At 32.9% G+C, this 65144-nt stretch overlaps 5 protein-coding genes and 1 non-coding gene across 6 annotated transcripts; 4 read left to right on the top strand and 2 right to left on the bottom strand.

Moving 5' to 3' along the window:
- Positions 1-8695: 8695 nt before the first annotated feature.
- LOC113857792 (endochitinase-like) lies at positions 8696-10282 on the top strand. Its single transcript, XM_027489992.1, has 3 exons — positions 8696-9180; positions 9282-9429; positions 9772-10282. Exons 1-3 carry the CDS (start codon positions 8727-8729, stop codon positions 10139-10141), a joined length of 972 nt encoding a protein of 323 aa, XP_027345793.1. The 5' UTR covers positions 8696-8726; the 3' UTR covers positions 10142-10282.
- A 17671-nt stretch (positions 10283-27953) lies between these two features.
- Positions 27954-28868, top strand: LOC113860164. Its single transcript, XM_027492831.1, has one exon. It carries the CDS (start codon positions 27954-27956, stop codon positions 28866-28868), a length of 915 nt encoding a protein of 304 aa, XP_027348632.1.
- A 3703-nt stretch (positions 28869-32571) lies between these two features.
- On the top strand, positions 32572-33444 carry LOC113859173. Its single transcript, XM_027491989.1, has one exon. The coding sequence runs from the start codon at positions 32572-32574 to the stop codon at positions 33442-33444; it is 873 nt and encodes a 290-aa protein (XP_027347790.1).
- Positions 33445-37022: 3578 nt separating this feature from the next.
- LOC113859172 lies at positions 37023-40115 on the top strand. The gene has a single exon (XM_027491988.1). It carries the CDS (start codon positions 37857-37859, stop codon positions 38781-38783), a length of 927 nt encoding a protein of 308 aa, XP_027347789.1. The 5' UTR covers positions 37023-37856; the 3' UTR covers positions 38784-40115.
- An 8812-nt stretch (positions 40116-48927) lies between these two features.
- LOC113859391 lies at positions 48928-49653 on the bottom strand. The gene has a single exon (XM_027492180.1). It carries the CDS (start codon positions 49651-49653, stop codon positions 48928-48930), a length of 726 nt encoding a protein of 241 aa, XP_027347981.1.
- A 5278-nt stretch (positions 49654-54931) lies between these two features.
- Positions 54932-55038, bottom strand: LOC113860487. Its single transcript, XR_003503938.1, has one exon. It is a non-coding gene; the product is annotated as a small nucleolar RNA R71 (small nucleolar RNA).
- Between the last annotated feature and the right edge of the window lie 10106 nt (positions 55039-65144).

Below are 65144 nucleotides of genomic sequence, written 5' to 3'. Positions count from 1 at the left end.
TATTTGTTATTTTTCACAATTTTATTAAGTATTAACAACACAATAGTAACCATGATTTATGTAGCTTTGAAGGATTGAACATGTTGTGGATTTATTCTAAAATATGATACGTCATGTTCATAAATAATTTTATTAGTATAAAAAATTGATATATACTATTTATGATAATATTTACTATCACTCTTATTCATTTATTATCATTTTTATTTAAATAATTCGTGTATAAAATGTTGTAATAATTAATTCGATTAAAAAAGAAAACAAAAGATATTAGAATAGAGTAAATACGAGTAAGAAAAGACATATTAGAATAGATAATAAATAATCCTACTATTTATACATCAAATATTGATATAATGTATTATACTTAAATGCAGACTCATGATATATAGAGTAACAGTTTAATTTCTATTTAATAAAAGATAAATCAACAAGTTCAATCTTAGCGCCTAATATTTTTTTACTGATGATTAATGATCGACATTTTGAGTCATTGGTTTGTAAGAGTTTTAATAAAAAAGAAAAAGTTTGATGGGTAGCAAGCAACATACGAGTGGACAATATTGTGTCACGAAATGTTGATTTGGTAAGACTACAATTCCTTTGAGAAAGAGGCTGTGGGAAAGTGGGGTGACCTTTCTGTTGCTGGAAAATAGTTCATGCATCTATTGTGAGGCTTGCTTTGCATGATGTCAGAGTAGTAATCATCCAAAGATACATGCAATAAATAAGAAATTAAAAATATAAAAAATAAAATATTTTAAAAGAAATCAATCAAATTAAACAAATTAATGAGATTGTTATTAATTTTCACAGTATTGAACTAATAATAATAATAATAATAATAATAATAATAATTTATTTTTAATTAACAATTAACATAAAAAAAACTAACTAATGACCGGCCTATAAATGGAGATTGAAAAGTTTTGAGAAAAGGATCTTACTCCTTAATATAAATGATATATACAGAGAGAGAGAGTGAGTGATTGTGTACGATAAATAATACCTCTAGCATAAAGGAAAAAAAATCTGAAATTGTGTGTCTCCCTTATACATTTATTTAGTATTTATATATATATATATATATATATATATATATATATATATATATATTGCTATTAGTATTTACACTTTAAAATATATACTTTATTGCTAACTAATATAACGTTTCTTTATTTGGTTTTCCACTAGCCCATTGAGGGAATGTTGAGACGTAATAGCCGTAATGTTTACTTTTCAAAGGTTTTTTTATTTTATTATTTTTATTGTTTGATCTTTGTATTACATACAAAATGTTACAATTATTAAAAATTAATATTTATCTTTTTACCTTCTTATAATTTTGAAAAAGTTAAAATATTATGAAAAAGAACAAAATTAAAGAGATAAAACTTGAGTTATAAATTTAAGCATATAAATAAGTGTATTGAAAATGTATAAAATGAAGTTATGATTCTCTATTTTCTTTAATTTTATTCTTTTTATTTTTTATTTATCTATTATAATTTTATGCTAATTTTATAACATGTTACCTTAGATTTTAATAAATATTTCTAGTCTTATAGTTTTTTAAAAAAAGTGCGATATTATTTAGTTTTATTTTTAGTATGAAAATGTATTATTACTTATTTGCTTTAATTTAAATTATTATTTTTATAAACTTGTTTCTACAGTAAAATTTACTTATAATTTGGAATTTAAAACACCGAATTATTATCTATTATATAATATTTACCTTCTTTATTATTAAAAAAATTTAATGTTTTATTTAATATATATATATATATATTTTGATCATCACAATATTTAGATGATATTTAATTTTATTTTATAATAATATTAAATATGTCAAATCTTACACACTTTGAATTTATGAAACTTGACATTACAAAAAAAATTATTTATCATAAGTATTAGATGATGAAATTCATTTAGATGTGAAAGGTCTTGAAGATATTATTGAAGAAAAAAATAAAATATTTAATAAAGATAAGGTTAAAGTTGTGATATTTCTTTATTATTACCTCTATAAAGGTTAGGGAAAAAATAATATCTCACAATAAAAAACTCACTTATTCGTTAGAATAATTTAAAAGACATATATGTTCACAACAAAATAGTCATTTACAAAAAGTTTGTTATGATTGGAGATTAGATGCATTTATGCTTGCAAGAATTTAAATTTTTTAATAAATATAATTTTGTATTATTTAGAAATCATATCTCAATTAAAATTATGTGGAGAGAAAAGGTTACTGATAAGCATATGTTAAGAATAAACATTCTCCACTTTTTACATCTATGATGTTCTCATATAATAGCAATTTCATGAAAGGGTTTTAAAAAATATTGAGTTAATTTTTTGTCTCCATGTGACTAAATAAAATAACGAGCTTTTGATAAAAAGTCATGAATCCAATCTAACTAATATTGCTCTATTTCTGTAATTAAATGAATGTAACAACTCATGACAATTATAATTATGAACAAACTTACATTCATATTATATGCATAGTCGTAGTCGTAACAATAATTGTGGTCATAGTAATAGTCATGGATATGATCGTGGCAATACTAAGAAACACATTTTGTTATTAAAAATGAAAACATGGTGAAAATTTTGAAAAGAATAAAGATATTCAAAGTAGAAAAAATATGAAAGACATGTTATTATTGTAGAAACAACGATCATTGATGTTTTATCTATTCTACACCAAAGTATCTTAGTGATCTTTACCAAAAATGACTTAAAAATAAAGAAAAAAAGATTGAGACAAATTTTGTTTGTGAAAATAATAATTCTAATGGTCATATAGATGTTGGTCACCTAGATGTTGATTTTTTTTATTGATCTAAATGAAAAAATCAACTATCTTATTGGAGATGAAAGTATTGAAAATTAAATTTATCATACTTTCGTGTTATTGAGTTATTATGTGTTTCTCTTATATATCATTTTTTATTTAGTGCATTTTTCTACAAAAAAAAATTAAAAATAGTAATGATTAAAATAAATTGTCAAGTGTTAGAATTGTTCTTTCACTAATATTGTTATCATTTAAATTAAATTATTAATATCATCATTGTAAGTAAATAAATTTTAATTTTTAATCATTTTTAGAGTATTTAAATTTATTTATTTATTTAACTCTAGTAATAAAGACATTTGTCTCGTTGATAGCACAACAACTAACGTATTCTCAAAAATAAAAAAAATATTCTTTAATTTAGTAAAACAATAGTCAATGTTATTATTATATCAAGTAGTACAAAGATTATTAAATGCCCTAACAAAGTTAATAATAAAATTATACATTGTTAGTCTATTATACTCCACTGTTGAGTTCTTTGAAGACATTTTTCAAGAAAGTCCTATAAAATTAGCTATATACAAAATTTCTTTAAAGGGGAAAATTAATTTATCCAAAGATAATATAATCCTATTAACAAAAACTTTTGTAATCAATCATCCTAGAAATAACATTATACAAGGTAAATAAATCCTAATTCTTCAAATTAAGTTGTCTACTTCACTTTGAGGATAAGAATAATCAAGATCTTTATAATTAAAAATCAAATAATTCTTTATCGAATTCATTTTAAATGAATCTTCATAAACCATTCTTAAATATCTTCCAATAAAATTTATAGAAGAATGATCGAAAAAAAACTTATATTTATTCAAAAATTATATTTAATGTCATTCTTATTTGTGTTTCAATAATTCAAAAAAAAAATAAAAAAAATGTTAAATATATAAAATTAAATAAAATATTAACCTGTTTAATTTATACTAATATATTATTTTATAATTTCTATTTATTCATCTACCCATGTTTATTAGAAATAAAAAATATGTCCTCCCATTTTCTTTCTTATAAAACTCAACTCCCAAACATAATAAGATAAAATAATTTCATTCAATTGCCCCATTTTATTTTTAATTAGCAAGATTTTTAAATATAACATATTTGTTATTAAATTAAAATAATTTTTTAATAAAAAATAAAATCTATAATGTAATTTTTTAAATTAAAAAATAAAAATATATTTATTATTAATAATATATTTTGTTATATTAATAGAACTAAATTAAAAGTAAGAATTTCTAAAATTAAGAATAAAACAATCCCTCTTAAGGTATTTTTATTTTAAATAACACCTAAAAAAATCAGCAATTAAAAATAATAACATATTTAATATATAAAATAGATAAATAAAAATAATAACCTATTTTTATTTTTAATATACTTTAGTGCTTATTAAAATATTAAAAATTATAAAATTATAAGAAACTAATTTAATTGAAATTGAAATTTATATAATTTTATAGTAATTATAACCAATAATAACAATATATTTAAATATATATTAAAAAATATATTAGTAATAAACAGCTAATAATAATAAAAATTTATTAAAAAACATTTATTATATTTTTATAATTTTAATATAATAATTATATATTTTTTTATAAATATTTTTTATTTATACATACTTAAATTCTGTTTTAAAAATTGAAATTAGCGTAATTTTATTTTTTATTGTTAAAATAAAGATATGGGTGTTGTCCGATGCTACGCGTATCCGTATGGCACACGCGGCAAGTATGCGGAGTCCATGTGCATCGCTGGCAATCTCTGGGGAGGGCATGTTCGACACGGAAGGGGCAACTTCCGCAGCCCAGTTTTGACGTTTTCTGGCTTAATTGTCAAGGATAATGGAACTTACACGGTCATTCAAGGACTTTTGTTATGTTATTAATTAAGAAGAATTATATTATTTATATAATAGATTAATGCGTTTTGTAACAGTCTTTTTTATTTTTTATTTCTCATGCCTCTCTTTATTGTATAATTTTCATACAAAACTTGTTGGTAAATCAGTAAATACAATTTTTCTATAAAGAATATTTAGTTTTGCAGCAAATGGTTTCAAATTTTCACTATTGCAACATCCTTGCGCATTATTGATGAAAAAAATCTTACATAGTTGAATACTAAACGTTGGTACTTAGGAAATTAAAATAATCCCATTCCAGAGGGCTAGCAAAATGTTCAACACAACTATGGAGCTGGTGGAAATTTCAAACAAGTTAGCTAGTTTCTACCCACAAAACACGGAATTTAAAAATAGGTAGTGTTTCCGTTTGGTATTTGAGGCTAGGTTCTCTGGTAATATACTGAGTATATTATTATTTCTTTTCAACTTTATTTTCTAGGATTGTAAGAATACAATGCTTATTATTGAAATGATTTACTCAATTTTATTTACTACTTTTTTAATTGATATTAAAATTGGTTTATTTGATTTTTATGAAGTCATTATTTATTTTAAGTAATATTTATTAATTTTATACTTAAAAAAACTTATTTACGTTAAAGTAATATGAATGTGACACAAGTTTAATTTAAATATATTGATAATGTAAAAAATATTATACTAACATTTAATCATAATTTTCCAAATAAAAAAATTGTTAACTTTTATAACAATTAATATAAAAATCGTATTCTTTTTTGAGTGGGTGACGATGTAAATTTTTACATAAACGATGTAAAACAGTGATGGTATATTGATAAAAACACAGAGAAACATAAATTAACCATAAAGATCAATCAAGGATTCATTCGGTTTCTATTTAATCCTATCATATAGCTATGAATTGTGATCTCCTAGTTTTGATAGGATAGATGAATTGGAGACGATGCTTGATGTCCGTATCATGAGGGACCTGTGGAGCAGTATTGGGAACCCTGGATTCAATCCCTCTAAATCAGTGTGGATGCTCACATGTACTAAATATCTATTAACACTTTCCACCATTCAAATATTTTTGCAGAAAAAAAGGGTAGAAATCCTCGCTTGCCAGTTTCTCATTTTATTTGAGTAAAAAAGAATTCCCTTATCTATGAAAATTGAGTAATTTCTATCAAAATTGAGTGTAAGTTATAATTAAAAATAGATAATTATTAATATTACAAATACATTTTAAATTAATATTTATGACAAAATTTATTAAATTATTATAAAATTTAAAATTGATATTAAAATATTTCTATAAACTTGTCAAATAAAAAAAAATATAAAAACATAATAAAATATTACAATCTTAAAGAATAGTTTAAATCCTAACAGAGCAATCTTTCCTATATTGTCACCAAAGATATGATTCTTGAATATATCAATCTTCTTTAATTTCTTTAATTTCATTTTTTAAAAATAATTAGTAAGAGTCATATTTTCCACTTCACCAAATCTTTTGTTTGATGAAATAATTAAATGATACAAAAAACGTTATCTAGCCTAGTGTACACTAATTGATGATAACTCATGGATTATGCTAACAAATTTACAACAGATCAAATATTAGGTCAATCACATTTTTTAATATTTTATAACATAAATTTCTATATTGATCAATATGTCATAGTACATGTATTATATCACATCAATCAATATGTCACAAAATGTGTTATAATCTCACCCGTCGATATATTACAACACATATATTATAATCATACCAACCAATATGTTACAACACATATATTATAATCATACAATCACTTTGTTATATCACATACATCACAATTTCACAATCATTGCCCTTAAAATCTCTTGAGGTTTTCTATAAGTATAGATAGTTGTTAGTTAGCCGTAGTACAACATGTATCAACTTAATTCCTTTTAATAAAAATATGATCAGGAATCTAAGTCATGAAATGAGTGTAAGACTTGTGATACTTTTATTTTTACTTTCATTAGTTATGCACAATTAAAGAAAACATTCATATTTTTATTTCTCCTAAATTTTCAAGATGTCTCTGTCATTCATACTCTTAATGTATCTCCGTAACTATCTATGCACAATATGCGTTATATGATAAAGAGTTAAGAAAAATTAAAAACATATCTTAACCGTTAAGATTCAAGAGATTTGTGGCAATCTTTGAGTCGCTATATAAAACACAACTAAACACAAACTACTTGAAAAATAGTAATATATGTGAAGATTCTTCGTAGTGGATTCAAGCAGTGCTAAGAAAATTTGCTTTCTTAGTAGATAGTTTACATAATTGCTAAGAAAGGATACTTTTCTTAAGTATTTCATATTTTAACCACGGAAAAATCATGTTTTTTAATTATTATATTATTTTTCAAACTTTCCAAATTTATAAATAGCAGAATACCTAAACAACAACAATTAAACTATACGACAACTAGATTATAATTTATAAGTAAAATCTAATCTGCATAATTCATTAAATGAACTATAAAGTTACAAACTCATGCTTTGTAGGTGAAGGCACTAGTGTCAACCTCCACAAAATAACTCCCTAAACATATCATAAGCACTACGTTTGAATCAGAAGAGAAGATAAATAAAGGTGAATATTTCTCAATTGTTACTTTTTTTTTAACTAAAAAAGGTGAATATTTCTTTGTTAACTTCTATTTATCTGCTTAAGAAAAACCTCTCTTAACATTGTTTCCAACAACCGCTAAGCAGTTGGTGTTATGAAAGCTCCAATTTGTTGAGCATTTAAAATAATTTTCGTAAAACTTATTTACCCTCTTCTTAAATGAAAATTCTTAGCAGTTTACACAGTAAATTATCAAGAAATTGTTAAGTATGTTTTTTTTTTTAAAAAAAAAAAAAACTTATTTTAGCAATGTCTTCATCAATCGTTGAACAATTAGTTTCAACAAAGTTTTTTTTTTTAGCATTTACAATAATTTAATGAAACTTATTTATATTTTCTTAATTATGATATAGACATTTTTTTTAAAGATTATAAGTATCCTCTAATGAAACCAATTATGTTCGAGCACAGTAGAATCATTATAAGTAACGAAGATTTTCTTAAATATTTAACATAATTGTATTCAATAAAATTCAAACTCAAGACTATGGGATAACCTAAAACAACCATACGCTTGGTGATTAATATATTATATAAGCTTAATTGAATTTGTAATGCATTTATTTTGGATTATATGCATATTGCCTTAACATTTTGCAAAATTAATTATGCTTTTCTAATTTTAAAAGAAAGCAAATTTAGTCATTTAAATAATTTTTTTCTATTTTAAATTCTCAAATTATTATATTGTCCATCCAAATATTTTGATAATTTATGACATATCTATCGTATAAAATAATTTGGAATTTTTATTAGTAAAATGTTTAGTAAAAATTTGAAAAGATTCTATATGTGAGATTAGCATTTAAATAAGAAAGATTTTAAATTCATTTTATATTTGCTGAAATTTATGTTTAAATTGGTAAATTTTAAGTGTAAGAACGTTTAAAATAATTTAAATAATTCAAGTTGTGAACATTTTAAGTAAAAAAAAAAGGTTGAATTGTTTACTTAATGTTAATGAAAATGCGCAATTGATTACATTAAAAGATATTAATACACCAAAAAATGAACTTTAATAACGATTGAAAAGCCTCTACTATATCAGCTATGTATGATCGTTGTAAAAGGTGGCTGCGGGGTCTACAATTGTACTCTCTTCCAGATCATGCAGTGTCAAAATTAATATTGCATCACAAAGTCAGAGACAAGATTAAGATAACAACGTGAAGCAGCCAATTTTGAAAATAAGAAAATAAAAACATAATTAGTTCCATCATAGCCTATCTATAAATATGTTGATCATCCTAGCGAAACACATCATTCGCATCATACATCAAATCTGTCCACCCTACAAAAATGGGAAACATGAAATTGTCCTTTTTGGTACTATGTTTAATAGCTTTCACACTTGGAGCCAAAGCCGAGCAATGTGGTAAACAAGCTGGTGGAGCTGTGTGCCCAAATGGCTTATGCTGTAGCGAATTTGGATGGTGTGGTAACACTGAATCCTATTGTGGAAAAGGGTGCCAGAGCCAATGTAAACCTAGTGGCTCAACACCAAAACCAACACCCTCAACCCCAACTCCAAAACCTAGTGGTGGAGATATTAGCAGAATCATTAGCTCCTCTGTCTTTGATCAAATGCTTAAATACCGAAACGATGGACGCTGTGCAGCTCATGGATTCTACACCTATAATGCTTTCATTGCTGCTGCTCGCTCCTTCAATGCCTTTGGCACCACCGGTGATGACACCATCCGCAAGAGGGAGCTCGCGGCTTTCTTGGCTCAAACCTCTCACGAAACTACAGGTTTATTCATTAACACTTAGTCAATAGAAAAATTCATTAAAATTTACGTGAAATTTATGAATTAATTGGCCACATCAATTGAATGTGTGTGTTTTGAGTAGGGGGGTGGCCAAGTGCACCTGATGGTCCATACGCGTGGGGATATTGTTTTGTAAACGAAAAGAACCAAGCAGATTATTGTGACTCCAAGGATTGGCCATGCGCTCCTGGTAAAAAATATTACGGCAGAGGACCAATTCAACTCACACAGTAAGTCACCCTCCCTACCATTTCAAACATTTCATCATGATTGTACTGCCACAAAACTTGTATGTAAATATCTATCATCATCAAAAAAAGGTTCCCCTCACATGGGTTATCTTTGACAAAAGTAGTTGATAAATTAACGGAAAGTTAGAAAAATTGCTGAAAGTCAGAAAGGTTAATTTATATTTATATAACTTTTTATTTTCATTAAATCAAAGATGAAAATTTCTATTTTAAAGTAATAATAATAATATTTAATCACACTCATTTGTGAGTGTTTATATTATAATTATAGTAGGGTAGCATGTGAGTGGACTAATGGACTGTGTTGAACCATTGTAACAGCAACTACAATTACGGGCAAGCTGGAAAGGCAATAGGTGAAGATTTGATAAAAAATCCGGATCTAGTAGCCACAAACCCAACCGTTTCATTCAAGACAGCCATTTGGTTTTGGATGACTCCACAGGCAAACAAGCCATCAAGCCATGATGTCATTACAGGAAGATGGACGCCGTCAAATGCTGACAGGTCAGCGGGTCGGGTCCCCGGATACGGTGTGATCACCAACATAATCAACGGTGGACTCGAATGCGGGCACGGGCAGGATTCTCGAGTCGAAGATCGGATCGGGTTCTACAAAAGGTACTGTCAACTGTTGGGAGTGAGCCCCGGAGACAACTTGGACTGCAACAATCAGAGACCATTTGCTTAAGCAATTTGCCCTCATACGTTCCACAGAATAACAATATATTGCATTTAATAAAAAGAGTGCAATGATGAACATGTAACAGGAACCTTCTTGCTAAAGAAGTTCCCAATTATCTTGTTTAAATAAAATGATTTCATATTTTACCCTTTCCTTTTTATGACTAAAAGAGTTTCCCAATGGCCATTAATGACACTTAATTAAGGTTTTAAAACAAGATAATTCTTAAGTTACATTAACTTGTAAATAATTATAAGATTTAATAATAATTTATAAGTATCATAACCTTTTACGAGCATTATACACATTATATAATTTTTTTTCACATTTTAATAAAATTCAAGAATAAATAAAATTTTAGTCTCGAGATCCTTTTTTTATAATTTATTTTTATAAGTAAAAAGAATTGTATATTAATTTTAGTATAAAAAAATTATTTTCAATTTTATCGTTATCGTACGTTATAACTATGTTAGTTTTTTTCTTTTAATTGAATTCAATGTGATATGTTTAAGTTGTTTTTAAGTTTTTATACAAAATATTTTTTATAATTTAATTTTTATAAGTAACAAAATTATACATCATTTCTTATATAAAATATTTGTTTTGTAATTTAAATTTTATAAATAAAAAATTATATATTAGTTTTTATACAAAATTTATTTTTAATTTCATCCATGTTATTATAGTGACATTTTTATATTGGATTTTTAAATTAAAGATCAAATCGATTTTTACTTTATACATTTTTAATTCATAATATTTAATTTTATTATAAAAGTTAATATTTTTTTTAGTTTAAATTTATATAAAAATTATGATGTTAGAATCTAATTTTAAGATACGAGACTTGAGTCAAAAGTATGAAATTATAATATGAGATTTATAAAATATTGAGATCATCAGGTATAATAAGTAAAAATTGTGTAGTGTAGTTATCTCAAAGTTCTTATCAATTGTTATTAAAGTATAATTAAAACTAATAAGCAATTTAAGCATGTTACCTTCGATAACTCTTTGCTATAATAATTAAAAGTTTAATTATTTTAATAATTTAAAATTAATTTTATTCAATTTTAAATTAAATATCGTTACCGTGCCTTGGGCGGTAAGAAAGGATAATTTTAGATTTTTATATGAAGGAGATAAAAACAGAAGAACGGAAAAAGCACAGCTTATTTGCATGCTTTCAGAAGGAAGGAATTAAGGAAATATTGTCAAACATAAAACGTCACAACCTTAACAAGATTTATACTTTTCTTTCTAGCAGGCAATCTTACGCATTGAGTTTATGCAAGCTTTGAACGACGAGTGTGTTACTTTCTAGAAATTTTGGTAAAACAATTATTCTATTCCATATTTTAGTGAAAGAAAAAGAAAAGAATATTAACTAGGTGCATGCTCAAAGGATGAGGATCATGTCAATGTAAAATTGGAAAATACAGTGGAATATTGCTCAAACCATTTCCATGATTTCAGGTAATTGATCACTAGAAAGAGCTATCCACCGACTAGTCAAGTCAACGGGTATATCATAAAATTAGGATAATTGTGGAGAGAAAGAAAATATTATAGTATATTACAATTCATATGGACTAGTATTTCCTCTCAGGGATTTGGTCAATGGTCAGAAAGTTACGCAAACATTACCCAAAATAGAGAGAAAAAAACCTGTGTTCTTTGTCTTCCAAGCATTCCCTCCACATCACGTTATTTGATACTAGTCCAAGAGTTTGCCTCTCACACATAGGCCACTTAACCCAACTGCATAAACAAGATTTGAAGCCACTCGTCTGCTTAACGTAATAAAGCATAATAAATGTAAATAAAAAACCTTTTTTTTTGCCTCATTGTGTAACATTTTACGATATCGGTAACGATTAAAAATACAGTTCATAATATGAGTATTTACAAAATTCACCTTTAATTTGAAAATATACGATATATTTCATCTATGTTTATATTCTTCAACTATTCACCAGTTTATATTGAAATTAAGGTGTACATGCATACGATTTCCAAGGAAACGACTTGGTCACATACTTAATTATTTTTAAAATTTTATGAAATGTAATATATATATATATATATATATATATATATATATATGAAAATGGAATATAATTAGACAATCAAATATGTACGGGATAGGGAAATTGATGGACCCTACATATAGAAGAAAGGAAACTGAATACCTAGTCTAAATCAGTATCTCTAAGTTTCAAAGATAAATGATAATTAGAATTTTATCTAAACCATGAAAAGGGTTAAAAGTCAGAGTTGACTCAGGCCCATTAGCCCATTACAGTGTCTATAAAAGAAAGGTAGAAAGAGCATGTAAAGGGTTGACTCTTTATTATTGAATATCATTTATTGCTCTGAGCCGAATCCTAACTTCAACATTGAAGTGCCTTTTGCAGGTACCCTCCTACATCAGCAATTGTCAGAAGGACACCAGAGCGAAGGTTGAAGACAGTCGTTTCTCAAGAAGGAACATTTTGGCGCCCACCGTGGGGCAGAATTGACTTCATTCATCAGGATTAAGCATGGTAATGATGAGAAGCCAGCAAGAAGGAACCTCTCGGCAACAAATGGAGGGCATCACGCCAGAGGAACCAGTACCTGAAGTGGTGATGCAGGGAGGTACGGAGGAAAGCATTCTAGCTGCACTGAGGCAGCTTAAGGCAGAAATGATGGAGATGAAGAAGGAACGCGAAAGAGATGCACTGGAGCTCTCGGCCTTAAGGAGGGAAAATGCTGGCTTAAGGGAAGAAATAAGGACACACATCCCTTCCCAAACGACGCCTTTCATCCAAGATCAAGGGGAATCCTCAACACTGCAAGACAAATCAAGGGAGGTCTATCAATCGGCAACCAGAGATGACCAGGACGACCTTGTGAACCGGAGCCCGTTCATTCACCGCATTCTGGAAGCCAAGCTGCCCGATAATTGGAGAGGGTTGGCAATAGACAAATACGATGACACATCCGACCCCGAAGAACACGTGGATATCTTTACAACGCAGGTCGGTCTGTACACAGAAAGCGATGCCTTATGGTGCAGAATTTTTCCTACTTCACTCCGAGGACCTGCGCTCAGTTTGTTCACCCGACTCGCCCCTCTCTCCATCGACTCGTTTACAACTCTCACAAGGCGTTTCAACTTGCAGTTCGCCACAAGCCAGCCCCATTCCCTAACATCCTTGGCCCTAGTCAATATTCGCCAAGAGAAAGGAGAATCACTTAGAGCGTTCATGGAACGCTTTGGCAAAGTGACTCTCTCAATTCATAACTTGGAACCAGCAGTAGTTATGCACCACCTCACAACAGCATTAAAGCCGGGACCCTTTGTTAATAGCCTCTGCAAAAAGCCCCCGATCGACCTAGATGAGTTAAGGGGTCGGGCTGCGAAGTACATGCAAATGGAAGAATTATCTGAATATCGGAGCCAGGTACGGATGGACCAAGGATCTAACTCAAAAGATATAGAAGGAAAGGAAGCCTTTAAAGCAAGGCGGGGGAACGACAGAGGAAATGAACTTGAGCGACCACCTCGGCGACCGAAGTATCCGTCCTACACGACGCTCAACACTAATCAGGCCAGAATACTTGATCAAGCGTTGGCCACAGAAATATTGAAAATGCCTAGACGCGCTAACACTCCACCTCGGGCAGATAAAAGCAAGTCTTGCCGATACCATCAGAACAGGGGTCACACTATTGAAGAGTGTACGGCACTAAGAGATAAAATTGAAGAATTGATTAAAGGTGGATACCTAAAAGATTTTGTACAGACAGATCCCACAAAGCAATCTAACAGAGGAAGAGATCGTCACCCTGATTCACCAAAGAGATTCGACCACAAAAAAATTGAACGACACAGGAGCAGGTCCAGAGAGCCCCCAGCTAGAAGATTTGAAGAAAAGTACCCGAAAAGGGTCATTAACACCATAGCCGGAGGGTTCGCTGGTGGAGGACCTACCCATTCGGCTAGAAAAAGGCATCTTCGGCATGTCCGTTCGGTCAATAATGTTTCATTGGGCAGCAGAATTCGGATCCCGCCTATTACGTTCACTGACGACGACTTTCAGGGAGTCGATCCGGTGTAGGATGATCCCATGGTAATTAGTGTAGACATTCTTAACTGCACTGTTCGAAAAACACTAATCGACCAGGAGAGCTCGGCCGATATCCTATACTGGAATACATTCAAGCAATTAGGCATCGCAGAACAAGAGCTCAAGGAATACCATGAACCATTGGTTGGGTTTTCCGGGGAACGAGTAGAGACCAAGGGATGTATTGACTTGTACACCACGTTTGGATCAGAACATGAGGGCAAACGCATAAGAGTCACTTATCTTGTAGTACACGCAAACACATCTTATAATATACTACTCGGCAGACCATCCCTGAACAAAATGAAGGCCATAGTGTCCACTCCGCACTTGGCCATGAAATTTCCGTCTGAAAGAGGCCGAATTGTTACCGTCCATGCTGATAAAAAAACAGCCAGGGAATGTTACTTTGCAAGTTTACGCCTTAAACCATTTCATGGGAATAACCGGGATGTCAACATTGTATTCCCTCGGTTGGAAGAAGAGTTGGATGTTGAACTTGATCCTAGAATGGATGCGGAATATCGTGTCAAGCCCAATGAAAACAAACAATCCTTCCAACTAGGAGCAAAGCCAGAACAAGTTGCGTATTTAGGGATCGGTTTGAACGAACAAGAAAAAGCCGTCCTCCAAAAGATGCTAGTAAATAACGCCGATTTGTTTGCTTGGATAGCCTCGGATATGCCTGGCATTGATCCAGCATTTCTTTGTCACCACTTATCGGTCTATAAAGGAGCCAAGCCGGTAGCTCAAAAGAGGAGAAAAATTGGTGGTGATAGAGCAAAGGCAGTAAAAGAAGAAACCAGCAAACTAATACAAGCTGGCTTTATCCGAGAGGTCAGGTATTCAACATGGTTAGCCAACATTGTCATGGTTAAAAAAGTCAGTGGCAAATGGCGAATGTGCACGGACTTCACGGACCTCAATAAAGCATGCCCAAAGGACGCATACCCACTACCAAACATTGATACCTTGGTCGATGGTGCAGCCGGTCACAAAATACTAAGCTTTTTGGATGCTTATTCTAGGTATAATCAAATACGAATGTACCCCCCGGATGAGGAAAAAACAACGTTCATCACAAATTCTGCAAATTTTTGTTATCGAGTGATGCCGTTCGGTCTGAAGAATGCAGGAGCAACATACCAGCGACTCATGAACAAAATTTTTGAAAAACAAGTGGGTAAATGCATGGAGGTGTATGTAGACGACATGGTGATTAAATCCCTCGCATTGAAGCAACATCTTGACCACTTAGATGAGGTATTTGGAGAAGCCAGAAAACATGGTATGAGATTCAATCCTGAAAAATATACGTTTGGTGTAGCTGGCGGTAAATTTTTGGGCTTCATGTTGTCGGAAAGGGGGATTGAGGCAAACCCCAACAAATGTAGAGCCATCATTGACATGGCCAGTCCTCGCAATGTCAGGGACGTGCAACGACTCACCGGGCAGATCGCAGCCCTTGCTAGATTCTTGCCAGTAATGGCAGAAAGGTCTCGGCCTTTCATCGAATTGTTAAAAAAATCTCAAAAATTTGCTTGGTCCAAGGAGTGTGAGGACGCCTTTGTACAATACAAGCATATGCTGGCGGCACCACCTGTGTTGATTAAACCGACACCAAATCAGGAAATGATTGTTTATTTGGCTGTATCCGATCACACCGTCAGTTCGGTTCTACTTCAAGAAACACCTGAACCGAACCCCGTATATTTTGTTAGCAGGACACTCCAAGGTCCTGAATCTCGGTACCAGTTAATGGAGAAAGTGGTACTTGCCCTAGTCCATACAGCTCGTCGGTTAAGACACTACTTTCAGAGCCATCGGATGGTGGTACGTACAGATTGTCCGATGGCCAAAATATTGAGGAAACCAGAATTGGCTGGTCGGTTGGTGGCATGGACAATTGAATTATCTCAGTTTGATATCCATTTCGAGAACCGACGCCCCCTTAAAGCCCAAGTGTTAGCCGACTTCATCAATGAGTTCACTACACAACATGATACCATTTCGGACATGTGGAATGTGCATGTTGATGAATCATCAAATCAATTAGGCAGTGGAGCGGGGGTCATTCTTGAAGGACCGAATGCGTTTGCCATTGAACAGTCTATCCGGTTCGGATTTAAGGCATCCAACAATCAAGCCGAATATGAAGCTTTACTCGCCAGTCTCAGACTAGCCAGGGAAATGGGGGTTAAACGCATTACTGCTTTGAGTGATTCAAAAGTTGTAACCGAACAAGTGAATGATACCTATCAGATCAGGGACTCGGTCATGCTTAAATATTACCAGGAGGTTAAGAGAATAAAAACCGAGTTTGAGGAGGTATGCATTCGGTACACACCCCGAAACATGAACGCACGAGCCGACAGGCTAGCTAGGCTGGCTAGCCAACGGAAACCAGGGCAGCTGCAGAGCATGGTTCACCAACAAATCCTCCAACCTAGTATCACCAAGCAAGAATGCATGGACATAGAAAATTTATCTCATAATTGGATGACCCCCCTGGCCCAATACCTCACTGATGGCAGTCTCCCGCAGGACGCAGCAGCAGCTAGGAAAATTAAAGCACATGCAGCCAAATACCTTCTTCTCGGCAAAGAATTGTATCGAAGAGGAATTTCCACCCCCATGCTTAAATGCCTAGAAGACGACCAAGCTAAGTACGTGATGAGAGAAATCCATGAAGGTATCTGTCGAACCCATTCGGGCGGACGAACTATGGTAGCCAAAGTGCTCAGGGCCGGATATTACTGGCCAACAATAACTCAAGACTGTCAGTTGTTTGTAAAAAGATGCATTCCCTGTCAACAACACGGCCCTCACCTGCGCCAACACGCCGATACCCTTCGGCACATTAGCGCTCCTTGGCCCTTCGCTATTTGGGGAATGGACCTCCTCGGTCCATTTCCCTTGGCAAAAGGGCAATGTAAATTCCTCCTCGTCGCCGTGGACTACTTTACCAAATGGATTGAGGCCGAACCCCTAGCATCAATCACGGCCCATAACGTACAAAAATTCACTTGAAAAAATATCATAACACGGTTCGGTCTCCCTCATGCACTAATTACAGATAATGGGCTTCAGTTTGCAAATCGGCAATTCAACGAGTTCTTGGCAGGCCTGCATATCAAACATAGGGTTACATCTGTTGAACACCCGCAGACGAATGGCCAAGCTGAGGCTGCCAACAAAGTGATCTTGCATGAATTAAAAAGGAGGTTGGGTTCGGCAAAGGGAGAATGGGCAGAGAAGCTGCCTGAGATTTTATGGGCCTATCGGTGCACGCCGCAGACCACAACAAAAGAAACCCCCTTTCAGCTTACCTATGGTACTGATGCCATGGTACCGGTAGAAATTGGAGAGCCGTCATTCAGGAGAGAGAATTTCAAGGAATCGGCCAATGAAGAGGCTTTGGCCGTCAACCTGGACTTGATAGATGAGATCCGTGACCACGCTGCCATCATGACTGAGGCTAGTAAAAGAATGATGGCTAGAAAATTCAACTCCAAAATAAGTCCTCGACAATTCTACAAAAACGACCTGGTATGGCGAGTAAACGGGGACGCGCGCAAGGATCGACAAGAAGGGAAGTTGGCAGCCAACTGGGAAGGCCCCTTTCGGGTAGCAGCAAGATTAAATAATGGAGCATACAAATTGGAAACCCTGGCAGGAAAATTAATACCAAGAACCTGGAATGTCACTCATTTAAAGCATTATTATAGCTAAAACCTTGTAATACGTGCACAGGTGCACTCTTTTCCTATCCCAGGTTTTATCCTCTTAAAAGAAAGTGAAAAGGGGTTTTCCTGAGAAGGTTTTTAACGAGGCACCTAATCAATAAAATTTCTCTTTCTTCACCTATACGGTTTTTTACGCATTACATACCTTTCAAGCACCATTCCCTCCCAAGTTTCACTTGGCCAAGGTTGAATTGTTTCCCTTCCGAGTACCCCGCTCGGTCAAGGATGAATTAATTCCCTCCCGAGTACCCCCACTCGGTTAAGGACGAATCAGCTATTTCCCTTCCGAGTACCCCACTCGGTCAAGGATGAATTAATTCCCTCCCGATGAATTAATTCCCTCCCGAGTACCCCCACTCGGTTAAGGACGAATCAGCTATTTCCCTTTCGAGTACCCTACTCGGTCAAGGATGAATTAATTCCCTCCCGAGTACCCCCACTCGGTTAAGGACAAATCTACTATTTCCCTCCCAAGTATGACTTGGCTAAGGATGAATTAATTCCCTCCCGAGTACCCCCACTCGGTTAAGGACGAATCTACTATTTCCCTCTCAAGTATGACTTGGCTAAGGATGAATTAATTCCCTCCCGAATACCCCCACTCGGTTAAGGACGAATCAGCTATTTCCCTTCCGAGTACCCCACTCGGTCAAGGATGAATTAATTCCCTCCCGAGTACCCCCACTCGGTTAAGGACGAATCTACTATTTCCCTCCCAAGTATGACTTGGCTAAGGATGAATTAATTCCCTCCCGAGTACCCCCACTCGGTTAAGGACGAATCTACTATTTCCCTCCCAAGTATGACTTGGCTGAGGATGAATTAATTCCCTCCCGAGTACCCCACTCGGTTAAGGATGAATTAACTATTCTACGTCCCGAATACCGCACTCGGTTAAAAAATGAATTTTTTCCTGCAAACTACCTCCACTCGGTTAGGGTGAATCAGTTATATTTCCATTCAAGGTTGAGCGTTCCCGGACCAATTACCCTTACTCGAATAAGAGTGGAACTTTAATGATATTTTAAATGGCACCTAGTCGATTAAAATTATTTATCTACCCCTGCTCGGTTTAACGAAGAAGCTATTTAGAATAAATACCGTTATGTAGAAGGAAAAATGGTCAACTTCTTTAGCAAAAAGTGAACACCAGTGAGAATTTCTATTTCTGTTAAAAAGATTACAAAAAATGGGGCACTTCGGCCCATGAATAGAACAGAAATTAAACTAATTCTCTGGGCGAGAGGTATCAGGACCGGCCGCCTCTACATTAGGGGCTGTAGCATCGTCGCTTATATTTCTTCGTGGAGGGGCTTCGGCATCAGGCTCTAAATCTTCATCCACGTCATTATATGCTAGGAACCGACCGCCGAAAAAATCTCTAGTAAGATCGAACTGGAAGTCAGGAGGCACTTGGCAAAAACCATAACACTGGCGAACGGCATGATTAAAACCCGACTCGTGTTCAATAGCCACTTGAGCTGAACACTTGTCGGCAAAAGCTTTCATTTCATCATCCGCCCTGTGCCTCTCAGCAGCCACGGCCTCCTCCATTTCAGCAGATTTGGCCCTCAAGGACTCCTCCAATCCTACAGACTTTACCCTCCAAGCCTCCATCTCCTCTTCCCTCGCCTTCAATGCTTGTTCAGCAGCTTGGAGCCGCTTTTTCACTATATGATAATGTTCTTTATATTGAATAACCTCAGCTTCCAAAGCTTTATTGGTTTCGGCCAGATTTTGCCGAATCTCCTCATTTTCTGCAAGGGTTTGTTGGGCGGCAGCATACTCGTTTTGAACCTTTCTCAGCTCCCGTGTGGGCTCCAGAGCCAATCGTCGGAGCATCATCATAGCTCGGATTTGAAACTCCGAGAAGTATTTCCACACGGACTCAATCTCAAGATTACTAACCGCCTCCTTTCCTACATCCGACAGCAAGTCAGGCGCAACTGCTCGGCCAGCATGAACACCATTGTTGAAGAAGGCGTCGGTCAGAAAGAAAGAAGGGAAGACACCATTAGAGGAACTGGCAGCGTCGGAGGCCAGCTCACCCCGGCCCTGATGACGGCTACCATCCGAGCCACTCGGCCTTCCTGAATGAGAGTGCTTTCTTTTCTTCTCTCTCTCCACCTCTTTGCCCTTCTCTTTCTCCTTCCCCTTGTCTTTTCGTTTTTTCGGTTGGTTTTCGGCAATAACAAGGTCTCGGGGAGGAGGTTGCGGCTCGGTCGCAACAGGAATCTGGTCCAGTTGAGGATGTCGGTGCTCTTCGGTGGGCGTGTTCTCAGGGGCCCTAGCTTTCAAAGTTTTCCGATATGTCGGCACATGAACCCCCCGTTGAGCCATTAAACCTACAATAAAAAGCAGCCGGTCAAATTAATATCGTTTAACCCAAAAATAAAAACCACAATCACGTAACATACCATCCATGTCCAGGCGAGGTTGAGGAGATTTTAATACTAAAAGTATATGTCGGGCAGGAAGGTCTCGGGGAAGAGACTTTAAATATTCCAATGCCGCTAGCTCCCTAGTCGACAACATATCCTCGGGAATCCAGTCGTACCGGCGAGGCACCCGGGTCCAATGGAAAGGAAAAAGAGGATTATTTTCACTATCAAAGAAAAAATTTCTACCTACAGGATGGACGGTTACTTTGAAGAAATCGGTTTTAAAACCCTTAAAAGACGAGGCATAAGGCTTGAACAAAGGCAAATCTGGTTGCCTTATTAACGATACCCATCTGGCAAGGTCCGATGGACGAGTACAAAAAAAATGAAGAAACAATCCTACGCTAGGTTCAATATAATGAAATTTACAAAGTACTCTAAAAGCCTGGATAGCCGCCCACCCATTCGAGTGGAGTTGTGTCGGCGCTACATTTAAAACTCGCAACACCCCCAGTTGAAAATCATTAAAAGGCAATTTTATACTCAGCTCCCTAAACATATACTCGTACATGAAGAAGGTGTCGGCCATATCGGCACCCCCTCGAAAAACAAGCTCAGGGTCTTCGGTTTCGTCCCCGCGACAAGGATTAATGAATATAGGATAGGGATCGGACGGCTCCCACAATGAAATGTCCACATGGTCAACAAAAGATTGGAGATCTTTATTTCTCCTATACCGAGAAAAGTAGGCAGCTACCTCACCGTGCACCCACTCGTATCCAGGAATAGTACAAGGGGGAAGTACTGGTCTCTCCCTAGGGGGGCTCATGCTCGGTAGGGGTTCAGAAGAATCAGAATTGGTGGACTCTGACGATTCGGCTTCGTCATTGCACTCCCTAACGCAAATTTCTACTCCTTCATCGTCCCTACTAGGTCCTGAACCAAGTGCTACCCCCCCTCCGGTTTTCCCGGCATGTTGACTATCAACACTACTCGGCGTGGACGACTCGGACAACGAGTCTTCCCATTCTAAGGATCCGGCCATGATAAAAAAGGGAAAGAATGAAGCGTACCTCACAGAAGTCGGTTTGAAAAGGAAAGATTGAATACCCTTCGGTTTGGAGCAACAACATATACTTCTCGGTATAGAGACAAAGTAGAGAACAAAACACCTGGACCACCGCATATTTATAGAGGGCCCTCGTATATACGAAAGGTCACATCCCTCTCCAACCGACAGATTCGTCCCAGATCGAGCGGTGAGGATCGACTCCCCTTTCGTTTCACGCACACATATCGAGGAAACCCTAAAAAAGTACTTGACATTCTAGAAGAATTCGTTTCCATTTTGTATTATATGAACATTTATTATTATTCATTTATTAAATTCCTTGGATTACATTGACTTTATTAAAAAACCGAATACCCTCCCTAGGTACTCTTGATCACTGATTGAACCGAATACCCCCTAGGTATTCTTGATCACTGATTGAACCGAATACCCCCCAGGTATTCTGGATCACTGATTGAAACGAATACCCCCCAGGTATTCTTGATCACTGATCGGACCGAATACCTCCTTCGGTATTCCCTTCCGTTCATCAAACCAAATACCATCCTTTGCTTGGTGATACTATGCGAAAATCCCTCCTCGTCCGACTGTACCTCTAATTTAAAGCCCTCAAATCGTACCTCTTCGGGCTTGGGGGACTAGTGTACGGGATAGGGAAATTGATGGACCCTACATATAGAAGAAAGGAAACTGAATACCTAGTCTAAATCAGTATCTCTAAGTTTCAAAGATAAATGATAATTAGAATTTTATCTAAACCATGAAAAGGGTTAAAAGTCAGAGTTGACTCAAGCCCATTAGCCCATTACAGTGTCTATAAAAGAAAGGTAGAAAGAGCAGGTAAAGGGTTGACTCTTTATTATTGAATATCATTTATTGCTCTGAGCCGAATCCTAACTTCAACATCGGAGTGCCTTTTGCAGGTACCCTCCTACATCAACAATTGTCAGAAGGACACCAGAGCGAAGGTTGAAGACAGTCGTTTCTCAAGAAGGAACAAAATAAGTCAACAAATAATAGTTTTAATGAATTATTAAGTGATTTGGTCGGTGAGTGGAACCTTATAGACTTAGCCTGGGTCTTTATCTTTCAAATCACAATTTTTATCTAAATTGTCAATAAAATTCAGTGTATAGGACTAAGCCATTGCGCTTGCTCATTTATATAATCCATGTTTTACATGAATTAGGATCCATGTTTTTTTTTAATTCAGTTCATTTTACTTTTAGGTTAAATGTGTTAGGCTCGTGAGTTAATAGTGGGTTAGTTTGTAACCGAAAATTCTTTTAAACAATTATAGTATTTAACTTATTTACTTTTACAATATTTATCCATATTTATTTATTTATTAATATATTTTATGAATTAAACATTTAGCCTGGTAACTTCTTTTTTGTTTTTGTCTGAAGCTCTGCTAACTACTGAATTAAAGTGAATTGCATGTGGGCTAGTGATTTTATGGATTCATTTGTTTAACGACCCAATCCAATTTGACCCACTTACTAGTCGTCTATTATATGGACTTATACATGACCAAATTGGCAAAAATAAAAAATAAGTATATAATGAACAAAAGATTCGTACCATAACTTTGTATTTTGTCTTTTTTTAGTATGGCTATCTATTTATTTTAATATCTTCATTTTTTTATATTAGTCTCATTTCTTTTCTTATAATTATACATTAATTCGATAAAATTTCTCTTTAAACTTAGGTACTTTGTGGTTATAATTATTTTTAAATAACTTTTCTCATTTTACCATTCAACTTTTATTCTGTGTATAACATTTTTTACAATATTTTAATCATTTTGTAAAATTAATTGTAGGCACTTAAATTTAGAAAACCTGTGCATGACATTAAATTTAATACGTCTTTGAAACTAAAGTTTAAAGCTTATATCATCCACAAATAACATATATTTAAGGATATTGTATATTTCTAATAATCACTGTAGGCAAGATAAAAGAAAATTATAAAGTTAAGTTGATTGCATATATGTTTTGGAGGAAGAAAATGCTGAAATCATCACGACTAAAAAGAAAACTTTGATAACTTTATAGAGTTTAAAAGTAAATTTTGATAATTTTATAAGAACTAAAATTAAATATAATTTTTTAAATAGTTTAATGACATATAACTCGATTAATCACATCAACAATTAACAGAGATTAAATAATAGTAAGATAATTTTGATTATCTTATATTATTAAAGATTAAATTAAATTTTTTTATAGAGACTAAACATAAATTTTAGCAATTATATAAAAATTTAAAATATATTTAATCTTTTATTTTACTTATTTGTGTACAATAATGTTAATTTTGTCTTATAAGTTCTTCAAACAAAAAGAAAAGAGAGAAAAGATAATTATATTATAGTTAAGAGTATTGGTAAGAAAATTTGAGATAAGTTTATTTTAGTTAATATAAACTCAATTTTTTTAAGATCATTTATTTGATCTTAAATTTAATCTGATTAAGATATAATAACATATATAAAATGAGTATATCAATCAACTTAATTTATTGACATAATCATTGTAACATTAAATTAGAAAAAATATTGAAAATTAAAATAAATTGAAATGTATTTGATAGTATATATTTAAAATTAAATTATATCAATAATACGATGTGTTATAAAAAAATGTTATTCAATGAAGTCTTAACACGTGCATGATAATTTTTTTTTAAAATAATATACAAAATTTAAAAACAAGATGCTTTTGGATGGAGATCACTCGATGTTTTTAAGTAAATTCATCTTTAATTATATATATAATACATTAATAGTGTATTTTGATAAATTACAGTAAAAAATTTGTTGAACAAATTAAAAAAAGTTTATAGCTAGTCTAATTTCTTTTGAAAAAGCCGTAAGTCCAATTTCAAAACCTAAAACTCATCAACATTAGTTTGAGAATGGGTTATGTTGATAGAATAAGGTGAGTCATGAATACCCGGCCTTAGCTAAAAAGTTGAAGGTAGTAAAACATGATAAATAAACATACGATAATTATTTTCTAAACAGTATATCGTAAACAAAATATATACCATCTATCTATTCTATGCCTACCATTAGCAATTAGATTTTACAACTAATCACTCGTGAAAACATGTAAAAACGTTTCTAGTTTCTACAATTAAACTGTGCATCTAAAATATTGGGTTACGCTGAAATAGTGGACCAGTGGTTGATCAATCACAGAATAAGAGAGAAGGCCATACTAAACTAACATAAAATAAGGTACCAGAATTGATTAAGTTTTACAATAATGAATATAAAATCCCCAACGCAACACATATACTTGAGATTTGATGAGTTAAACTTTGATTAATTGAGCATGAATCAGATCACATGCAAGTCACGGGGCAGTGAGAGATGTGAAGAGTCATGCTTGCATCAGACGAGACTTGAATATAAACGGAGCTTAGTAAGCATGATTCAATGATTTTAGTGTAGAGTAATGGAAGCCCACCACTTTCACATGGACGTCGTGTTTATAGAACATTAAGAATGTGGCCACCATGAAATGAATCTAACCACAAGCCATTTCCCCTCTGCCCTTCTGTCACCCCTCTCTTTATCTAACACATGCACATACCACATATGCAATCAAAATTGTTGTTTCATTCTTATTTCAGTTTAATTATTTTACGAGCAAACCTGAGAGAGAGTGTGTGAGACAGAATAAAATAACAGACATACTAATGTTAATGCTGTATATTTATTTATAGTACATGATGTTCTTACATGTATTAAAGGATAGAATAAAAAATTAGTCGATAATAAGTTTTTATTAAAGATTATAATATTTAACATTCTCAACACGTTAAGTATTGTTTTAAGATATGTATTTTAATAAAAAAAATTGAAAAATAATCATTATAGAGATTAAAATTAAAATTCACAATTATTTTGGAAAAAATGCATTAAAATAAAAGAAAATTGTGTTACATCTATAATATATACAAGCATAATGTTTATCTTCACGCATTTCTACAGCATTATAAACCGAGGGTGCCGCCATTGAAAATGGTCCATTGGGTGTCTTGGTGAGGGAAAGAACATGTTGTCCCTTTCTTGCTCTTTGAATTAAATAATGCATGGCCGGTTGAAAAGTGAGTCTTGACTCTTGACGTATGGGAATCGGAATAAATTCTGTTAAGAGCTTTAATTCATTGTCTTCATGTTCTTACTACTCCAACTGATAATGATTGATGAGCTAAAACTCTGCATTTTCTGTCTTTCTTATGTGCTTGACTTTCTAAGTTTCTGTTGAATGACAATGATGCAGCCTTGAATAATGTCTACCTTTCTTATTTCTTTATTTTTCTCCTATACAGCCATGAATCGTGTCTAAATTAATATAATAAGGCACATCAGTTTTCTCTATCACAAGGCCACTAATATTTGGGCAACCACATGCTTTAATGTTTAAATTAAAATCACATGGCATCATTCCCGAGGGTCAAACATTTTATAATTCTCTCTATAATTCTATCCTCACAACATAATTATGCCGTGCTTAATTAGGACTAACTTAATTCAACCTTTCTGAAACTTTGATGAAAAATGGAAAAAGATGAACATAAGTTTTGCAATTTATGTCACAATGAAACAAATTTTGATAAATTTTTGCTAGCATTGGTAGTATAATGGACATAACCTTCATAAGATCCAAAATGCACATGCAGTGGCAGTGCAATAAATGGAGGAATGCTTGCTTGCAAGCCTCTCCGGATGCATTGCAGGTCCAACTTGCATAGCCATTCACTGCCAAACTTTTGTCTCAATTGATTAGGAGCAGGCAGCATCTGATGCTTAATTTGCAGCACATGGAAATGACAATGGTGTTTCCTTCATAAATTCAACAAGGCCATTCCTTCAGTAAAACAACAGGTTTATCACCACTGTCACATAACAATAAAATGGTGGCGTCATGGCTAGTGAAGTTTTGATTTTAGACATGACATCTTGTCATAGGCTACCAAATCACCTTTGTCTTGGCATATTTTTTAAGAAGTTAGTATACAAGGACAATCATACAGGGCACTCTTAACTACTAAAGAAAAAATATTATATATTATTTCAGTTCTTGAAACATACATGTTTTCTCGATTTATTTTTACAGTCTATTTTTTCAATCAATTGTTTTAAGAATTTTTTTAATCTAGAGACTAAAAAAATAACAAATAGTAAAATTAATTAATAATTATAACATTTAATGTTATTGTATAATTTTTAATACATTAAAATTATGGTTTTAATATAAATTTATCATATATATGTACATATGGATCAAATTAAATTTGAGATAATTAAACTAAGAAATACTTATTATATACGAAATATTAAATAATATTTTGTAGTTAAAATAAGTGCAAGGCAATAAAATATAACAGATGCAGCTAAATATTTTATTTTAACATATGAAGGACAAGGTGTTAGAGTTTAACCATCATAAGTTCCTAACTCCTGATTGAACTGTCTATCAGAGAATATAATTCTTAGGTACATTGCTCTTGAAACGAAATGTTGTATAAGGTGCAAATGCATGCAGAAAAAACACACCAGACAAGAAGAATCAGCTTTTCAGCCATACAATTAACATGTGATTCGTATACAGCACCCTTTACTCTTTAATCAACTTCTTAAGTACCCTTCCCTCTTCTACTCTTAACACTAGCCACCAACCCATCTGAAGCACCAGTACTTATATGCTGTAATGTTTTCATTATGCTAACAAATCAATTTCCAAGGTAGAAGAAACATCACTGTTGATTGCCCCCCTTGTCCCCTAAGGTAAGAAATACACTGGCACCACAACCCCTCATGGTTTCCATTATTCAACACTTAAATGATAAATTATAACAATTTTAACAAACCTTGCTTCTGTGTCCCTCAATAACATCTTAATGCTAGCCTAGATTCCAGGCCTTTGAAGGAAACTTTTGGCTATAACTCACAGCACTGTTTGCGCTAGCCAGGATTATTTAAATCCACCCCTTACTTATACTTCGAAGAAAGACATAAGGTGTAAAATTAAATCAAATATAAAACAAGTTCAATTATGCACACGATCATTTAGAGATAATTTATACTATTGAATTATGGTTGAGAAGATGATATTATTGAATTGATGACAAGGGGAAGCAGGGGAGCACATAACAGCAATGTCCTGTGTCCTTTGAGTACCACCACAAATTTCTAAAACCTCAACGCACTCTATCTTAGCACCACAGGATTAATTAAATCACTATAGTTATAGAATTGTTGGCCTAAACTATAACAGAGCAATCGGAAAGGTAGGGAGACCCACATTGTCATCACATGCATGCACATATTACTACCCAAATAGTTGGCTTGCACACTTTAAGATCCTAACTTTAGGTCCTCCTTTAACATGTTCCTATAAATAGATTGAAAGCATACTAATTGACCAATCAAGCATCCTTGTGATTGGTGCACATTTCTAGGTAAACAACAAAGAAAAGATGGAAGCAATTTCTACATTGCCAAGCACCCATCAACCAGTAAGGTCCATTAGTTTGCCCCCTAGAATACACCCTTCTTCTCAAAGAGTTGAAGCATTATTGAACCATCTCAAACCTCACCATCACCATCAATCCCAATCTGTTGCAAGCACCATTTGTTTGGATGCAGAGACAATACAAAGCGATTTGGTTTTGCTTGCTGAGTTATACAACTGCATGCAGGAACTCTTCCATTCTCGACAGACCCACCAAGCTCTTTTGCGCTACCAGGATGGGAAACTGGTGGAAGAGGCATTATGTGGCTCAGTCACACTTCTAGATGCATGTGGAGTAGCAAGGGATTTATCATTGGCTCTAAAAGAACATGTGCAAACTCTTCAATCAGCTATACGTAGAAGAAGAGGGGATTCAAGCATTGAAAGAAGCATTTGTGAATATGATAACTTCAGGAAGAAGGCCAAGAAGGAAATTGCCAAGCAACTAAGTGCATTGAAGAGAATGGATAGCAAAGTTATTTGTTTTTCTGTAATGGGTGAAGATCAACATATAGTATTCTTGGCCAGGGTTCTAAGAGATGCAAGCACAATCACAATCTCTATATTTCGTTCCCTTTTTCTATTCCTGTCAATGCCAGGACTCAGAACAAAGGGGTCCTCCATGATCTCAAAGCTGAAGCCAATGAGGTTGTTTTCTTCTGAGAAAGAACAGGAGAACACTAATGTTGTAGACCTCAGTGCTGTGTGCTCCCACATTGGAAGAGGAAAACACAGTGATTACAAGGTTGAAGTTCAAAGTGCACTGAAAGTGTTAGAGACACTGAATGTTAGTATTGATGGTCTTGAGGGTGGATTAGATTGCATTTTCAGACGTTTACTCCAAAATAGAGTGTCATTTCTTAATATGCTTGCTCATTAAGCACAATAATGAGTGAAGCTTAAATCAATCAATTGTAAATGTGAATGAGAGTGGTCATGTAGTCCGCATTTTAAAGGATTTGCTCTCCACAAATCAATACATGTGTTTGAATGAAAGTATCAACTTGATTCAGAATTACACTGTGCCTTATCAAATTTTCCATATTCTAGCTCCTTTTTCTTTTTTTGCTTTTTGCATTATTAATATCTTTTGAACGTTCAAAATAGAAAGCCATTCACTCAAGCTAGTAATGAACATTTGGCAGACTGTAACAATCTATAACTTTAAACATATCATGAATTTTAATTGAAATTTCACAATAAATGTCTCTTTTTTTTGTCGTAAATTATAATATTTCAAATATATACTTAATTTTATAATATTATTTATTAATTTATCTTTTGTTTAAATTACACAAACATGTATATATACAGTAGTTGAAGAGAGAGAAGTGTGGGCATGAAGATAAAATTGTGATTAAAATTATGAATCAATTTTAGAATTTTAAATTAGAAAATAAAATTATATGTAATGTCATAAGTAAATATTTTATAGCTATATTTTATTATTTGAATGTTAATTTATAATTATAGTATAATTTATAGTAATAATTATATTTATATGTATGATAATTGAGTAATACATATTATAATCAAAGAAAGAAAATAGTGTGAGAAAGTGAATAAAATAGTAATCATTAATAAATTATTTTTTTAATTATTAAAAATTATATTTTAAATTTTTTATAGTATGATATTATAGTAAAAGAGATATTTTCATTTGAATTTCTTTCGATAAGTAAAAGAGAGGTTTATTTAGTAATACAAACAAATGATGTTTTGTTTGTTTTTGTTTTTGTTTTTAGCCAAAGAATGATTTAAGGTATCACATTGAGTTTAAAAATATAATTTATAATTTTTTAGAGTTTATTTTAATAAATTTCATTATTAAATTTATAGTATATACATTTTTATATAATAAAAGCTTAACAATAAACACTTAGGGGGAAATACGGTATTGGGATAGCACATTTCAAAACCTGCTTCAACATGTACTATCCTGCTGGCCGTTCTACAAAGCTATTTGAATAAAGTTTTTAATAAATATTTATAAAAAGAAAAATAGAGAAGTAAAGTAATTTTTAAAAAAAATTTAAATTAAATTATATATCTCAAATTTTATAAAAATTAAGTAAGAGTTTCTAAAAAAATTATAAATATAAGTTAATTTTAAGTTCTAAAAATATAAATTTATTTAATTATTTTATAAATATTTATTAAGAAATCTATCTAATTTAAACGTATAAGTTTGTGACAGATATTTATATCTATAGTTGGTGTTTTTTTTTTTTTAATCATTATTAAGGTAGAAAAGGGCTAAGGCCCAAACAAACAACGCACCTTGGAGCAAATACAGAAAAAAATAAATCTAGACCAAAAATTGAAAGCTACTCCTTATTTGGTTATAATTATAAAAGTATTATTTATTTTAATAGATATTTTATACTTTAGTTTTTTCTACAAACTACTCAAATACTTTTTTTTGAAAAAAAGATAGACTAAATTATTTTTAATTTCTGATTTTTTTTTATAATCTTAACCAAATGAATAAAAGAACTTCAAGTTTTTTTTTTAAAAAAAAAGGTAATATTTTCATAAATTAATTTTTTTTTTTGTTTTTGGTCATTTTCATAAATTAATCTTAAACATATGGTCCAATTAAACATACGGGCTTCACGAGAAAAAGTATTTTGTTTGATATAAAATTCAATTCTTTGTTTTTTTATTTCAATATATCAAAGTCAATTGAAATTAAGATAGTCTTTTCTTTTGGGCCTAACTCATTAATATGAAGTCTGTGGAATGGTAGTTATATCCATAATTCCCAATAAAGCTTTAGATCATTTTTCTTTGTGTTTTAGTCTGGTCAACACTTTAACTCATTACAATACGATAAAAACATTCTATTCTGAGATCAATGGAAATTCATTGGGCCTTCTCCTCGTAAGATGGGTACCATAAGTATTTGCAAAGTGATCCAAGTGTGCATGCCCATTTAATTATTTTGTATATGAAATATAGTGTTGACAAAAACAATGGCATATGAAGTACAGCTAAAACGAAAGATTGTTTTTTGAGAAAAAAAAAAGAAAAAGAAAAACGAATGAAAGAGTGTTCTGACCACAAACAAAACATTGATCAAATTAAGAGCATGTTTGATTCTTTTTTCAACTATTTTTTAAAAAGGAAATCAAACATTATTTTGTTTTATTTTAGCTTTTATATTTTTGTTTAATTTTAATTGTCTTATTAATTATAATAAAAAAGTTAATCACAATAGACAGAAAAATTATAAATATAAATAAAGTATGGCAACTTATTAAAAGAATAGACCAATAAAATAAAAATAAAAATAAAATAACCAAGCTAAAATTTCATGAAGGTTTGAGTATCAACTTGAAAACTTCATAAAGGTAAAATTCAGTACAACAATAATTGGTTGGATCTATTCTTAGAGGCATAATGAATAACTTATTCAATTAATCAAAATTAATTTAATTAATTTAATTTAAATTATCGATTTGGTCACATTGATTGGACCCAAATAACCGGTACATTACATCAAACTTGGGAGAACAAGCCACATGAATACGGTCAGGTTCTATGAATAAGCAGCAGCACAGCCACATGCCAAGACCTAATGAGGAGAAAATTATTAGATGACGTTGGACCACTGTATATCTATAATTTATTTATAATTTTAGTCCATTATAATAAATTATTTATTATTTAAATAAAATTAATTAATATATATATATATATATATATATAATAATTTTTACACAGTAATTGACGGAGATTATTAAACATTAAGTTCTGGAGCTACTTAATAATTTGTTCTAGACTGACCAATATATCTTTGTTTAAGAGATATAGCCAGCAATTATATATGAACGCGTACGTGTCAATCTTACCAGCAGGATACGCGTCCTCCTTCACGTACGTCGAGGTTGCTCAAGAAAATCGGGGATTATAAAATATGAAGATTCTTTGTGTATCTAATTGCAATTAAGCAAGCATGGTTAAAGACAAAGTAGACCTATACATACAAGGAGTACATGCCACTCGTGCACACAATATATTAAAACGCTAAATACTCATAAACCCATTGTTCTTGGAATTTAAAAAGAATTATCTAAAACTCAAATTATTGCGGATCTCAAACCTTTAATCCTTTTTCTTTGCAGTTCAAGCTCCTTCATATCGAGACAACCCAAGCAGTGGATCCAATTTTATATTTGATATTAAGAGGGTAATGTGGCATGAGAGGAGGCAAACTAGGTGATGACTAACGAGGATTTTTGTTTACCTACACGCGGAGAACAAGCCAGGTATGCTCCTCAAAGGCTCAAACCCATTTTACTAATTAGAATATCACATCATTATGCATATAATAGAGCACAATGTCAGGCAGAGATGTGACAAGTTAACCGAAATCCAAGGAAACCCATGCATGTACCACATGCCCCACACGTTAATCAAGTAAGCTCATTTGTGCTACCCTTTTAATTTTATTTTATTTTTTCCCTATAGCTCTAGGAATAATTGGGGATAGCCCCTATATAAAGTGAGAGGCATGAACTTGGTTAGAGCATCCCAAATTGAGGTTCTATTGAAGAGAAATATACAATAAAAGAGCAATCATGGCACACAAGTACCAAGTTCGCTCAATTAGTTTGCCTTCTAGATCTCATCCTAGCACCATTAGAGTAGAAGAGGAGTTGAGCAAGCTCAAGACATGGGAAGGAACATCAACATCCACTTCTGAGTCCATTGACACTGGCCTATCCTTACTTGAAGATTTGTATATTTCCTTGGATGATCTTCTCAACATGGCATCAACCCAAAAAGTGATTTCCCACTATAAAGGTGACAAGTACGTGGAAGAGGTGTTGGATGGTTCAGTGAGAATTTTGGATATATGTGGCATTATAAGGGACACCATGTTGCAAATTAAGGAAAATGTTCAAGCCCTTCACTCTGCTCTTCGAAGAAGAAAAGGAGATTCAAGTGTTGAAACAAGTGTGGCTGAATACAAATTCTTCACAAAGAAGATGAAGAAAAACGCAAATAAGTTGATCACATCTTTGAAGCATATGGATAACAAATTTGGGGTGTCCCCACTCTTAGATCTTGATTACCACCTTGCTGCTGTGATTAAAGTGCTCAGGGAAGTGATTCTAACGAACTTGTCAATCTTCCAATTTGTTTTGTCATTCTTGACCGTGTCTTCATCAAATTCAAAGGCAACCAAATGGTTGGCGGTGGCAAAATTGATGCACAAAGGGGTAAAACCATGTGAAGATACCTCAGAGAATGTCAATGAGTTGCAGTGTGTGGAAGAAGCTTTAAACACCCTTCTAAATGAAGGCACTAATGATGAAAAGATGCAGGTAGCTCACGAAAGACTAGAGGCTTTGGAAAATGCCATTGAAAATGCTGAGAATGGCTTGGAGAGTGTATTTAGGCGCTTGATTAAAACTAGAGCCTCCCTTTTGAACATAATCTCCCAATAGAGTATTTTTCATAGCAATTATTCTCCAAATCCTGCAATGCATCCAAGTTTTAGGGATCTGCTGAGGAATTAAAACTTTTACCTTAATGACTTGTACATGTATAGAACTCAAAAGTAATACTCGAAACGTAAAAAAAAATGTTTATTCCCTATATTTTTGTGTCTTGTGTTGTTAATCATATTTTCTCAGTCAAAACAGCTTCTGTTTACATTTGACATATTCTCTGCCTATAGAAATAAATTGCTAATATAATGTTTGGGGAATAATATCTAATGAGAAATTGGAGCAAGTAACTTTAGATTTAGGACTACCTGACATAATAGAAATATTTCAAAATGTGTTCATAACTAAGCAAATATTTGAAAATGTCTACGAGTTAAAACCGAAATCGATTTTTTTGGTCTCACATAATAGAAAAATAGATTAATCACTCTACAGTTACGGTTTCAATTAGTTCAAACTTGAGACTTCATAGTCATTGATCTCATTTCATAGATTATGGTAAATTCGGCTTCAGGGGTGTTCAGTTCCATTCCAGTGAAAATCGTTTTAACTAGATTTTTTCTTAATTTAATTAAAATATAATAAATACATTATTTTCTCATTTATTTTACATTATTTTTAAATAAAGTTAATTTTTTTAAAACCAAATTTACATAAAAATATGATATATAAGAATAATTTTAAACTATTTTAAAAATATTACTTAAGCATGTAATCATAAAAATAATAAAATAAATTCTAAAAATAAGATATTAAAATATAGTTAAGAATTATAATTTTATTAATACATAATATTATAAGTATGAGTGATATTTTAATTTTATAAATATATTTAGTTTGGATTAGATTGGATTGATTTTTAAAATAAAATCTAAATACAATTCAATTTAATAGAAAAATAGGTTTTAATTCATTATTTTTTGTAATTGTATTGAATTGAATGAACATTTCTATCTTAAATATTTTCTTTTCTTTTCGTTATACAATAATAATTCAGAACGGAGATATCGTCGAGTATGTAGGAATTTTTTTCGTCATTGTATTTTTAGTTCTTTTAATTTAATATACAAGCAATTTGAATTTTTTTTTTTAGTTAAGTCTTTTAAAATTTTTTAAATTTGGTTATTTTCTCTACAAAATTTTGAGGAGTTTCTGATAACCTTTTTGTATAAAAAAAATTAAATACTTAAAAGTGAAAAAATAGAAATATTTTGATAAAATTTTATTAAAAAATAAGATATGAGATTAGAGCTTATAAAAATAAAAGTTTCTATTTTTTAATATTTTGACAGAAATTAAACATTTGAATTGGTGTATTCTAAGAAAAAAAAGTTTAAAACAATTTATATATTTCAATTTATTAAGACTTTGGAGTAAAAGTACAGAGATAAAGAATATTTGATAAAGTGAGTATTGATGAATTTTTTCAATTTAATGGTTAATTTCGAATAGTCAAGAATAGTTGCTGCTAAAGAAGTGAAAGAGATGAAGATGATAAATTAGTAAATCTTCTTTAAAATGATTGTAGTTATATTCATAATTAATTTCTCCATTATGTTGTAAATAAAATATGCTTGAGGCATATAGACGTAGAAGATATAAGTGGGAGGATTTATGATGGCAAAGAGAAAGGATTTCTAGATTTGGACCTAAGTGTTCAAACTCTTGAACTTCATTCACTTCACAGTGACATTTGAACCTTATAAAGTCTCAATTATGACTACATCTAGAAATTTTATAAATCGTTTTTTTTGTTGTTGGTTTTAGCAAAACTCTCCTTTTACTAAAGTCATAGGGTGACCTAACATGGTAAAAATAGCCTTCTTACAATAAGTTAATATGTGTCTTCAAACTCATGACTTTTTCTTTATCTTCTCTTGCATCAACAGTCATGCGCTTGGGTAAATTTCTTTGATAATGTCTTCATGAATTTGGTTGAATTTTTTCATGTACTACCATTTCTTTCTAATTATTTCTTACGTAAACTCTTCATACTCTTCTTCCTCTAAGATCATCTTTTGTTTAAGTAACAATTTTCTTTGCTACAAATCAATAAATATCTAATATTTTGCCTGGATTTTGAACCTAAACCTATCCTATGAAAGTACCAGGGTTGTGTTAGATGTTGGTATTAGTGTTGGATGTTATTAGTCATTAATAACTTCCTCACGTTGTTGGAAACTTTAGCCAACTTCAAATTCTTGCCTTTTTTTTTTATGGAATAAACTTCTTTGGTGTCATTTTAAAAGAATTTAAAATATTAAAATAAATATTTAGTATTTATAATAAATTTACTTAAATGATTTTTTTTTTAAGACAAAGTTACCTGCTTAAATGAAATAGGACCCATCAAACAATGATCTTCTGTCGTCATCTTTCTTTAAACGAACTTAATGTGCTGAAACAAAATTAACAGTGAAAAGACACCATATAGGACACACAGCAATGGGCATACAATCTAAATAACCTATTTCTATCCTGCTTATTCTATTACACTAAGTCAACAAATATAAATATTACATATTATAAATTCCTAAACTAACATTAATTGCTTAAATAATTTCAATAATCATTCATGTTTTGCATAACTTGGAACATCAAAGGGATAAAATCATAATAGAAAAAAAAAGTACTTAAAGATTAAATTTGATTTTGTGATCATGGATTTATAGTTATGATAGAGATTAGAGAAATAAGTTTTAATAGAAGGCTTAGTGAAATATAAATATTTGTAAATTTTTTTCTTCTTCACTTTTATTTTTAAATGCTGTAGCCCTTATAAATTTTGTTTAAGTGAAAAATTGTTTACACAAAAGTTTACTTATAACTCTCTTTTTTGCTTAAATTTTATTAAATATTTTAAAAATAAATTTTTTCTTGCTTAAATAAATTTTTTGCCATTTAAGCGATCAAAAGTTATGGTATGTGGTATTTTAAGTTTTACATAAGATAAAATTTCTCCCTCGAGGGAATATTGATTCATTTTGGTTTTAAGTGTATATCTGAACTGAAGATTATGCTTACACAAAAATTGGAGTGATCCGAATCCACCGCCTAACCTCATACTGACTTTATATGCGTGGAGGTCCTATTGTTTTGTTCTTTATTATTATTTTCAAAAATTATTAACAAAATAAGTCATTGATGACAAAGCGGGTAGTTGAAACGGTATCGTCTTTCTCGCATTGATGTGGGCCAGCGCCTGGAGAGGTGATTATCATGATTGACGGCCCTACTCGTCTCGTTTCTTGTTTGTTTTAGCAGTGATGCCATTCATTTGTTTCCTCAAGGGCGTCGTCTCACATTGGACAAAGAGAAAAAAAAAAAAAAAAAGCTTTATCATCGATTATCAACATATCCCATCACTAATCACTTATATTCATGAAAGGCCAACAAGACTATTGCTAGACTACGAACTTCTTCCTTATACAAGAGATCTTTGATTAGGAATTCATTCACACAAGATCTATTCTGTAGGATATTTGAAAGAGACTAAAATCCTCATCCTTGTATAATAACAATTATGTTGATACAAAGAATAATATAGAAAAATCTTAAAGTAACCACCGAATTCATAATGCCTACAGGCAACATCGTAAACAACGTGCTGTTCGTGCGGCAGAAATCATCTTTCTTTCGTTTTTATCTTCACTCATTCTCCTACTATCGTCTATATATGAAATTAAAAAAGAAAAGCTTTGATTGTAACCGACCTTCATGTACAAAATAGCAGAGGTACCGTAACTTTAGCGGTGGCTTTAGCTCAGATTCATTGAAAGATAGAGGCAAAAGCACAGGGATTGGTCCTTTTAATCTCTTCTTTCTAGAGGACAGCGAAATTATGAGATCCACACCTTTCCCGTATGTAACACGAATAATATTTCATCAAAAAGGTGTTACACGTACATAAAGGTGTTTCATTTAAACTATGGGTCGTTTACTTGCTTGCCCGTTGACTTACGGTTAAATAATCGAAAAATTCATTTTAAATTCTCTTATTGTTTTTAAAATGCTTAAAATTAACTTTCACAATTGATATTAACAAAATTATTCAAATATTATTTTTATATTCTGTATTTAGAAGCATGCATTTTAATAAAAAAATTATTATTATGACTGACGATGACACGTCCTACTTACGTTAAACGGTTGCAAATTGATTATTAAAATTAATTTTAGTTAAATTTAAATTCAACATACTTTCTGATCAGGATGTGACAACATAGCTACGTCAAACAAAAACACAACAAACTTAATCCATGTTCATTTTTATCAAATGTCATCAAGGCCTATAAGAAACCAGTGGACTTCCCTCCTCGCTTTCTATAGAATATCTACTGGTGTCTATGCATAGGTATTAACAGTAGGAGACTACTTCGTCGAGGTTATGTCCAAATTAGCCACCCTTTATGAAGAAAAGAGCAAGTTTGGCTACGTTTTCCCCAAAACGTTCAAGCAGGTATGGTGTTAGATCCATTAGTTTACCAACTAGCTCGCATCCAAGCACTGTTAGAATTGAAGAAGAGCTGAGCAAGTTTATATCATGGGAGGCATCATTAATATCAAAAGTGGAAACAATTTGCTTTGGTCTATCTGGCCTAGCAAATTTGTACAAATGCATAGAAGATCTTCTAAAATTGCCATTGACCCAACAAGCCCTAGGCCAGCACCAGAATGAGAAATGGGTCAATGAGCTATTAGATTGTCCAGTGAGATTTTTGGACCCATTAGCCAAAACAAGAGATTCCATTTTGTCAATGAAAGGAAGTGTTGAAGAACTTCAGTCAGCACTTAGAAGGAGGAAGGTTGGAGACTTAAACATGGAAAGTCTTCTTTCTACATATTGGACCCTTAGAAGGAACATGAGGAAAGAATGCACAAAATCTCTTCTTTTATTGAAGCAAATAGATGAGTCATTTGGGGCCCCTACAGTGTTGGATCTTAATGACCACCTCTATGCAGTGGTAAGAGTGCTTAGAGAAACTAGTTTGATCGCCAGCTCCATCTTTCAGTCACTTCTTGTGTTCCTTTCTTCACCAATCTTGAAATCGAAGCCTAATAAGTGGGAATTTGTCTCAAGATTGATGCAGAGAGGGGTGTTTGCTTGCAATAATCAACAGAAAAATATAAATGAATTGGAAAAGGTGGACTTAGCACTTAGCAGCTTGATTATGGACCATATGAGCAAAGATGCTGAAGCTGAGAAGATTCAATCAGCACATGAAAGGTTAGAAACTTTGTTGGTAAGCATTGAAGAGATTGAGAACAGATTGGAATGCTTGTTTAGGCGCCTTATTAATACTAGAGTGTCTTTTTTGAATATATTTTCTCCTTAAGGTAAGTAAAATATGATAGACTTGAATAATTAAGAACTAAAGTGCAATAAGGCCTTGTGCATATCACAGTTTCTAACATTTTCCAAATGTACAAACAGAGTTGTTATATATATGTAATTCCTATTTCCTACATGTTTGTTCTTCATTGAACTTCTATATCTTTCCAAATTTTCCCCCTTTTACCAGAATACTCATCGTCTGTTATTTTCAGAAAATAGAAAATTTCAAGTCTCTTTCAGTAGTGACCTCAAATTTTGTCATTTCTACAAAGCAATGACATTAAACACATTGACGATTGAATTGGATAATTTAATCCATAGTTTAAATAATGTTTCAGAATGTCACTGGGCATATAGCTCGTGACTGGGGCAGGCGGGAATTAAGGTAGAGATAGCATATTTAAATTGTTGTAATTCTGTGTACATTTTGTGAACGTTTATCGAAGTATACAAAATAAAAATAATAAATAATAATTCTTATTAAAGATTATAATATTCAACATTATTAAATATTGATGCGTTAAGAAAAATATTATTCTTATTCTTAAAATAGCCACAATTCGACTATTATTTAAAGTCCTCCTGCAAATAAAGAGCCACCGTGGCGTCTTATTTTGCTCCCAATTTTGTTCTTGTTTTTATCGATCATTGGATACCGACCCCACCCACCCTAAAAAAAGCCAGAACAACGGTGTCATTATCATTTCCCAGTGCTCATCAGTCACAGAACGTAAATTGCTAAGTGCAAATATATCAGTTCTTTATAATACTTTTTATTATATTACTTTTTAATCTTTTTATTACAATATCTTTTCATGTATTTTCTTTTCTTACTTTTTATTGTAAAAAATTGTAAAAATTTATTATATAAATGCAATTTCTCAAAATCTATAGTGCATGGTTTAAGCGGGTAACTTAGATGAGTGCGACATGACTCTATAGTTCGGTGAAGTAACATTATTGGTAATGGTTACCTAACCATAAATGATTTTAGGGTGGGTGTGATAATTTGCAAAACACTGCCGCTGATTCCCAAGTGGCAACTTGCACGAGCATGAACTGCATGACACAAAATTATTAGTAATGAAGTTGGTGACAAGAGGAATGATGCACTTATGAGTATAGAATTTTTAATTTATTCCGTTGGTTGTAATAAGTGGAATTAGGGTCCTGTTAGTTTCTTTATTATTTTGAGAAAAATAGTTAGGTATTAGTTGCCAAAATTGTTGGACAGGCTTCTAAAAATAGAAGTTAGTGGTTATTTGGGAGGGGGAGGGGGCAAACACAGTTGTATTAGAATCAAGGGTTATAAATAAACACTTGTATAAATTTGGGGATCTGAAAAAAAAAAAAAAATCCAAGTTATTTTCTCTGTTGCTCTTGAAAGCTAAGGGTGAGTAAAATAACCATTGAATAATCTACTCTTAATTGTTATAATTTGGTATTAGAACTGCTAGGGGACGATGGTGACCACAAAGGAGTTTGAGACTCGCATGAATTTTTATGAGAAGAACCTCTTTGATCATCAAGAATTGGTGTAGCAATCACCGGATACGGTGTAGAAATCTATTGAAGGGCTCACGGCGACGATAGCAGCTTTACATACGACCAAGAAAGTCATACAAAAAGAAGAATCTCATGTTGAATCTTCAGAAATGGTTCTTTCGATGGTTGAACAAGCGCAAATCCATTTCCTTCCTTCGATGACTCCAACTTTCATGATTGAAAAGTGAAGGTATAACAGTTCTTTGAACTGGAGGGAACCCTTGATGAACAATGAAGCTGTTTATTGTTGTTATCTATGGATGGCAAGGCTTTTACTTGACAAAGGCATTACATGCAAAGCATCAATAATAAAGGGAAAACTTGGCAACAAATCTTTCAGGATGATGCAGGGAGCAGATTTGATACAGGTGAATTTGATGATCTAGTCCCTAAACTTGCAAGATTGAAATAAGATGGGCCTTACTTGACTATCTTGAAAAGTACGACACGTTGCTAACTAGGATGGCTATCACTGAAGAATTGGCAATGAGTTTCTTTCTTTTCGGATTAACCATCGAGTTAGAAAAATCAGTAAGAGTTCATAGACCAACATCCGTTTAAGAGGCAATTCGAATTGCACGATTACAAGATGAGGTGCTTCAAGAAATGGTAAAGAAATTTTCACTAGAGAAATCAATTAGTTCAGAATCACAGGTGAAATATACAACATCGTGGTCATCTACCTCTCCCAACAATAGACACTATCCAATTACCACTTTGCATCAGAATCAAACTTAACATTCTACAACCTCAACACCAATGATAGAATCAAAGGTATCAACTGCAAACTCTATCTCTTGAAAACAAATTAGTGAAAAGATTGCAAAGAGTTTATGTTGATTTTGTGGTGATAAATGGAATAGAGATCATAAACAAAGGTGTAAGGTGTGCGATAGGTTAAATGCCATTTTTAGTGCACAAAAGCAAATGGTTGTTGAACTCACATAAGAATCAGATGGAGAGCAGGAAACTGAATTAGTTTACCACATTTTAAATTTACTTAGGGATGTAGACATTCATATATCCTTAATGCCTTACAAGGCTTGATTAAGAAACAAGATGTGTCATCGTTAATGGACACAGGAAGTACACACAATTTTGTAAGTGCCAATTGGGTGAAAACACTTGGGCTAAAATCTCAAAACATAAGAAACTTTCCTGTGATGGTCTCATCATATACAGAGTTAGTCATCACTAGAAGTTGTACTCAGGTCAAATGGAAATTTAATGATCATATTTTTCAAGCTGACCTTTTAGTGTTACCTAGCAGCACTTTTGGTGTAATCCTTGGAATGCAATGGTTTAAGACACTAGGACAGATCAGCTGGAACTGTGGCCAATTGACAATGAAATCTGAACACGAAGGAAAACTAGTTTTCCTACAAGGTGAACATCCTTCAAATGATATTGGTGAACTGACAGGTAAACTTAAACCAGCTCAATGTCGAGCTGTGTTGCTGGCACTTCATGGACCAGTCTGCTACAATGATTTTGCAGATAAAACTTTTCACCAATTGCCTCATAGCCAACAATCTGAATTGACTCAACTATTAGAGAACTATCAACAATTATTCAAGGACCCTACAACTCTACCCCCAAAAAGGCAATATGATCATTAGATTTCTTTGGTTAGTGATAAATCATTCTGTTTAAAACCATACAGATATCCACATGCCCAAAAAGAAGAAATCGAAAGACAGGTTAAGGCCCTGCTTACAACTATTTTTATTAGAGAAAGTGGAAACTGTTATGCATCTTTGTTAGTGTTGGTCAAGAAAAAAGATGGTTCCTGGAGATGTTGCATTGATTTCAGAAAACTAAATGCTTTGACAATAAAAAATAGGCTCCCTATACCTTTAATGGAAGATCTATTGGATGAATTAAATGGTGCAAGCTATTTCTCCAAGTTAGATCTATGAAGTGGCTATAACCAAGTAAGAATGGCAGAGACATATATTCATAAAACAACTTTCAGAACTCACAATGGACAATATGAATGGGTGGTCTTACCTTTTGGTTTGAGCAATGCACCAACCACATTTCAAAATTTGATGAACAATATCTTCAAAGGCATCTCAGGAAGTTCATTTTGGTGTTTTCTGATGATATTTTAGTCTACACAAAGACTTGGTCAGATCATATTCAATGTTTGCACCTTGCCCTCCAAATCTTACAAGAACACAGCTTGGTTCTCAACTACAAAAAATGCAGCTTTGGCAAAACAAAAATAGATTACTTGGGCCATTTGATCTCTTTTAAAGGGGTGCAGCCAGAACCAGGTAAGGTTCATGTCATTCAACACTGGCCAAGACCAATGTCAGTCAAGGAATTACGAGATTTTTTGGGCTTATCAGGCTATTATAGAAGGTTTATACACAATTATGGAAAGATTGCTCAACCGTTGACAAAATTACTGCAAAAAGACATAGAGTTTAGATGGAATAAAGAGATAGAAATAGAATTTGCTAGGTTAAAAGAAGCTTTAACATCAGCTCCTGTATTGGCTTTACCAGAGTTTGGTCAACCTTTCACAATAAAAATAGATGCTTCAAGTGTGGGCATTGGTACCGTGCTCCTTCATAAATGCCATCCAATAGTCTACATTAGCAAAGCCATGGGTGCAAAGTATCAACTCCTTTCAGCTTATGAGAAGGAGTTTTATGCTATATTATTTGTGATTAAAAAATGGCAATATTATTTCCTTGGACAACATTTTCTAATAAAGATTGATCAGAAAGCACTAAAACACTTACTTGAGCAACCTTTAACAACATTGATGCAGAATTGAGGACTAGAGAAACTTATGGGTTAGGACTTCATCATCGAATATAAAAAAGGCAAAGACAATGTGGTAGCTAATGCACTATCAAGATAGCAACAACGAGGTAGTTTAGTTGCAATCTTCCACGTTACATCTGAGTTACTAATGGAGGCCAAAGACTCATGGAGAATAGATCCAAAATTGCAGAAGATAGTAGATAAAGTAAGGTTGCATCAAGGATCATACAAGCACTACACATTTGATGAAACAATTCTAAAAATAAAAGGTAAAGTGGTAATTGGGGTAGATCAGAATATAAAAAGAAGAATCATGCACCATTTCCATAACATTGTGATAGGTGGACATTCAGGAGATGACCTAACTTACAAAAGAATTAAACATCAATTTTATTGAAAAGGATTGCATAAAGAAGTCAAAAAATGGGTACAGGAATGTATCACTTGTCAGAAATGACCTAACTTTAGCCACTTTCTATTCTGGATAGAGCTTGGAAATCCATTTCGATGGATTTTATTGTTGGTCTTCCTAAGTCTAATGGCATGATAGTTACCTTTGTGGTTTGTGACAGATTCACAAAGTATGCTCTTTTCACACCATTAGCTCATCCTTTTAGAGCAGCTAAAGTAAGACAAGTATTTCTAGATACTATTGTTAAATTGCATGGTTAGCCATCTGAGATAATTTTTGATAGAGATAGCATTTTTATGAGTGCATTTTGGACTAAGTTGATGAAGCAACATGAGGTGAAGTTGTTGAGGTCCACTGCTTTCCACCCTCAAACAAATGGGAAAACTGAAGCTCTAAACAAAACCTTAGAGGGATATTCAAGATGTGTAACTGGTGATCTACCAAAGAAGTGAACAGAGTATCTTTCTTCGGCAGAGTTATGGTACAACACTACATTCCACACAACAATCAAGATGTCACCATTTGAAGCTTTATATGATTATCCTCCATCAATGCCAAATATTGCAATGCAGGAAGATTCATTAGTCGAAGCAATTGCTTATACTGTGAGAACAAGAGAGCAGATTGCCAAACTTTTACAAGACAACTTACACAAAACCTAAGAAAGGATGAAATAGTATGCTGATCTCAGGTGGGTAGACAAGGAGTTTCAATGTGGAGACCTCGTCTATTTGAAGATACAACCTTATAAACAATTGAGTTTGGCAAATACATCATTCCACAAGTTAGTTGCAAGGTATTATGGCTCTTTTAGGCTGTTGGAGAGAGTTGGCAAGGTGGATTATAAACTGGAGCTACCTGTGCGTACACGAATACATGATGGTTTTCAAGTGTCATTGCTGAAGAAACATCATGGTACTCATTCTGTATCCCAAGAGCTTTGTGTATACAATGAAGAAGGAGAGATGCAGCCATAACCATTGACGGTTTTAGACAAACAAATAAAGAAAAAGGGCAATCGACCTGTTACTAAGGTGCTGATTTAATGGCAGCATACCAACCCCGAAGATGTAGTTTGGAAGGAACTACACAATATGCAACGTGTAACATCCTCAATTTCTTCATTCAAAATAAATAAATTTATAGCAAATAAATAATAATAATAAAATATTTTGTTCTTATTCATGGACTTGGAAATTGCACAAAAATAAAACTTACACTTTCTTCTCATGAAAGTTTCATAAAATTCCAAAATGTTTAAGATTTCCAAGGGAACGATATGAAACTTTAAAGATAATTAATAAAACTTAAGTTTACATCTAGCCACTTATTTGATTTATATTGAATGCATACAAATTTAGAGTTTTCACTAAGGACATTTCCAAAATATTCTTTACAACCAAAATTTGCTTAAGAATTTAAGTTTTAAAATCTGACGTTGAAATCATTTACAAACTTTGGTCAACATAAAATATAATTAGATAAAATAATACAAATTTTCAAATTATCTCAATCCCTACAAAGTACTCTTCCTTCCAATACCCTTGGATTATGATCCTAGAACGAGTCAAACATCTTTATCTCTTCACCTTCATTACCTAAAAATATTAGTAAGGGTGAGTATTGTAACATCTTCATTTCATTTTTCAATAAATTATATTTTTTTAATGTTAAGTGGCAATATAATGCATTTAGATATAAGTTTGGAGGATTTCTAGAGAAGTTTTGGTCTAGGAGATCTCGCTCAAGCGAGGTAGATCTCGCCTAGGCGAGATTAAGCGTGCATGAATATGAAGTTGCAGAGGCATCTCGCTCAAGTGAGATGATTCTCACTCAAGAGAGATAGGATAAATGTTGCTCAAATGTAGCATCGTTCAGGCAAAAGTGATCTCGCTAAGGCAAGATGGGTCGCTTACGTGAGGAATTATAGGAGAAATAACATGCTCTCTGGACACCATTTCGCTCAAGTGAGCATATCAGAAAATAGTAGGCGAGACCACTGTCTGCATATCTCGCTCAGGCGACAAATCTGTTGCTTTAGCGAGATGTCGTCGCTCAAGCGAGCTGTCCCTCACTTAAGCAAGAATGTGTAGGGCTGAGGGTATTTAGGAGATTTCTCGCATGAGAAATTCATTCCGTTTCAAACTCACGTCCTTCTCTCAAGCTTTCTTTAAACTCTCTTTTTCTTTTACCTAGATTAAAGCCTCAGAAACTTTGTTTTCTCTTCAAAGTCAAATTTGGACATTGAAGTTAAGCGATCTCAAGTAAGTTTCTTTGGATTAAACTTGAATTTCTCTGATCGTTTTCATGTTTTTGTTCTTATAGATATCTCTTGATACTCAGGAGAACTTCCATTCGTGAACCTTGATCCTTTTCAATATTTCTCTTTGAGCTCACCTTCGAGGTAAGGAGAGCTTTATTTTATCGTTATAGTACAATATTTATTTTGTGCTCACAAAGCACGGTTACATGAATATTTTATAGGATATCTTTTGTATGAATAATGGGTGAAAAGATGTTTGTTTGATTGTTTGGACTGTTTGGTTGTTTGAATTAAGTGGTTGAAATGTATGTGTATACGTATTATATGATGAGTACTTAATGTGAACGATGATTGAATTTGCTGAATAATTATTATGTGATTGAATGGAGTATGTATGAATGAGATGAAATGATTAAGTTTGAAATTGTACCTATATTCATGAGGATATGAGTGGAATGAAATTAGTCTGGAAGTTCTTTATTAAGCACGATCTTGAGAATGAGAAAGAGAATAACTTTGAGAATGACTCTAAGAGTCGGATTTGGATTTGATCTAGTATGAATAGTTACAGAGATACACTAGGGGTATAGGGTATGGAGACGATAAAAAAATGAGGGAAATGTAGGGTGGTGAGCGACATTCGCGTATGTGCACACACTCTTTTTGAGAGCGACTATGTCATATGGCCTCACTCGTTTCCTGACTAGACTCTTAACTATGCCTTTGCTAAGGAGCCCGATTATTGTACATGTTGTATCTGTGTACATGGGTTAACCAGTGACTATTTACCTAATTGAGTAAGACCTCAAGAAATACTAGGGGCATTGATATCTGTGATCATAATGCACTAGGAGTGCGTATTGAAATAAGAGAATGAATAATCGATAATAAATTGTGAATGATGTGTGTTTAAATATATTTGCTATGTGAAATTAGTGTAAATATGGATATGTTGTAATTATATTATAAATTATGATTTTGTGAGATAATGTTTACAAAGAGATAAAATAGACACTCATCCTTACTAATAATTTCAGGAAATTAGGATGACGAAGCCTCAGGGAAAGATTAGACTAGTAGATAGTTTAATACATTTTAGGTTGAATTATGTATTTAATGAGTATCAGAGAGTAAATTATTTTAAATTTGTTGTACTTATAGAAGATGAACCTAAGGTTCTTGTTATGATAGAAATGAATTTTTCTTGTAGTATCCCATTTGATTTTCCTACGAATAGAATACACCAGACTTTATGTATATATATGTATAGAGGTACGATTAGAAATTCAGCAGCCTTCACTTACCTTTTCACCTGTCATGATCACGACCATCTTGGAAGACTGACCTGATGGACCTTCGAGCAAGTTACTGGCACAGAAGTTAGAGCTGATTCGGGCGATGATTATCTGGGTCCACAGAAATGTTGTCCTACTTCCACTCAGGGATCTCTAAGGATTGCAACAGTTCAGGTGGACGTTGGTGCTCCACTTTCGCCTTCTAACAGGTCAAGCATCTTAACACATACTTAGCCATATCCTTCTTCATCCCATTCCACCAGAAATTCTTACGAAGGTTATGATACATCTTGGTCGCACTGGGGTGGAAACTCATTTTGCTCTTATGCGCTTCCTCAAGTATCATTTGCTTCAACTCATCCACTTGGGAAATACAAACTCGATTTTGGAACTTAATTATCCCATTCTCATCACCCTAATCCCTAAACTCGATTTTGTCACATTATGTCTCGGAGGAACACATCTCCCTGCTAAGAATCTCGAACGTATACCAAGAAGTCATTGTGAATCGTCGCTACTCTGAGATATAAACTCCTTGGCCTTACCTCCATAGCCATATTCATGTACTGAAACTTCTCAATCAATTCTATTTCCTTTACCATCATAGCTGCCACATGCAATGACTTTCTACTCAAAGCATTGGCCACTACATTTGCCTTGCCAAGATGGTAAGACAACAGGAAAATGTAGTCCTTAAGGAATTCCATCCACCTCCTCTATCACATATTCAACTCTCTTTGATCAAATACTTACAACATGAAAATGTAGTCTGTGAGGAATTTCATTCACCTTCTCTGCCGCATGTTCAACTCTCTTTGATCAAATAAGTACTTCAAACTCTTGTGATTACTGAACACTTCAAACCTTACTCCATAAAGGTAATGCCTCCATATCTTAAGAACAAATACCACCACGGCTAATTCCAAATCATGCGTCGGATAGTTGACTTTATGCGAGCGTAATTGTCTTGAGACATAGGCAACCACTCACCCATTTTACATTAGAATACACCCAAGTCCATGTCGAGACGCATCACAATACACATCAAACTTCTGCTCCAGGTCAGGCAAAACTAACACAAGTGCTGAAGTCAACTTCATTTTCAGCTCTAGGAAACTAGGTTCGCACCCTCTGCTCCACTTGAACTCTTTTCCCTTGTAGGTCAACTTCATTAAAGGTAAATCTATTTTAGAAAATCCCTTAATGAACCTCCTATAATAGCCTGCTAGTCCTAGAAAACTGCGGATCTTCATAACATTTTTCAGTCTCGACCATCGGGAGACTGCTTCCACCTTCGTAGGGTCTACTATAATTCCATCTTTAGACACCACGTGCGCCAAAAACTGAATCTGGGACAGCCAAAACTCACACTTGGAGAACTTGGAGTACAACTGCCTATCCCTTAAAATCTGCAAAACAATCCTCCAATGCTTGACATATTTTTCCTGAGTCTTCAAATAAATTAGGATGTCATCAATGAACTCTACCACAAATTTATCTAAAAATTTGTGGAAGATTATGTTCATGTAATCCATGAACACTGCAGGCGCATTGGTCACTCCAAACGGCATCACTAAGTACTCATAGTGACCATAACGCGTCCTGAATGCCGTCTTGGGTACATCCTCATCCTTTACCCTGATTTGATGGTACCCCGATCTCAATCAATTTTTGAAAATACTACTGCTCCCCTTAACTAGTCCATCAAATCATCCATTCTAATAAGTGGATACTTGTTCTTTATCATTACTTTGTTCAACTGCCTGTAGTCTTCACATATCCTCATACTCGCATCTTTCTTCTTCACCAAGAGCACTAGTGCTCCCCATGGCGACACACTCAGTCTCACAAATTACTTCTGTAATAAGTCTTCCACTTGCTTCTTAACCTTTGCCAACTCCACTAGTGACATCCTAAATGGTGCTACAGAAATCAGGCTTGCTCTCGGAATGAGGTCAATCATGAATTCTATCTCCCTCTCAGGTGGCAATTCTGAAACATCTTTAGGGAAGACTTCCAAAATGTCTCTCACCACTGGGATATACTCCAGCTCCATTCTACTTTCGACCTCTAATGAGAACATAACCATAAAGACCCTAACATTCACCGTGTTCTCCCACACATTTTGGTTCAAAAGCCTTGGAATTTCTGACATTGACATGCCAAAAATTAATGACTTTTCTCTGTAGTCTAGCAGCACATGGTTGGCAGCTAGCCAATCCATTCCCAAGATCACGTCTAATTGGGAGAGGGGCAAACAGATTAAGTCTACCTTGAAGTCCCTTCCATGCACCATCACAAAACATCCGAGACACACCCAAGAGGTCACAGCCAGCTTAACCGTAGAGGTAATCACCACAACATTGCACGACAATTCCGTCATATACAAATTCAAACACTTCATACAATCCATGGAAATAAATGAGTGCGTAGCACTCGAGTCAAATAGCACATCCAATAATTTGCCCTTAATTACACATTTATCTCGAATCAGCTCTTTAGATTGTGAAGCCTCTGTCCCACTCATGGCAAGGACACTTCTAGGAATGTTCGGCTTCGGTCCCGTGCTCGGCCCCATGTGCCCTCTCAACTCAAGCCTCTGAGTTATATTCATACTGCCACTCTTCTTAGCAACCCAGCACACATTAGTAGTATGCCCAAACTTCTCCTAGTTGCCATAGTTAGTATGTGGCTATAGGCAATCTCTTAGCATATGTGGTCCTCTACACCTGAAACACTTGATTGGCCCTCTAAAAGAGCCAGAACCTGAGCCACTACCACTGCTCCTCTCCTGCATTGAAGTTCCTCTAGACTGTGAGTGGCTGAAGCTCAAATATGTAGGTCCCTTCCAAAACCTAAAGGGTCTTTTATCTTGCCTCATTGGACCACTCCCTCTAGTGTCCACAGTCTTGCTTTTTGAGTTGGCTTCAAAGATTCTACACTTGCTTACCAGAGTGGGCAAGTCGGTCAGCTGGAATACACTGTCTGCAACTTATATTTCTGGCCTTAGCCCATGCTCAAACTAAGCACACAAGTCCTCATTTCCATCTTCATGCTGATAATGAGGCCAATATTTTATCAACTCTTGAAACTTCGTCGCATATTCTCCCACTGTCATATTTCCTTGTTTCAAATCAAGAAACTCTCTGGCTTTCTGCTTCTTCAGGTCCCGGGGAAAATAGTTTCCTAGGAAGCTTGCCTTGAATGCCTCCCACTGAATATAGCCACTTTCTTGTGGCAAAGTTTGACTGGCAAATGTGGCAAAGTTTGACTGGTAAACCTCTACTAGTCTTCTGCCTCTCCACATAGCATGTAGGTGGCATAGGTTACTTTGTGCTCTTCCCTGCACTCCATTGTATGGAAGATCTTCTCCACATCCGCCACCTACCTTTAGGCTCCTTCAGGGTCAAACTTCTCTTCAAACTTTGGAAGGTTGTGACTAGTAAAGGCAGGTAGCCCTCAATATTCAGCTGGCTCCGCATCTTGGTTGCTCTAATACCATTATTGTAATAGCTCGACAACTTATTCAGAATTAATGACTGTCCCCACAAATTAGCATAAGACTTTTCAGTATGCTTTGTGCTCACTCACACACTTCTTGAGAACTTCCAGAAGGTAACCCATCCCATAATTTTTCCAAGTTAAGCACACTTAACTTTGGAGTTCTTAAGTGATAGGCCACCAAAAAGTAAATGCATTTTGTTGGTATATGTAATCCTAATCAATTCCTTTAAGCTATCCTTAATTGTATACATAGTCTCTCGATCCCTCTCATTCCAGTGTAAGTTTGATTTATTCATGTGTCCCTTACTGCCAGAAGTCTGCCAGGAGCTACTCCTTGTCTATGCCATATTGCACCGGCAATCACTCCTCGCCTGGAAGCCTAACAGGAGCAGTTCATTGTCTGTGCTACAATGCACCGATGATCACTCCTTGCCCTCGCCTAGCGCCTAGATGTCCATGCCCACCAACTTCTGCTTGGTTCGTCCTCAAACCACATCGTACTGGGAGAGAGGTCTGCTCTGATACTATTATTATAACACCTTAAATTTATTTATTTTAGAAATTAAATTTAAGGTGTTACAAAAAGAATGAACAAGCTTTTGGAGAATAAGGGAGTTATCTATCCCTTGCCTTCTAAGTACAAAACTAGTCTGATTTTCTGAAATTAAGATGGGCAAGGAATCCTTAATTCTATGGCTATAAGCTTGGTAACAATCTTATAGCTGACATTACAAAGAGAAATAGCTTGAAAATGATTAACATACTCAGAATTAGTAGATTTGGGAATTAGAGTTAGAGGTGTCAATTTGGCCCCAAGCACACAAGTCCCTTTATACAACTTACTCTACAGCCCTAGTTTTTTTAATCCCCATACATAGTGGGCTTACTCTGGCCCTAAGCCCTAATATATAAACAAAATATAGGCTAGGGTTAGGGTCAAAAGTGAGTTAGCCCACACTTTTTAAAAAGTAATTAATAAATATTATACTATTTTTTTAAATAAAAGACACGTGTTATTTATCATTTTTATTAATATTTTATTTAAATTTAATAAAAATAAATTTTAAAAATAAATTTTTTTATCAATCTAAGATTAACCAAAATTTAAAATTACAAAAATTTTATAATTTTTGCTAAGTTTACAAATTACTTTTTTACATCAATGAATATTGCAATATTAAGTATCATTTGTCTACAATTTTTATGATGAGAATATTGTATTTTTTTTTAACACATTAAATTTTATTTAAATAAATTATTTCAAGTATTTTCATAATATATGACTTAACAAATTTAGCTAATGTTATTTATTTTATTGTCAATTTTGTGTTTTTATTGTAACTTTAAAAATATTCATTGAATACGTGATTTTCTTAAAATAATTTTATAAAAATAAATAAATAAACAAATTTTTTATAGAATAATTAATAAATATTTTTAATAAAAGATACATGTGTTTGTTTATTATTTTTATTAAATTATTTTATTTAAAATTATATTTAAATATAAAAACATATTTTAAAAATTATATTTTTATCAATTCTATCTAATCAAATTATTTTACTTTAAAAATAAATTATATTAAATTAAGATAAGTCAAATTTTAAAATTTTAAACATTCATTAATTTTTACTAAGTTCATAAATTACTTTTCTGCATTCATGAATTTGGTAATATTAAGTATCACATGTCTATGATTTTAACGATGATAATATTATATTTATATTTTTTAGCACATTAAATTTTATTTAAATAAATTATTTTGAACATTTTGATAATTTGATACTAAATGACTTAATAAATTTAATTAATATTATTTTTTGTGAATAATTTTGTATCTCTATTGTTACTTTAAAAATATTTATTAAACATGTGATAAATAAAAATAAATAAATAAAATATAATAGTATAAAAAGATTAAAACATGACAAATTTTATGATTAATACTCAAATAAAATTATAAAATAACATATTAAGAAATTTTATATTTAATAATTTTTTAAAATTAGTTAGCCAATGGGTTAGTCTTAGCCCATTTAATCCCACGGGCTTTTGGGTCTTATGGACTTTTTGGTGAATGGACCTGTCGGTCTTGGCCTACGTGGGTTAGGGCTAAATTAATTAGGACTGTCCCATTTAACACTTATAATTAGAGTTATAGCTGTATTGTTAACATCACCAATAATTTTATGATTACTAAACACATCTAACACAAATTTACAAATAAAAAGGGAAAGATAATTCCATTGATTTTTAAGATGAGAGCATGAAGCATATCCGGGTCAAGAGATTAAAGTTCTCTATACTGAATAAAGCAGATTTAACCTCTTGGATGCTAACAACAGCCTACATTCTCTCCCTATCTAAGTCTCTAAATGGAGGAATGGATGAAGAGGTATGAAGAAAGGACCGAGCAGGATTAGGATCATGATAAAGGGACTTAAAATAATCAACAATCATATTTTCCAGCTTTAGGGAATCATATTTCTAATTATTATTAACATCTTTTAAAGCCTCAATCAAGTTCCTATCTTTACTGTTGATAAGTCTGTAATTATACCATATTTTACAGCCTATATATTCATATTTGACCTTTACTTTATTTGGGGTTTACACTAATTTATATATTAATTATGCAGTTTGGTATAAAGATGCCGCAAGTAGACTTTGGGTGCGTTTTAGGCCCAAATTGATAGAAAATTAAATCTTCACAGCAGTTAGCACGCCCAAACTCTTTCAACAAGCATGGGGGGTACTTTGAGCCCATGCACGGTCATACTTAAGGCCTTGCACGTTCGTGCTCATATATGGAAAGCCCAATTATGAAGAGTCTTTAGGGTTTTCAAACCCTATTAAAAGGGAGACCTCAGACATTGTAAGGGGACCGTTTTTTTCTTGGATTTTGATCTTTATTACACCTTTTCACCTCGTGGATCTTTGGCATGTTCTTGGCGAGACTTGGAGCTTCGAGCGACCGTACTTGAAGACTGAGAACTCATCTCATTCTAGTTTATTTTTCTCTATAGCTTTGTTTATGATTGTTTTAGTTCTTTTCTTCAGGATGAGTAACTAAGTCCATAACTAGGGCTATGGGAACTATCGTTCATGAATTTATGGGATTTTGATGTTTGAATCTAAATTTAATTTCTGTTTTGTGATTAGATTTTATTCTATTGCGCTTCTCTCTTAATCCTAATTAATTATATTGTCAGGTGACCGTATCTTAGTTAATTAATAGATCTATAGGGTAAAATGAGACAAAAGGATTAGGTGGACCAAACCAATCTTTCTCTTTTAATCGTTATTAAATTATCAAGTTCATAGGTTCCTTAAGCTTTCTTAAAATTGATATCTTGCATGACCATTGGAGATGTTAATTTAGAGAAAAGAATATTAATATTACATGACCATTGGATATTAATAGTATTCGTATGAATGATTAGTAATTACAAGGAAATCGGATTTAGAGTAAAACAGAAAAATAATATAAAGGATTGAATGAGAAAACTCATATGCCCTAAGTTCCTCTCTGATAAGTTTAACCAAGACGTGTATTGTATTCATTGCTCTTAGTTTTATAATTGATTTTATAAATTCTTATTTTAATTAATCTCGTATCTTCGGAGCTTAAATAATTGAATTAGGAAATTCTTAGTAATTAGAAATCAATTCTTGTGGGACAATATTTCATAAACTTAATTTAAGAATCCTTTATTACTTCTCGATGGGTACACTTGTCCTCCGAATAAATTTTTGGTGCCGTTGCTGGGGATTATTTTTTTAATATTAAGAAAATCTCGAATTTAATTGATTTGAGCAATTTGTGTTTTGCTTTATTTTAATTTTGTTGTCTATTTTTAATTTTTTTAGCATTTTTGTTTTTATTTTTATTTTTATTTTATTTTATAATTTCTTTTAATGTATGCTCACTCGTTCTAAGTGCTCTATATCTTGTTTATTTGATCCTGAGATTGGCAGAAGGAATAAGATTGATTCAAGATTACGTGACACTTACTGAAAGAGGCACCCTTGGAAGCATCGCGGCCCCTAATGTGAAGGCTAACAATTTTGAACTTAAACCAACACTCATAACTATGGTCCAAAACTCTATACAATTTGGAGGCATGCCTAACAAAGACCTCAATCTCTATCTGACAAAGTTCCTACGATTGACTGATACCATCAAATATAGTGGAGTCTTAAACGATGCTATTCGACTCCGCCTTTTCCCCTTTTTGGTATCTGAAAAGGTGAATGCATGGTTTTCCTTACTTCTAGCCAATTCCATCATAACTTGGGAGGATCTCACTCAACAATTCTTTGGAAAGTATTTTCCTCCATCAAAGTCCTCTAAGCTTATGACAGAAATATGTTGTTTCCAACAATATGAAGCAGAATCCTTATTCGAGGTATGGGAGCGGTTTGGGGAACTTTCAAGGAGATGTCCTCATCATGATTTTCCAATATGGAGAGAAGTACAGATCTTTTATAGTGGCCTATCAATCATTACCAGGGTTACAATTGATGCCGCAGGAGGAGGGTCCCTCATAAGAAAAGATCCAGATGATTCATATAAGCTAATAGATGAGATGGCATCTTCTAGTTTTCAGTAGCACACTGCTGACTCTTATGATATCAAGAGGAAAGAGATCGCCCCGGTCTACCAAGAAGAGAGCAACAGCTCACTAATGAATCAAATGGCAACCCTTGCAAAACAACTAGAATCTTTACTGAAGGCTCAAGATCAACCTGTAAAAGCTCCTGCAAGTCCAAAATTTAAGCAAGAAGAGACAAATTTCATGGGCAATCACAATTCAGGATGAAGGAGTAATCCTTCTAACTCTTGGAGGAATGACTTTGGAAGTCAAAATTCAAGTATTTATCACCCTACCCATATGCAAAATCAAGGAGCAAGACCAGAAGGGAAAGAAACCCCTAGATCTCAGTCCAACTTTCAAGAATAGATGATGCAATATGTGCAATACTCTATAAAAGTATGACAGAGCTTGAATCCAAATTGGACCAACATGTTAAAGAGCTGATAAGAAGTTCACAAAGGTCAAATCTGAGCAAATTTTACAGGCTAACTCTTCTAAGATGAGTGCACAATTAGAGCAAATTACGAACCTTCTGAGTCAAAGAGTGATGGAACACTGCCATCTCAACCTGAACCTAATCCAAGGGAGCAATACAATGCCATCACCCTTAGAATGAGAAAGAAATTACAAGAATCGCAGAACAGAGGCATATGCACACCCATGCTTATTGAAGAGCATGCCTATCCTGATTCTACATGCACACCCATGCTTACTAATAAGCACGCCCATGCTACAATAGAAGCACGACCGTGCTTATACAAGCATGCCCGTGACAATGATCAAAGCACGGCCGTGCATCACTATGAGCAAGATTGTGCTTCAAGCGAAGAGCCTGAAAAGTAGAAAAGGAAGAGACCCTTGTTCAAATCAGGCCCTATAAGCCTAAGATACCTTTCTCACAACAGTTGCAAGGTCACCCTCCTTATGATGAAGAGTTCCACAAGTTCTTAGACTTATTGAGCAAAGTGCACAACAATATGCCTTTAATTGATGCTATCTCCAAAATGTCTAAATATGCTAAATTTTTTAAAGAGATTTTGATTAATAAGAAAAAGTTGAGAGCACATGAAACTGTGAAGCTCACCCATGAGTGTTCAACTATAGTCCTTAAAAAGCTTCCACCTAAGCTTAAGGACCCAGAGAGTTTTACTATTCACTGCATGATTGGAAAAACTCATATTGATAAGGTTTTATGTGATTTAGGAACAAGTATTAATCTTATGCCTTATTCTATTTTCAGAAAGCTTGAAATGCATAAACCTATGCTGATCTCCATGTCACTTCAGCTGGCAGATAGGTCAATCACATACCTCAAAGGCATAATAGAGAATGTACTTGTAAAAGTTAGGGAGTTTATATTTCTGGCTAACTTTGTGGTGCTTGACACGGAGGAAGATAATGATGTCCCCATCATTCTAGGGAGACTGTTCTTGGCCAATGCAAGGGCCATCATAGACATACAAGAAGAGAAGCTCACACTAAGGCTGGATGATAAGGAAGTTGTATTTCAAGTTTTCAATTCTTTCAAGTACCCTTCTAGCCAAGAGTCCTGTCACTTTGTGAGCACTGTGGATGTTACTTCTCCTCCCCTAATTTTTGTGAAGCATGGAACCACAAGAAGAAGGTCAAGGAGGAAGCAATATAAGAAGAAGAAAAGACAAAAGCTTAAATTATCCATTAATAAGTCTCCTAATTTAGAGCTTAAATTTTCTTCTCTTTATTCTAATCCCCATCTTATGAATAATTTTTCTGATGTAATAGGTGTTGGGGAGGCAAAGCTGTTGGGGAGACAATTACATATCAAAGGAGTGACCTCTAAGACTCATGCCTTCTTCCCACCATGATTTAACAGAAACATCAGGCTTGTTACGTTAGTCAAGCGCTCCTAGGAGGCAACCAGTGTCTTTTATTTTATTTAAACTTTATTTCTTTTTGTTTATTTTAATTTTGCATTATAAGCATGGCCTTGCTCCCTCACTTGAAGTCGTCACACTAAGAATTATCAAGGAACTTCTTTCCTTTTGTTCAATTGCCTTATTTGCATGCTTTTAATTTGATTGCTTTCAAACATTGAAGATATTGTTTTGCTTTAAGTGTGGTGGAGTGGTTTCTAATTATATGATTGTTATTGCATATTCTTGAGTAAAGTGTCTATGCTACTCTTTTTATAATAATTTAAAATTTTTCCCTCATCAAACCCAATTTTTCCAGATAGAAGAGCATATTGAGTAATTATTATTGATACTATACTTTCATTTGGAAACTAATAATTAGCTAAGTTCATTACTTTTATGCTCTATGTTAAACTTTAATCCACAGATATGAGTTTTGAGCCTTAAAGGACATTTTTATCTTAATTTAATTAATTGTACCCCTTTCCTCATTATTTTGTGTGATTATCTCCTAAGGATTTGTGCTCTAGAACTTGACTTGGAACTGACTTAAGACTTCTCTTTTTAATTGCATGTTTTTAATGTGATTGAGGCATAATAAGATTTTTATTCTTGGCCTTCAGCATGTTTGAGATACAACTAGTTGCCCACTTTGAGCTTTATTGATTTTCTTGGTCCCTTGCATTAAATTTAAAAAATATTTTGATGACCTTGAGTTTATGAATGAAGCAATTGAGTTGTTGAATTGTTTGATAAATTCTTCTTTATATCTCTCATGTGCAGAAAGAAAAAAAGAAAGAAAGTATGAAAAATAAATGAAAAATAGAAAAGAAAAAGGGTTATATATGATTGAAAGGAAAGAGGAGTAAAGATATTGTTTATATACAAAAATATAAAATTTACTCCAAGAGCTTCATTTGTAAACTTAGGGAATGTTTGTAATCGTATAATTTATTACCCCTTTGTATATCCCCTTCCTTTCATTTGTCTCACCTCAATTATTATAACTCCTTGGCCACATTATAACCTGAAAAAGATCTCATGATTTTTACTTGCATTTAATTTATTTAGTGGAGAGTCGGTTTATAGTCAAGCTTATGGTAGTAAAATTTTCTTTAGGAGAAGTGAGTGATATCTCATTTTGTCCCTTAGTGAGAGAGGAAAGTAGAGCACCTTAGTTTGATGTTTGAGTAAAAAGTATGGAAATATAAGATTCTAATTAGGAATCCCTTAATTGCTTATGTTCAGTGATATTATTCTTGTTTTTCTCTTTATCTCTGTTCTTTAGGGTTCCTTGTTTGGTATTATGTTTCAAGTTATTTTGTTATTCTCTTAACCAGTACTGTACTTGAGGATAAGCAAATAGATAAGTATGAGGAAGTTGATAAGTCTGTAATTATACCTTATTTTACAGCTCATATATTCATATTTGACCTTTACTTTATTTAGAGTTTACACTAATTTATATATTAATTATGCAGTTTGGTATAAAGATGTCGTAAGTAGACTTTAGGTGCATTTTGGCCCAAATTGATGAAAGATTAGAGCTTTACTGCAGTCAGTATGCCCAAACCCTTTCAACAAGCACAGAGGTGCTTCGAGCCTATGCACGGCTGTGCTTAGGACCTTGCACGGCCGTGCTCATCTACGGGAAGCTCAATTATGAAGAGTCTTTAAAGTTTTCAAACTCTATTAAAAGGGAGACCTCAGGCATCGTAAGGTAATCATTTTTTTTTCTTGGCTTTTGCTCTTTAATACACCATTTCAGCTCGAGAATCTTTGGCATGTTCTTGGTGAGACTTGGAGTTTCGAGTGACCGTACTTGAAAATTGAGAACTCATCTTATTTTAGTTTGCTTTTCTCTATGGCTTTGTTTATGATTATTTTAGTTCTTTCCTTTAGCGTGAGTAACTAAGTCGATAGTTAAGGCTATGAGAACTATCGTTCATGAATTTATGGGATTTTGATGTTTGAATCTAAATTTGATTTCCGTTTTGTGATTAGATTTTATTATATTACACTTCTCTCTTAATCCTAATTAATTATATTGTCAGGTGACTATACCTCAGTTAATTTATAGTTTTATAGGGTAAAACGAGACAAAGGATTAGGTAGACCAAACCAATCTTTCTCTTTTAATCGTTATTAAATTATCAAGTTCATAGATTCCTTAAGCTTTCTTAAATTGATATCTTTCATAACCATTGGGGATGTTAATTTAGAGAAAAGAATATTAATATTGCATGACCATTGAGTATTAATAGTATTCATATAAATGATTGGTAATCACAAGAAAATCGGATTTATAGTTAAACAGAAAAATAATATAAAGGATTGAATGAGAAAACTCATGTGCCCTAGATTCCTCTTCGATAAGTTTAACCAAGACGTGCATTGTATTCCTTACTTTTAGTTTTATAATTGATTTTATAAATTCTTGTTTTAATTAATCTCGTATCTTTGAAGCTTAAACAATTAAATTAGGAAATTCTTAGTAATTCGAAATCAATCCTTGTGGGACAATATTTTGGGAACTTAATTTAAAAACCCTTTATTACTTCTCAATAGGTACACTTGTCCTCTGAACAACGGTTAATAGCAGCTTTATGAAAAAATTTGGTATTTCGTTCCTATAAGTTAATCCAATTAGATTGATACTGGTGGTACGAATAACATTCCTCTCGGTCAAGAATTAATTAGTACTCATTCCAAAGAGAGATTCCAAGGTTAAACAAATGAGGATTATTTTCAGTAGCAAGTTTCTTGGTGATACCCTTTATGCGGCTAAAGATCCACTTTTTCGTATAAAAAATATTATCAAAAACATTCTTATTCCAATATGATATATTAATTTTGAATCTAGCTACATTCTCATTCCAAGAGCTAGAACTAATCCACAAGCTTTTTCTCCTGATTTGGGAAATCATTATGAGACAACCAATGAGCAATAAATTTGAAAGATTTGCTATTATTAGAAGGTCTATGGTAATTTCTGATTTTTAACCAAAGGCTAGCATGATCATATTTTAGGATAGGGACATGGATAACAAAACTATTATGAAATAAATGACACTATTCATCATTAACAACAACCCTATTTATTCTTTCCTTTAACTGCCCTCTATGCCAAGTGAAACGGTCTCTCTTAAAACCCATATCAAAAGCCCACATTGCTTAAGACATTCAGCAAATTTTTTAATAGAATTAGAGTTGGCAAGTCTGCCCCTAACTTTCTCTTTATCATATAAGATAAAATTAAATTCCCTAGCTAGGCCCTAGGGAGAATTAATAGTAGAGTTAAATTCTATAAGTTCTTTCTAACAAGTAGACCTAATTCCCTCCTAAGGACTAGCATATATAGAGGAAAGAACCCAATCTCTATCCCCTGGATTACTAATATTAAGGTGTATGAAAAATTTAGTTTTCTTTAACATAGTAACCTTAACCTTATTAGTATTCTAAATACCTCTGGCAAATCCACTAGCTTCAACTCTATCAAATCCATCTAAATTAAACCTTTTGACAATTAGATAAGCCTTAGTCAAACTAACCCGAGATTCAAAAAGAGCCAAAAAGTTAAGTTTATAAATGGCTATGAGGTCATTAATAAGTTTAGAGAAAGATTTTCCTTTAGCTCATCTACTATTCCAAAACAAGCAATTCATGATTAAGAGTAAGGTTTTTAATAAGTATCTGAAGGATACTGACCCTTAGAAATACAATCCATAAACAGAGACTTATATGAATCATCACCATCTCTACTCTATATTGCATCTAACCTATTAGTAGGATCCTTATCAGGAGGCTTATCATTAAGGACCACCCTACCTAGGTTGGTCTAACTCTGTTCATAGTTAAGCCTTAAAAGCTCTTGTAATTACTACCTTTGAAATTTCTATTAATTTCCTGCTGTAAGTGATTCATTAAAAAATAGATATTTTTTTTCAGTAAAGTTTTCAAGATTATGATCCCCAAGTTCACCCTTTGCCAAGTCCTCAGCCTAAGGGATATTCAATTTTTCCCTTTTTGCCCTATCCTATTTTGGAGCAATATAATCTTTATTAGACTTTTGGAAGAGCTACCTCTATATTTTTAGTGTTACTTTTTAAGTTCAAACATGTTATTATATTTAGACCCTATAGCATGACTTTTATTATGAGTAGATTGATCTAAAGGCCTATTCTGCCCCAGTTAGGGTCCCTTATTGTCTAACACATCAAATCTAGAACCAGAGACTAGCTCCTTACCTTTTTCAACCAGATTAGAATTGCCAACTATCTTATGTTGTCCAAGTTTTTTCTTGATAAGTTTTTTAGTCAGCATCCATGGCCCAAACCCATTTTGGTCCTCTTCTAACTTCTCAATTTTAGGGCTATACCTTTTAGAATGTCTTGCATTATTTTGAAACTCATGTGCATCTCCTTCTTCCAAGATCATATTCTCAGTATTGTTACTAGAGGGTTTAATAGTATTAACACACTCTTCTTGCCTATGACCATATTTTCCATAGGGAGACATATAAGATGCAGTCCCTCATATTCCACCTTAAATTTTTGCCCCATCACCTTGAATGAGGGGATTAGCTTCTTCCTAAGATCTAACTTAACACAAATTTGAGCAAATCTACCTCTAGATAAAAGGGATGTATGGGATCAATTTTCAGCATTGATCCCAGGCAAGCCTCAACCTGCCACAAAAATTTCTCATTATACAATTCTAACAGAAGGTTAGGAATCCTTACCCAGGCTGCTATTTTCCTAAGATCCTAGTCCTTTGGCCCGAAAAGTGGCCTTCATCGTTGGACCAGAAGGTAATGATCAAGATCGAGCCAAGGCCCATTAAATAGAGCTAATTTATAATCTTCGGAGTTATCAAATTGAACTAGGAAAAAGTCATTATATAAGTCTAGTATTTTCAAAGAACTAGTCTTACCCCATATACTCCCTAGCTTTTGGTTTAGTTAGTTAAAGTTAACTATTCTACCAAGAAATTTAAGTATCAAGGTCAGTTTCCATAGGGAACACCATTGTTCACAGTCCTTTAAGGGAACCCTAAGCTTAAGACATATACCTTGTTCACCAATAGGGCTTATTACATGTTCATCATTTTCTAGGGGAATATTGAAATCTTCAATAACTACATTTGTAATGTCATCATCTTCAAGAATCATGTTAAATCCATATATTCTAATACCTTATCTCTGTATCAAATGAAAGAAGGAGTACTAAAGTTAGATAGCACCTGATTGATGGAAACATCAGCCAATCTTTCCTCTTGCATGTGTTCTTGAACATCCTCATTCTCGACCTCAACATCAAACTTCACCTTTTTCTTGCTCTAATCTATCATATCTTGCTTTCCACAGATCTTTTCTTTAGTCTAGGATTCTCCATCTTTGTCATCATCAATCTATGAAAGGGGTTTTCTGAGCAAGAAAAGTCCTATGTTTTGCTATGAACCAGTACTTCTTCAATGACAGAGTCTCACAAGCCAGGAGGCTAGGGGTTTGAAACCCTTGCAGAGCCTCGTAGCGCCTTTCTCCTGGAATGTGTCTTGAAATGAAACCCTAGCAAAGTGTCTCGTGGTTATACACTACTATCATCTTTAGAACGACCTATTTAAAATTCATACATTGTTAATAATATATTAAATAAATTTATATCAAAATTATAATATAATATAATATAATATTACATAAATTAAATTTTAAAATGAATAAAATTTATAATTATAAACTTTAATTCTTTTCATTAAAGTTGAAAAGTGTCCCATTACATACTTTCTAAGAGAGAGAGAGAGAGAGAGAGTCCTACTTGGAGTCTTTTGTGTTACTATTTTTAATCTGTTTTATATGCATAATGCTAATTTGCATTTATGTTGTTTCAATCATGTATTTTGATGAAATAGAAATATGTAATTTTATCATACATATTCAATGTGTTGAACTATTTTTTATAATTTATTTAGATATAAGTCTTGTGACCTTTATAAAGACATACTTATTTAGATAGTTTAATAACCTATTTGTAAAGAAACTTAATAACTTATTGAAAGTCTCAATATGAAATGGGTTATTAAAAAGGCTAATAAGCCAAAGTAACCTTTTAAAAATGTTAGGTTAGGCTTAATAAAAAGCCTATGATAAATTATAGGTCAAGCTTAGGCTTCTAAGTTATTAAATAGGTTTGGCCTTTTTATGTAAAGCCTACCTTAACTTAGCCTATTTTCATCCCTCTATTCTAATAAAAAAAATTAGAAGTATTGACTTTAAATTTAATCTTTAAAAGGCCTATAATAAAGTAGATTGACACTTTCTTCAAGATACTTATAAGAATTTAAATTTCCTTTGTTAATTTAAATATTTTTTTTTGTCACCTCTTCTTTTATCAATGTTTTTAGAATAATGAGAAGATGATTTGTTTTTCTTCCAAAAGAGTCATTATTTATTTGTTCTTTGTATGGAGCCTTTTGATTATTTTCATTAATTAATAACAAAGTTGCTATAAACATATGAAATTTTAGTACTGTTGCTAAGAATGACTATCACATTTCTCATTTTCTCTTTATAAATGCTTTGTTTTTTTTTTTTTTTGTTAAACCAAAACATTGCTTTTTTTTTGTGAAAATATGATAAATTTAAAAATAATTACTAAAATAGGGTTTTTACAAAATATTTTCTTGATCTAAGATAATTTTTGCTACATCATGTTGAGTGTCGTCTTTTTTAGAATTGACATTTTTTCTTTAATAATAAAATATTAAGTGTCAGTTATATAAAAGCTTACAGTTATTTTTTAGTAATACAAAAATAATTATCCTTCGTGTATAGGCTGTAAAGACATCTCATAATAGATATGATATATATTTGAATATAAATACCAAAAAGTGATATAATTTTTTTAAAATTCATCAAAATATAATTTATTACAAGCTAATATTTTTATATTAAATTATGTTATTTGAAAGATTTATTATGAAATTTTTATCACAAGTGTTTGAGAACACTTTTATCTCTCAATCTCTGTCTCATCACAAATGTGTTATGATCATCGTTGTTACCATTGTTGAACAACACACACCAACATGTGTTAACCCACTGTTCATCTTGCCTTTTTAATTCCAACCTATTACTATTAGGATCCAACCATTGTTGCCAACTCAAAACCATATTCATATCTTGCATTATCAATATTGTGTTCTTCCATCTTAGTCTATATTTCTCTTATTCCTTCCACACATGGAATGATAATAAACAAATTCAAACATCTAAAACTATTAAGATAATGCAAGCTTTAAAATATTAAAAAAAAACAACAAAGTATTCAATAGAAAATATACTACATGTGTTTTTTGTTTGTGTGGCTGAACTTGTGTATGAGGTTGAGCTTCTTTTACTTATTATTGTTATTGATTAGTGGTTTAAGTGTCCAATTTTTTGTGATGTTTCGTCTGTACTGAATGTTGTTTTGATCACCTCCTCTTGGGTATTGTATCATTGAGTTTCTTCTGTTTGTTTTGAGGTACATCTGTCCAAAGCTACCCTTATTATTTTACAATGTTTTTTTGTGCAGCTATACCATTGTGGAACCTAATTTTGGTCACACTAAACTTATTCTTTCAAGAGAATGCTACTATTGAGAGGATTACAAACCCCATTTTATCTGTGGCATTACGTTTAGGTTGATGCAGTGTGGACTCAATTCTTAGCATTTGGAAATAATCTTCCTCTTATTCATTCATTTTCTGGTGAATCAAATAAAATAATTTTGATCTAAATGCTTCACTTTTTGTTTTGGGGTGGTGCTAATGAATTTATTGACTCTTACTTTTATAGATTTAGTGTTACTTAAGTCAGATGATTTGATTCAAATTTTGAATTATAGATGCTGCTAAGGTGCCTGAAACATCTCCATGGCCTTGACATTCATTACAAATTTGCAATTGTGTGTTTTGTTCAATATGCAATTTTCTTTTGGTGGCAAAAAGGAAATTAGAAGTAAACCTGTGGGACAATCTTAGCTATTCTTATTTTGTGAGTATACTTTTCTCTTTTCTTAAAAATGTGCATATGAGGC

Source organism: Abrus precatorius, unplaced genomic scaffold, assembly GCF_003935025.1.
Source record: "Abrus precatorius isolate BTA unplaced genomic scaffold, Abrus_2018 Scaffold2, whole genome shotgun sequence".
In the NCBI taxonomy this organism is placed as follows: Eukaryota; Viridiplantae; Streptophyta; class Magnoliopsida; order Fabales; family Fabaceae; genus Abrus; species Abrus precatorius.
Note: the sequence above shows the minus strand (reverse complement) of the source record. Positions and strands in the feature narration are given on the sequence as shown.

What these genes read in the sequence shown, in the direction of transcription:
- LOC113860164 (XM_027492831.1), top strand. Translation starts at nt 27,954, where the DNA reads ATGGAAGCAATTTCTACATTGCCAAGCACCCATCAACCAGTAAGGTCC.
- LOC113859173 (XM_027491989.1), top strand. Translation starts at nt 32,572, where the DNA reads ATGGCACACAAGTACCAAGTTCGCTCAATTAGTTTGCCTTCTAGATCT.
- LOC113859391 (XM_027492180.1), bottom strand. Translation starts at nt 49,653, where the DNA reads ATGGGGCCGAGCACGGGACCGAAGCCGAACATTCCTAGAAGTGTCCTT.
- LOC113857792 (XM_027489992.1), top strand. Translation starts at nt 8,727, where the DNA reads ATGGGAAACATGAAATTGTCCTTTTTGGTACTATGTTTAATAGCTTTC. An exon ending in AACCTCTCACGAAACTACAG is followed by an intron (nt 9,181 to 9,281) that starts GTTTATTCATTA and finishes TGTTTTGAGTAG; the next exon opens with GGGGGTGGCCAAGTGCACCT. An exon ending in GGACCAATTCAACTCACACA is followed by an intron (nt 9,430 to 9,771) that starts GTAAGTCACCCT and finishes CCATTGTAACAG; the next exon opens with CAACTACAATTACGGGCAAG.
- LOC113859172 (XM_027491988.1), top strand. Translation starts at nt 37,857, where the DNA reads ATGAAGAAAAGAGCAAGTTTGGCTACGTTTTCCCCAAAACGTTCAAGC.